This window comes from Spermophilus citellus (genome assembly GCF_964194105.1).
Source record: "Spermophilus citellus genome assembly, chromosome: 18".
Taxonomy (NCBI): Eukaryota; Metazoa; Chordata; class Mammalia; order Rodentia; family Sciuridae; genus Spermophilus; species Spermophilus citellus.
In genome coordinates, this window is record NC_138200.1 from 42,346,785 (window position 1) to 42,418,873 (window position 72,089).

A 72,089-nucleotide genomic window follows, 5' to 3' on the forward strand; every position below is an offset into this window, starting at 1 on the left:
AGGTCTGACTCAGAGCTGCCTCACTTGTTTCGGCCACCAGTTCTGAGGGCTAAACAGGGATTCCGAGGAGTCGGGTTGCAATCAAATGACCCGCTCCCATGCAGGGAAATTTAATATTTCCATTCCCACTGAGTTCTCATTCACATCTCAGGATGTTAATTGGGATTTCAGTTGGTTCCTCTCTGCTGCTTAACCTAATATATTTGGTTATTGTGCCTGTGGCTTACAGAAGACATCAAACAACCTCTGAATAGCTACCAAATGACAGGAGCTGGGTTTATCCAGCAATTTGTCAGATAAACACAATGACAGTAGCCTTGAAAGCACTGCTCTTGGGGATGTAAGAAAGAATATACTGTGGTAAAGAGGTCCTAGGCTTTGTGTCATCCTCAGCATAGAAAAAAAAATCCAGGTCTATTGTATCTTATAAGAAAAAAAATGTATTAAAGAGACAATAAGATAATAGTAACAACAGTCTGCTTGGGTGATGAAGGGTTTGGAACATAATCATACAGACCTGAATCTACTTATTTTCTAGTCTTCCTTTAGCAAATTTTTTTGGCTTGTTTCTATGGAAACTGGAGACTGAACATGAGCTAGAAACACTCAGGAGTCTTTCCTGGCAGATGTGTCCATTTCAGATTTCTCTTGAAGTGATGTCATATTTTAACTACTAAGATTAAAAGAATAAAAATAATATAATCCAGCACTATTCCCTGAAAATCATTGCTGAGAAGGTCATTGTTGATAGCTACCATTCATTGAGCACTAGCTGTGTTCTAGGACAATATACTAAACAATTGCATACCTTCACTCACAAGTAATCCTTAATCCTCCCAGTATCCCTGTGGATTTGATAACTGTAACAACCAGGGTCCATCCAGCCCTCTAGGTCTTTCCAATAAAAGGAATCAAACACAGGAATTAGTTTTGCATGTGATCAAAGAGGCCAAATAGGGAGCTGTGAGGCAGCTCAGGGAATAGCCAAAATGAGAAGTTGCTATGACCCCTGAGGCTGGAGAGCTACTAAGAAAGCATGTTTCTAGTCCCCAACAGCTGGGACCAAGTGGTAGGATCTAGAATTATGATGAAGACTACAAGTAGGAGCTGAGACCATGGAGGGAGAGACAATCCGATGGGCACTAGCTATGGAGAAGACTACTACCAGTGCACCACAGGAAGCAAGAAGTGAAAGAGGGGGAAGGCCCTGACTTCTCTCTTCCTGCTGTCCCCACATCTTCTGTCAAGGCCTGCTATTGGCTGCACCTGTGTGGAGACCAGGGGACAAAGGGTCCTAAGAATCAAGTTCCCTTGTAAAACAGAGAACAGAGAAAGTGTTGGGATGGAGCTGAAAGCAAACCAGCAGCTGACTAGAAGAGTATTGCTATATCCATTTCATGGATGAGAATACTGAGTCCCAGGAGAAATTTTTCTTAAAATAAACACTAGCAAGTTAAATGTCCCCACTTTAACCAGTGTGTGACATCTCTTGTGAAAAGGAAAAGGATTTCTTCACACACCTGGCATTGCTGTATCATATGCCCCCACCTAAGAAAACTCAGTCAGTTACTAGCTGTGGGAGTCTGCAATTTGAAATCTGAAATTTGCACATTCCAGGGGTGCTGAGCATTTATTTGATTTATACTTATAATTCCAAGGATTCAGCCTTATTCTATGTAGTCATTCACACCTCTAGTCATAAAGATATGAAAAGGATCATTTACTTACTGGTAACATGGCCCTGGGTGTTTGGGAAGATAGGACTAGTGAGAACCTTGCCTTTCCTATGTTTGCGGGAACACCAGACTGTGATTCAGTTAGTTAGATTGTCACAAAGAGACGAGGAGGGGTAAAAAAGGTAAAAGTTCTCAATTCGTATTTTCTTCTTTGACCATCTGCTATCACTAAACTCATAAGAGAAATTATGAGTGGAATGTTACCATTTCTGTCCATTTCATCTTTTTTCTGAATTTGGATGGAAAGACCATTTAGCTGGGGGGAGGGGAGAATGCGTTGGCAAAGCTTGGAAAGAATTGTTCCATCTAATAGTCAGGCTAGACTCCTCGTAGAGACATTCATATTTTAAGAGAGTTTACTTGAAAACAAAGAAAGCTTCTAATATAATTATCTACAGTAACTAGCAATAGAGCAGAACATTTTTAGATAAATTTTGGATAAATGGTTCCTCTTGTTTCCCTTTATATTTATGTTCTCTGTGGAGAAACTCTGTATCAGTTAGGCAGCCCTGTTTATGTTAGTAGACAAATCCATGCGAACATAGGGTTGCCCTATTTTCCTTCCCAAAGAATCCAAAGTGCTTTCCTAGTTTACAACCCATGAAGGAGGTATTTTTCTCCCACTGAAACCCTGAAGTTACCCAGGGAAAGGGGTTTACTCTGCTCCTTATAGACATGGGACAGTTTTGGTCGACACTTAAACTGAATCCCAGAAAGGAAGCAACTTGTGGGAAAGTGAACTGGACTGCATATACTCAACAACTCCTCTGCCTCCTAAGAAATATTTTCCAGAGCTACTGACATTAATGCCTTTTCTATTAACAGCCATCGTAGCCTCCTAAAACTAGGAACTCTTAATACTCACTTTCTCACAATTGATGTGGAATAAAACACATTAAAGAAACAAAGAATATTTATTGACTTTTTAACCATAGTTGACCAAATTTGCTTTTTAAATTTTTGATAATTCAGAAAAAAATTCTGTTTTATTTATAATAATATTATAAGAAGCTCTAAAGAGTCTTCTACATTTAAGCTAAGATTTCAAGGCCTTTCAGGTTTTCTTATGAAGTGATTAATCTTAAATTCACTTTGAAAGAACAGTTCACATTAATAATTTTGTGGATGGTGTCCTGGGTAACTTGGCCCAGAGGACAGTTGACAATCCCTAGATGCCACAGCACAACTCGGCTATCGAGTGATTAAGTTACCCACTAAGTCCAGACGAATGCATGCCCAAGTCAGCTTCTATCAGGTGTGTCCTAAGATGCCCATGGCCACTACCAAGCCACTTAATGGAGGGGGACAGTGAGAAACAGGAAGTTGGCGTGAAAAGAGATAGCAGGCTTCTGATGGCAGTGAGAATGTTTTTGTTTTATAAAGTTTACAAAACTTGTGACCATGTAAACACATTTTTGGTGACCCTTCCAGGTCCTTGATTAGGGACCATGAAAGTGAGGGATCCTGAAACTTAAGTTCTTAGTTTTGTGGTAAATTTGCCTCTACTTTATCATCACCATCATAATTACCATTATTATTACTCCTGCATCATAGGGACTTTGAGGGGATACTATGAGATATAACAGAGGTCAGAACATAACAGGCCATCAGTTGATTGTATTTATCATAATGGCATTACCATACTTGACTCTTGAAAAGAAGTGAGGGAAGGCTGGCATGGGTGGAAGGCTTTCTGAAGGAGGTGAGATTTCTGCTGGTTCTCAGGGACTCTCCTTTTAACACTTGTAAGTTTCTAGTCTTTTCATGCAAGGACATATAGTAACCAATTTCAAATACATAGAAATCCAAACAGAGCAGAGGATATTTCACAAGCTCATATTTGCACACATTTAGACTGAATTGAAGGAAGAGGGTTTGGTAATTTAGATGATTTTAAAACTGATTTGGTTATTTTGTTGAAACTCTAGAAGTAACAGTGGTTTAAAGATGAAGAAGGAGAGGCAGTACGGTGTCCCACCAATACCTGTAATCCTCACAATTTGGGAAGCTGAGGCCGGAGGATCACAAATTCAAAGCCAGCTTCAGCAATTTAAGCAAGGCACTAAGCAACTTAGTAACTCCCTGTCTCAAAATAAAAGAAATTAAAAAAAAGGCCAGGGATGTAACTCAGTGGTCAAGTGCCCCTGGGTTTAATCCCAAGTATAAAACAAAGGAAAAGAAGGAGGAGGAGGAGGTGGTGGGGGAAGGGGACAGGAAGAGAAAGAACCTCAAATCTGTTTGCTCAAGATGCTTTAGTTTTAAGCAAACTTGGTAAAATGATCTACCCACATCAAGTTTTTCTACAGAGAACAGCTTTCTGGAGATATTCACAATGTAAAGGTTGAATCTTTCATCTCCATAACCAACTAATAATACAATCCTCTTCCTTATCCCATGGAGAGCTGGCCCATCTCAGCCTGCTGAATTGGTACCAAGAAGTGATACCAATGAATGAAAGCTTCCATCTGCCTATTAAAAAAAAAAAAAAAAAAAACAGAAGGAGGAGGGTGTGGGATAGAGGGTAGATTCCTGCAGCAGGTTCCCAGAAGATAGACACATGACCAAGCACCTCCTTCTGCAAGCATTGCCTCTGCCCTCACCCAGACCTGGGCAAGCATAACTACAAAGGCAGTCCCAGCCTTGGTGTGGGAAAAGGACCACAACTTGAGTCCTGTGCAAAGCAGCAGAGGCAAGTCTCCCAGGTTCTCAACTCAACAAGCCCACCTGTCTCCCTGGGCTTGAAACTATTCCTGAAGCCAGGCTCTCAGTTGGAGGTCCTTGTACATCAAGACACAAATAAGCAAAGCATTCCCTTAGGCATTAGCACTCAAGCTGAGTGGACTGCCAGATGGCCTAGCTGGACAGCAGCAGGAAAGGAAGGGCTCATTTGAGCCTCCCTATACCACCTCCCAAGTCTGACCTGCTATGATTGGCCTCTCCCTCCAAGAGCAACCACACCCACCATTAAGGTCACTCACTTTCTTTCCACTCCATTGTTGGAATCCCACCTCTCCACCCGTCTACAACATCCACAGAGCCTTCTAGACCCCAGCCCCAAGGGTCTGTCTCTGGCTTCCTATAACTTTTCATTTACTTAAGATTCACAGTCCTGTCTTTGTTTCCACTTTACAGGTTGCTGTTTTTCTACCACATTTGTGCTTCATTAACACTTGCTAAATAAATGAATAAAAGACATTTTGGAGTCACAGGGAAAGGTCCAGGATAGCTCTGTGAAGAGTGTTTCTGAGGAAGCTCAGGAGGGGTTCTGGGAAATTTAGAGGGTACCAGAGGGTACAGTGTTCTCTGAGGTAGCAGAGACATCTATAAGGAGGAGGGGTTCCATTATAAATACTGACATCCAACAATGGCTGAAGGCCCCTGCTTGATAGTCAGGACTCTCTAGGTTGCAAGCAGCAGAGACTTACTCAAGTTGGTTTAACCAAGAAGGGAATTGTTGGCTTTCTTGGGTATGAAGAATACTAAAATGGCTCAAAGAATGGAAGGAAGAATTCCAGGAACCAAACTCCCACGACAGGAATTAAACCCCTAAAGTTACAGAAAATCCCTCTGCTTTCCTTTCCTACCCTTACCTGAATCCCAGACATGTCATCTCAACCAACCTCCCTCTCTCTCTCTCTCTCTCTCTCTCTCTCTCTCTCTCTCTCTCTCTCCCACACACACCCTTCTCTTTTTCTCTCTCTCCATCTCATTTTCACAGTGACTCTATTTTAATAGCATTCTCTTTTACATCCTAGCAACTCCAGACAAACCCTTAATGTTTTAAAACTAAGAAAATCTAGCTTTCTACCTCCAATCAGAAGAGTCCATGGAAGGCACTCAATTAAGCCTGGATTCTATGCATGGACCAGTAGCTAAACACCATTTTGATCCAACTGTGAAGAAGGAGGCTAGGCACCATGATTGACAGCTTCACCAGGGCGATATAGAAACATGAAACAAGAACTTTGGCAGGTCACCGCACTAGCAAAAGCCAGGACCCTGGGAAAAGGCTCTTAGAGGGGATGAAGAGAAAGACTTGGAAATAACTTTAGGCAGGAATGATGATATCAAGAACAAGTATATTTTTCCAGGAGGTAAAAGAGAAGCCCTCTGAAGCTTTCTGGGTTTTTGTCTCTTTGAGCCACCCTGTCTAAATTGACCTCAGCTCAGTCGCTCCTTTGAACCTCTGGCCTGAGAGTTGGACCCCAAATGGCAATTCCACTTCTCATGACAATCTCATGTCACTTCTCAAGCTGCATCTTTCCTTGCCTATCAAGCCCCACTTGATTAGAAATCCAAAGACCTGATTTTGACTCTTGACTCAGTTTCTCATTTATAAACTGAATATGACAGGCTTCCTAATTTATAAACTGAATATGTTGGTCATATCTGCACTGCCTCCTCTTAAAGGTTGTGAAAATCACAGACAGGAATGTGCAAAAGGGCACATTGCAAACTGTAAAGTGCTGTGAAAACTTAACTTGCTGTTTTGAAGTTGTTCACCCGTCTTCCCACTTGAGGATCTTTTATCACCCTCATGAGAGACACCCTAGTTTTCATTAGCTTCTTCTGCCTGAATAAAAATAAAATTATGCTTTCTATTCTCTTTTAAAACTAACTGCCACCTTTTGAAAAGTCAATATGAATATATACTTTTCAAAGGCACATAGTTCAACAAATGGATAATTAGAACTGTCATCTCTCAGTCACCTATAGAAACCCCAGATATGTTCATCTCACATCCTACCAATGCAAATATCTTATGTTATCATTTATGCTCATTACTACTTCAAGATTACAGTCGATTTGCCTTTAGAATTTGTTATTAAACGTGCTCATTAAAAAGCACATATATTACTGTATCATTATTTTGTTTTCTACTATTTTAACAACTGTATTTCAATGAAATTGGCTTCCTTTGTATTCCTGTGCATTTTATGTACCTTTAAGCATTATTCAGTTTTCACCCCTACCATCTTCCTTCTCCTCATTCTTCTAAAACCTAAAATTGCTTTAAAAAATAAGGTCTCAAGGGGTTGAGAACTTAGCTCAGTGGCAGAGCGCTTGCCTGCCACGTGCAACATGCAAATCCACGGAAAGAAAGGAAGGTAGGAAGACTCAATAGTGAATGGGTTACGAAAAAGTTACAAATTGGTTAGAAAAGACATGGAGTTTTACTCAGCCATAAAGAAGGATGAAACTATGGCATTTGCTGTTAAATGGATAAACTGTTAAAACTGGATAAACTCATGCTAAGTGAAATAAGCCAGACTCAGAAAGTCAAGGGTCAAATGTTTTCTGCCATATGCAGAAGCTAGAGCAAAATAGGGCAGAAATTGGGGGCCAGATATCAGTAATAATATAGGAGTAGAAGGAGAAAGGAAGGACGGGGAAGGGGAGGAAATGTGGCATGAATTTGACATACATATATTATGCACATGTATAAATATACCACAGTGATCCACCTTTATGTATATCTATAAATTGTCAATTAAAAATAAATAAATGAGTGAAAGGAAGATGAGTAGAGGAAGGAGAATGTGGGGACGAAGAGGGGAAGAGAAAGCGGAGGCCACCAGGGGCTGAAATGGAGTCAGTTAAATCCCATGCATATATTATTTTGTCAGAATAAACTCAGTTAGTATGCATAACTATAACACACCAATAAAAGAAAAAATGTGAAAAATAATAAAGTCTATTAATTTTAAAAGGTTTTATTTTTAATTAAAAAAAAAAACAAAACATTATTCTGAGAAAGGTTGTCTGAAGGTTTTACCAGATTGCCAGAGAGGTCTTTGGTGCAACAAAAAGATCTAGAATCCTTGTTTTAATTGAATGTCAGAGCTGGCACTTCTAGTTTGGTCCTTTAATTTTCTAATCATCTCCATTTTTGTCTTTCTTTTTGTACTTTCTACACAATTTCCTCACTGTGGTCTTTGGACCCCATCCTCTGACTGTTTTATTTCCTCTGTGTTCACATGGACAGCATCCTAGTCTCATTCCACTGTTGATCTATCTTCCTGTCTCTCTTCCGTTACTGGGTCTGGGGTGTGATTTCTTTCTGCAGATCTTAGGCTGCCTGAGCATGTAGAAAAGACACTAAAATGTGACTGGGGTTTTGTGTCCAGGAGCAGGGCTTGTTGACTGGTGGCTTCATTGTGGGGTTATCAAGCAGGGACCAGCCATTTCATGTCAGAATCTGTGGGTCTTTTCTTCTGGAGAAGTCTCTGTCTTCAGGGAGGAATCACTAATCCCCTGACTGGAGAGAATGAGGACAGAGGGGTCAGCATCTCAGGAACCACCCAGTAGGAGACACCTCTCCACCCACCTCAGCACTATTCTCCACTGACCTGCTATTTCCTCAATATGAATTCTCTCTGGTTCAGTTGTCCACGTACTAAATCCTCTATTTCCTGCTTGGAGCAGGGGAGGAACAGCTGTGGGCTGGGAAAAGCAATCTCCTGAGAGAGATCTTCAACCCATCCACTTCTGTTCCCCTCCCAGCTTTGAGAGCTGACTGGTGTCTCCAATTCCTGAGCTTCCCCATGGTTCTTGGATGCCGGGTGGCTTGCTTCTCCTTAGATCTGTCCTCTGCCAACAGAGCATTCAACTCTCTGATTTTCATGGTCCAAGGATTTTCTACCTTTCTTGCCTGATGTTGTTTTTCACTCCGTTTTTCTTTATCCCTGCAGGCTCATACTTTTCTTTGCCGTCGTTTCTTCGTCGGTGTTTACAGAGGTAGCAGAGATTATAAGGACTGCACAACTAGTCATGTTTATCCAAGGCTTCTGCTTCTCACTTTATCTAAGGTTTCTCACTTTGGCCCAAAGAATCATAAAAAGACACTCTCGGTCTTTTATTGACGCTTGTTAGGAATATAATCCAACTTGAGTTGATGTAATAGAATCTGACAAGGAAAACACCTGCTAGCTGGGGAACTGGAATGTCAACTCCCATCCCTGAAGCAATGATTAACCTAAAACCACAGAAACCAACTACAATATGATAAAGGAAGGAGACAGACCTAATGTCCAAAATGGTAACATTCAGATGAGGTTGGAAATGCCCACCTCCCCAAGAAGACTGCCTGGGCCGAGGGAACAGAGGTACGAAACTTCTACACATCTCAACCTTTTATACACACCTGACATCCACTTAATGTCCTTGTCATCATTGCTCCTGAAAGCTGTTGCTCTATTCTTCAACATGACAGAAGGATTTCCTCCCTTCTCAGTCTAAATGATTCCCGCTTGTTATTCTGTTGACATTGTAACCTTCTGGGACATTTGTGAGTCTTCTGAGCAGTATCCAAGTTGTCTGCTTTTCAGCACAAACTCCTCCTGTGTGACCTGGCCAACTCTGATGTCTACAACACTGAGCAGGAAATCAAAAGGAACAGAAAAGGTTTTTTGATGAAGAGATCCAATTAAGTTGAGAAGGACAGAAAAGAAACCTGACAGGCTTCCTAGTTTAAAAAAAGAATGAAAACACCTGAAATAATGTGTCTTGGGTAAATGTAAATGTTTCCTGAAAGTGAGAAAAAAAAAATTGTGTTTCTATGGCACTTTCCTTCCAAGGACAATAAGCTCCTTTTTTTTTTTCTTTTTTAATTTCTCAAAAGGAAGCAAAGACAAGACACCAATGCTTTAGCCCCGTGCAGCCAGCTCATGGCAGCTGAGATGTTATTTAAAGATATGAAAAGGTGGATCCCTGGATGGACTAGAACTGAATAGCTGAAGCGAGGAGGAGAGAGAGGGTTTCTTCCAAAGCCCCAGGTGGGCAGGTGTCACTGTTGGATTGCTGGGCAGCTTCAAATCACTGGCCCCTGAATTGTGTCCTGCAGGCCTCCTGGTGTCAGGGTTTAAGAAATAAAAGGAGGACCAAATGAAGCACAGTGAGAGACGCTGAGCTCAGACCCTTCTGTTAGGAGAGAAAACAATGAATATTTCCTATTTGCCAGATCTCTAGTTAAATGGCTTTTCTACAATAGGTTTTGTAGTAGTAGGGGCTAATCGGTGGAATCTAATGAAAAATCAGAAGTGAGCCAGGCACAGTGGGGCATGCCTATAATCCCAGTGACTCAGGAAGCTGAAGCAGGAGGATTGCAAGTTTGAGGCAAACCTCGGCAATTTAGTGAGGCCTTAAACAACTTAGTGAGACCCTGTCTCAAAATAAAAATGAAAAGGGCTGGAGATGGAGCTCAGTGGTAAAGCTCCCCTCGGTTCAATCCCTGGTACAAAAATACAGGGAAGAAAAGAAAAATCAGAAGTGAGTTTTGGCTGGAAGCCATTTTCATAAATAGCCTAATAGCTTAACAGCGAAGATATTTTTTAAGAGCCTTGGCCACAGCTTCCTATTCTACCCATGAGAAAGACCAGATCTAATCTGAGCCACAGGCCCACAACTACACACTTGGAGCAAAAATTAGTAGAACTGCCACAGTGCCCTAGAGAAGAGCCACAGTGAATTATCTGACCACAGGCTGCTGTTTCAGGACCCTTATCAGACGGCTCTGCCTAGCAACAGAGAGGTCCAAATGCAGAGAATCCCAGAGCCCTGCCAGCCCAAGGCAAGGGAAGTCAGGAAACATTGTGGACAGAGCAAAGCACAGAGGTATCAATTATAGGCTAAATGATCATGAAGTTTACTTACCCAAAAAATTCACACTAAACACAAACTACAGAAATAGTTGATTACCACTCATTGATGTGAATAGAAGGAAGAAGAGTTACGGAAAATGATGAGTATCTTATTTTTTTTCTATATTTAGATTTAATTTAAATCGCTACCCCAAATACAGAATCTCCCATAGGACAAGGGCTGCCACTTAAGGATCTGTAGATTGTGCACTGAATAATTCCAGAGCATCTTCACATTGTAGGTCATGATCATAAACAGAACGTTCCAATGTTTTCTTATTTCCAGATTCTTTGGTCACAGAGCAGAAGATACAAGTTCTCCAGTGAACTACAGGCCACACCAACTGATGTGGCTACTGGCAGTCTGAGGGTCTGCCCTGAGTCTCTGATTAGTCCTCATTCTAGGCCAGGTTCTATCACCAGACATAGGGACTTAGGTACTGTGGATGCTGCAGGGTCTCTCCTGGTAGCAGCCTCTCTGGAACAGCTTGGCCTGAATCTGGCTGCTTCCTCCCTGGCCTGCCTAGATATGTTCTAACTCCGCCCCCTCGGAGGGCACAGCTTTACCCCCAAGTGCAACCGCTGTCTGGTTTCTCCTAGCTGGCTGCCTCTTTAGTACCTCTTTTGTGCAGGGGTGCAGCCAGCCAGCCCTGGGCTCTGAAGACCTTGGAAGTAGAGCCTGGAGTCTCAAAGTTCCTCCTTCCCCACCCCATCATCTGAGGTCTGTCATCACATCTGGCTCTAATCTGACACAAGGACTAACCTTGTCCCACCTAGTATCTGTTCAGACCTCATCAGCAAAGCCAAAGGAAATCTGTCCTCAAAGAAGCACATCCCATTCACCACACAATAACAGACCACCCACATTGCTTCTCCAACCTCTCCCTGGAACACCGAGGGACTCTGTGAACACTGAGCCCTCACAGACCCAGCAGCCTCATGCAGATGTGATACGATGAGCATGAAAATAAATATTTACATTGACAGTGCATTCTCCAGCCTGCCCAAGCCTTAAATGCACTAAGACATGGGAGCTGGAGTATTCTAAAAAAACCTGTTCAGAATCCAGCCTCCCTGACTCTTGCTGTAATCAATCTCCAGCAATGCTACCTGTGGTATTTCATTTTCTTTTCCTCATCTTTGTTTTTGTGAAGATAAAAGCAGTTTGAAATGAGTGGTTGAAATTACCTACATTTAGATGGCTCTGCAGGAAATTGCAATCTCTTTGTTTTTCTTCTTGATTTCTCCATGTATAAATACAGTGTTATATATAGTTGTCTTTCGTGGTCAAAGATAATGGTGATACTTCCCCCAAAAGACAAGTAAGAATGAAAATAATAACAATAATAATCCATCTATGATCACAGTAGGTTTTTGTGCCATTTTGCCCATTCCAACCTAGGGTCTGATTACTTCTCTCAGGTCACTAAAAGTGCTGAATCCTGCGTGACCCTCTCCCCTAAATCTGCCTCTCATTGCCACACAGTAGAGAACTTCAGAATAAAAATAATAACAGCTCACTTTTTTGAGCATGTGTTATATGCCAAGCACTGTTCTTTGCAGCTTCCTCATATTATCTCATTTAATCTTTCTGAAATTCCTCTGATGCAGGTATTATTGATACTCCCATTTTACAGATGAAGAAACTGAAGCACAGGAGATTGAGGCACTGGATCCAGGTCACACAGGTCATAGGGAGGAGGACCTGTGCAGTCTAGCTCCAGAGCATGTGGGCTGAGCTCCAACATTTTACTACACCATGAGACTGTGGACAGCCAGAGTTCAGCTAAGCTGCAGACAAAGCAATGGACAGCTCTTCACAGTGCATCTACAGGTTGCTCTTCAGAGATGGAGGGCGCCTTAGTCGAGTCAGGCTGCCATAACAAATGGGGAACTGGCTGGCTCATAAATAACGAAAATGTATTGCTCACAGTGCTGGTGGTTAGAAGCCCAGGATCAAAGTGATGGCAGATTCCATTTCTGGGAAAGCCATTTATAGACAATGTCTTCACACTGAGCCCGAACATGGCAGAAGGGGCACAGGCAGCTTTCTTTTATAAGGGCTCTAATCCTGTCCATGAGGGCTCTGCCTTCATGACCTAAACACCTCCCATAGGCCACACCTATAAATATACCATTACATGGGGCATTAGGATTTAACACATGAATTTTGTAAGGTCACAGACATTCAATCTACAACATAAGGGTTTAAGGAAAAGTAGCATCCTTAACATCACTAGGTTCTCCCATGGTGGCACTCTGCTCCAGCCAGGCCAAGAGCCCTGCACTCTTTCAGATGGTTCTCAAGAGGAATGTCCCTCTGGGATGCTTGGGTTCTCTCTGCATGTGCGGTGCCTGCACACCTTTACCCACTGATCTTTGAAACCTGGTCTGCACATTCGACACCAGGCAGCTGTGAGAGTTTTGACAATCCTTTACCCCTCTCTCCTCTCCACCCCACAATCCTCACATTTCTCAGCCAATCCACATGTCCCTATGCTAATTGCCCTTTCCAAAGTTAACATTTCCAAATGGCAAGATAAGTTCAGAGTCATTTAAAAGAAAAATACACATACTTGAGACAGAACCGTGAAAATGTTAGGCTTCTTTCTTTTTCTTTTTTTTTTTTTAATCTCATCCTTACCCTCTCTGCAGAAGTAGTGAGCTCAAGTAGCCTCTTGCTTCTTGTTTTTCCCAGGGAAACCAATTTCGGTTCATTTCCCACTGTTTCATAACACAAGAGCTCAACTTACACACTTCCAAACAGAGGGATGGGTGCTCAGTTTTGTTTTCTTCTTCCCTCAAGAAAAAGCCTCAATCTCAGTTTCAGGCTTAAACAGACTTAACAGCCATAAGTCCCATATTCCCTGGCCTGCCATAAATAGTCTTTTTCATCAGAAACTGCAAATCACCATTCCACTGTATAAACCAGAGCTACTCGGAGAGCTGCCCACAGCACCAAGCACTGTGCCTTCCATTTAGTGGCATTTAATAAAGATTTGTTGATGGACTGATTGATCCAGGTCTTCTTTCTCAGGTGCAGCCTAAGTGTCTTAGATTTTTGTCAAGGGATTTCAACGAAGATTTAAAACCAAGGATTTACGCACCAATCTCTCAATACTCACAGTCCTTTAAGCTCAGAATCTCACAACCTATTTATAATGGTTGAGTTTCCATACCCTTACAGGGACCACACGGCAGGAGGAAAGACAAGACAATCCAGTCAAAGCCACTACACTATCCAGAGCATAGCACAATGGTAAGGAGGGTTCCTGGAGGAACTGAGAAAGCCTGGGGGCCCTCTGGATCATAAGAGACAAGTAAATCAGGACTCCAGAATGACGGGTCTGAGGGGAAACCCCAGTGGCAGTGTGTGCTTAGCACTGAGGTCCTGGCTTCAATCCACATCAGGATAGTTAGAAGCTTTAGAGTCAAGAAGCCTGATTCTACTTCTCACTAGCCCTATGGCCTTATGTAGGTTACTTAGCATCTCTGTGCCATGATTAGGTCATCCAAGCCAATCTGTAGGATGTCGGTCAGGATAAATGAGGACATGTGTGTTAAGCCCTTGAGGTAGTACCTGGCATGTAGAAAGCATCACCTGTGTTTTGAACAATTAGCAATACAGGGAAGAAAACTGCACTGTACTTTTAATTTTATGAAATCAGGGGCACATGTACACCAATTATGATAACTCCACCAACCAGAATAATCAGTTAAACAGAACACCGTACCCTCCCAACATACCAGAGATTGGCACACATGGTACAGAAAGTGCTAAAGTGAGTAGAAAGAAAGCTGGGTGTGCAGAAAGTGAATTTAATCAGGATCACAAAACGCCAACTAAGATAAAATCACATCATAAATTTCTTATGTGAAATGATTGCTCTGGAAACAGGTAAACCACATGAGCTATTTCAACTTTTCTTTTTATTTTTTCCCTTTTTTCCCCCCTTATGGTGCCAGGGATCAAACCACGCCTGGTGCATGCTAGGCAAGTGCTCCACCACTGAGCCACATGCCCAGCCTTTTCTTGGCCATGAGTAGGAAAGGCAGCTGACTGAGTGGCCATGCCCCCATCTGGTCATCAGACTTCAGTGAGAATAACCAAGGGGGTGGGTGGGCCTACACAATTAGGAGGCAATTAAGGCCTTGTAAACACAGCTGTTGATTAAAAACACAGGTAAGGGAATTCTAAGGAAAATTAAATGTAACAAATCAGCAGGCAGAAAATGGATCCCTAGGCGGTGGAGAAACTTGTTAATAAACTTGCTGAAACCACCACCAACTCAGAAAAGTGATAGTGAGCAAAGGACAAGAACATTTTACATCAAGTCTTACAGCAAGGTCAGGGGAGGGAAGTCTCTTGGGTGGCTGAGTGACTTTCAGGGAAACAGGAGCAGTGAGATGACAAGGGTCTGAGCAGCAAAGAATGTCCCCCTGCAACATGTTTACAGCAGAGATCACTGTCAGGGTTACGGTGAGCTAGACCATAGGAAGAAATCAACTCTGCCAAGTATACTGGGCTCCTTCCTGGTCCAGCAACAAGTCAAATGGAAGATACAAAAGTGAGCCAGGCTGGTGAGAGATCTCAGGGAACATCTGCACCACAAGGACAGCAATGGCTTGAGCAGTCACACAGGTAGGGTCATGTGCAGAGAACAAGACAGAGGAGGCAGGTGAGTTTCCACCATCAGGATGGCTTACTACAGAAGGTGGCATCTGAGCCGTCCTAGAGATTCCAAAGAAGTATAGGAAAATTGATCAGAGCAAGGAAAGGGCGTTCAGTTTCCTTATTCATCTGCACAACCATCTACCCAATTAACAAGTTACTAGGCACCTCCTATAGGCACTGTGCTAGGAGCTAATGGCAGAATTTTAAGTAAAAAGCAAGAGTCCCTGCCCTCAGAGTACTACTGAGGAGGCGAACATCAACCAAAGGGCCAAACCTTCAGACATACAAGCAGAAAAGCCAGTTCCATGAGGGGCTCTCTGAGGTCTATCCAAAATTCTGACAGGGACATATGAAGACCTTGCTGAGGAAGCGATGGTGGATCTGAGATCCAAAGGGTGAGTCTGAGACACCCAGGAAGAGTGGAGACTGCAGCATTCCTGACTGAGGGGCTGAAATCTGCAAGATAAGAAAGAAGTGTGAAGACAGCAAGGTGCTCACACAGGCCAGGAAGGATAAGCATGCCACGTGGGTGGGGAGCAGTATGTGGGAGAAGAGTCTGCAGGGTTGGTAGGGCCCATGGGGTCCTGGGGTCATGGCAAAAAGCCCCATCCTTGATTCTAAGAACAATGTTAAATCCTGGAAATGTTTTAATCAGTATCCTTATGGGAGGAATGGGGCAGGAAGTGGTAGGGAGAGAGTTTTATAATGGAAAGATGACCTGGCCAAAGCATGGAGACTACATGAAAGCCAGAGCGGATGGACCAGTGGTCCAGGAGGTAGGGTGGAGGCCAGGAATGGGGAGACAGCTGTGAGGATGGGGAGAAACGAGGTCGAGCGATATTGGGCTAAGTCAACAGACTATAAGGTAGAGTGTGGGGGTGGGTAGGGGAGAGGCAAGTGGTGAGGAAACCTCTGGCTTTCAGGAGCCATGGATGTCCAATTCTCTGAACAAGGACAGTTGGAAAGGATCATTGTGACAGAGAGAGATGAGTGGGGGCGGGGGGGTTAAGATTATCTTTGGTTAAAATTATCTTTCTCCTAGTAGACTATGAGCTCCCTGAAGGCAGGGACTCTTTTTACTCAAAATTGAGTCCTCAGACACTTTCTGACAGATAATAAGTGCTCAGTCACTGCTTGTTAATGAATGCATGGTGATGAGGTGCCTTCATTGTGGTTTTGGACACGTAAAGTTTGAGGTGCTTTAAGACAGGTGAGAGGAGATGGTAGGTGAAACGCTAGATATGTGGGTAAGCCTGGGAAGGGAGCTACAGGATCACCCGAGGAGAGCAGCTAGAGGGAGAAGACAAGCAGACCCTGGATCCAACCTTTAGGAGTTGCAACCTGTCGGGGCCTGGGAGAAGAGGGGAAGTGCACAAAGGAGACAGAAGGAGCAGCCAAAGCCGGAGGGAGTGCTCTAAGGAGCGGGGAGTCAGCAGTGCCAACTGCAAGTAAGATGAGAAGCTAAGAATGTTCTTTGGGCTTAGCAACACTGAGCTCATTGGTGACCTTTGTGGGGACTGTTTTTGTGGAGCAATGGGGTGGAAAAAAGTTTGGAGGTGGCAAGGGGTGGGAAGTGATGAAGCCACAGCAGGGGGTAGACACAAGTCTGAGGGAAGGAGAAAGGGAGCGGTGGGCAAGTGTTCAGCAGAGGCAGCAATATGCTGGGCCTATCTGAGAAGTGACAGTGGCCTAGCATGGCTGGAACAGGGCTCTCAGGCATTTTTTCTGCCCCAACATCCATTAGTGGAGAGACACTTCAGGTCTTTAATGGAAATCAGAACATCAGGAAGGAGGGCCGATTCCTCAGGGAGATAAAAGCTTGGTTTTGGGAGCCATTCATTTTACCAGGGACTTGGGGACCAGGCGAGAGGAGAGTGATGTCTAGAGGAGACTTGGAAAGATGGACTGAGGGCAGCATCAGCGACCCACAGTTGCAGGCCCAAGGCAGGCCACCATCTGTTTTTGCGTGGGCAGTCCACAAGTTAAAAACAGCTTTCATGTTTTTTCAAATGGTTGGAAAAGGATCAAAAGAAGAAGAATACTTCATGACATGTGATAAGTTCATGAAATCTGCATTTCAGTGTCCATTAATAAAGTTTTATTGAAACATAGACAGTAACACTCATTCACCTGATATCTGGTCTGTGGCTGCTTTCGTGCTGCTGTGGCAGAGATGGAGAGTTGTGACAGAAACTGTTTACCCACACAGCCAAAATATTTACTACCTGGCCCTGTACAGAAGTTTGCCAAGCCTGGATCCAAGGCATAGGGAAGCAATCAGAACAACTTCCTGTGAGCTAACATGGGAAAGAATTAGGTTAAAGGGAACCAGGTCACACTGCACATTATGGAAAGCAGGCGCAGGCCACGTAGGAATGAGAAGAGAATGGCAACAACGTGCTCTCTTTGGTTCTGTGATGGACATTCTCTTCCTCCTCCAGGAGGCCCCTCTCTTGCATTGTGAGGAGAACCCCACGAGGCTCCATGTGAAGGGTACATCTTTGAGGAAACACTCCCTTCACCAGCAGAGTCTCCCCGATGTCTTAAGTAAACAGAGCTTCATGCATCTCCCCTTTATATCTCTCATCACCATGATAATTAAATAATTATTTGTAGAATTCTTGGTCTAATACCTTACCCTCCCCCTGGACTGGGAGATCCTGTGGGAGTAAGACAGAGCAGGTTCTAGATACTGGATGCTTGGTTCAATCCTGCTTCCACCATGAACTGGCTAGTAACTGTGGCTCACTTACTGTCAGTCTGCTCATCAGTAAAATGGGGACAGTGAAAATCTGTACCTTTTGGAGTTGTGAGAATTAAATTAAGTAATTCAGACAACATGCTTGGAACAGTACCTGCACTGCATTAGATCTTAGTATGCATATCATTGTTAGTAGCTACTGGGATGGGGGCAGCACAGGAAAGGAATGGACAAGAATTTCAGGGAAAATGGGTAAATGGTGATGTTATTCCCTGAGACAGAAAAGACAAGAAAGGAAGTAGGTTTGGGGAACTTGCCATGTCGAGGAGTCTGGAGACAGTCAAGTGGCAATGCAAGGTAGGTAGATGGGAGTGAGCTCAGTGGGGCTGCTGGGTGAGGTAGGGGGTTGGAGGAGTATGGATAGGGCTTGAAATAGCTGAGGGGAAACATTAGATTGTGGGGCTGCATTTTTGGCCTCGATAGAAGTGCCCTGGAACTTGTCATGTGTGACTATCTATATATAGCAGGTTGTCTTGTAGGCTACCAGATCCCCAGTACTCCTGGCATAGCACTTAGCATGTAGTAGATGATAAATAAATATTTAACAAATGATTAAGGAGAGGAGACCCATACATATTACCATGATTATCATGTTGGGATGTTGCAGCAAGTACTGTGGCCCATCCTGGACATCACTAGTAGTCATCACACATGACAGCTTCCTACATCAGACATCTGTGTATTGCTACTCAAGAGAATTCTCCAATGGCAGGAACAGGCCAGCCCATGCATGCGGCAAGCTAAAAGTATGGAGGAGTCAATGCCCTCAGGAAAGAACCCATGTGAACCACTGAGGAGTGGCAATTGGGAGATGAATATCCAGTACCCTCAGCCATCAGTCAGATGTTCTGTGAGCCACCCTCTTGCCACAGAACTGTGTCTTAGGCAGCCCTATTGGGTTCACGATCAACACTCAGCACCCAGAATGCGAGTTTACAGGAGGGTGAATTCTACATTAAAGAAGTCTAAAGGGCCCTCAAATATCTGAACTCCATGGTCTCATAAAGACAAACAGGAGGATACCATCTCAAAAGGCATCTTCTTGGACCACAGTAATCTGATGCTCAAAATCAGGGCCTACAGGGAAGCAGACTCCTGAAAGCCAACTGACCGAGCTCTAAGAGGAAAGAGCTGGTAATCTTGGACAAGCCACTTCTGGGTCGGTTTCCTTAGCTGGCCAAAAGGAGGTAATTACCTATTTGCTTGCCTCAGAAGGCCCAGGAGAGTAGAAGAAATAGTGCTTTTAAGGATAGAGCTGTAAAGATATATAGGGTTCAATTTCTCTAAGAGCCTGCTAATGGGAATCCAAGTTACTAGTGAATGCTCTTTCCCTGATGCTCCTGCCTCACCCAGAAGGCACTGAGGAAATGGAGACTTTACAGGTATTCCTGCTACCCCTGTCCACAAGAATCCTCTTTCTTGTGTGAATTTGGGGTAAAGGAACAACACCATAAAACCAAGGATTCAGTGGATATCTACCCATCTTCTTCCAGCAATTGGGTCTTTTCACATTCCTCTTTTTGGTCTTCTTAATGACTAAGTATCCCTCTGTGTAGGTAAGTGTGATGGTTAATCAGGATAGTCAACTTGATTGGACTGACAGACACCTAGGAAACCCCTAGGATTGGCTATGTCCATGAGGGTCTTTTCAAAGATGAATGGTGTGTAGGACAACAAACCAAGGAAGGACATCTGCTCTGAATGTGGGCATGGCTGTCCAGTGGCTGGGGGTCCAGATGGAACAAAAATCTGAAGGGGGAGCTGCAGCAGATGCAGATTTGACTCTTCTTGAGCAGGTGCATCTATCTACCACCATCACCTATGGACATCAGATTCCAGCTTCTTCACTCTTTTAGCGGGTCTCCCACCAGCAATTATCCAGCAATATCAGGCCTTTGGCCTTGGACTGCAGCAGCATCATTAGTTCTTCCTCTTTGGAGGCTCCTGAGGCTCCAGCTTCTGCTGGCTCCTCTAGCTCTCCAGCCTGCGGATGGCCATTATGGAACTCTCCAGCTTCAGATCCTGTAAGCAATATATAAATCCCTTTTTATAATTATACATAGTCATATCCTGTTGGTTCTGTTCCTATAGATAACCTTAACATAAGGAATCTGGGTCCTTGGGAGGCGACGTAACTTGTCCAAAATCACATAGGTAATGAGAAGCGCAGGGAGGATTTGAAAACAAAAATGTCTGTGTGGCTCCCAAGTTCATGGACTTCCACAGTTCCACACCCAGGCCTGCTTTTTCTCTGAAAAATCCTCCTCCATGATGTCATGAAATATTATTTGCCCCTAGAAGTTTTTCCCAAAAGAAAACAACCAGTATCCTAAGAACATATGAATTTTCTCTACCAGTTGAGTAGAAATAGTCTAATTTAGCCCCTATAATCCCTTCCCTAGCCCAACCCTGAACACACAATCAGTCACTGCTTCTAGAGAGGGAGCAAGGAGCCCCAGGTATTCTGATTCTTCAGATCACATGGTAGTGAAAACCAGGTTAAGAATGTGAAACTCACCAAGGTGCAGAGAGAGAACAGGATGCAGCCACAAAACCACAAAGGGAGATATGGCCTGTTTGGCTCCTACTCTAATTACAGACAAAGGTATGCGTCTCAACACTATCTTTCCTGAGGACACTGGAAACTGCCCCTGTTGGTGCCTGGTAGGCTACAGACATTTACAATATTTGGTAAATGAACCAATGTGCTCATCCTCCCTTTTTCTTCCCTCTCATGCTCTCTAAACCCAAGAGGTTGTTCTCATTTTCCTGTACACGAAGCAAATCATGATGGCACTGCCCTCTCCCATTTCCCTGACTTTTCAACTCTGAGGTCTTCTTGGCTCTACCAGTCACCTCCCACTTCCTTTGCTCTTACCTTTCTAAACCCAGCATCTTTCACTCCTGTTAGTGTACTGGCCCAGGTAATACCGTGAAGCTCCCTTGGTCAAACTTCCTGTTGGACTGCTGAGTCATTGTGACCTCTCAATAAAATTTAATTGAGTCCACACAACCACCACTTATTCCTAAGGACAGATAGTCTAATGGCAGTGACTAGATTCCCCATAAACTTGGCTTTGTGTGCAATGATCAAGAATACAAACAATTGCTGGGCTCAGTGGCACAGGCCTGTAATCCCAGCAGCTCAAGAGGCTGAAGAAGGAAAATTGTGAGTTCAACGTCAGCCTCAGCAGTTTAGTGAGGCCCTAAGCAACTCAGCAAGACCCTATCTCTAAAAAAAAAAAAATATAAAAAAGGGTTGGGGTTGTGGCTCAGAGATTAAGCGTCCCTGGGTTCAATCCTCCAGTACAAACACACACACACACACACACACAATAATAAATGCTGGCAAGATTGTGAGGGAAAAGGTATACTTGTATGTTATTGGTGAGGCTTCAGACTAATACAACCAATCTGGAAAGCAGTATGGAGATTCCTCAAAAAACCAGGGATGAAACCACCACATGACCCAGTATTCCGCTCATTGGCATTTTCCCAAAAGATGTAAAATTGGCACACTATAGCAATACAGCCACCTCAATGTTTATAGCAGCACAATTCACGATAGTTAAATTATGGAATCAACCTAGGTTCCTATCAATAGGTGAATGGATTAAGAAATTATATATATATGTATATATATACACATATATATATGCTTTTATATATAAATTATTATATATAAGATATATAGATATATATAATAATACACATACAATGGTGTTCTGCTCAGCCATAAAAAAGAATGAAGCTATCACATTTGCCAGTAAATGGATGGAAATAGAGAATATTACACTAAGTGAAATAAGCCAAACTCAGAAACTCAAGGTATGTATATGTAGAAGCTAAAGTAAATAAAGAAAAAGAGAAGGGAAGGATAGAATAACATAAAAATAAAGGGAAGATTAGTAATGTAGAAGGAGATTAAGAGACAAAGTGGAGAGATGGGAAGGGAAGGCAATGTAGAATGAACTCTTAGAAAATCATGTTATGGGCATATATCATTATACCAGAGGGAACTTCACCTTTATGCATAGGTAGAAAGAACCAATCAAATATAAATAAATAGATAAGCTAAAGGAAAACCAGTAGAGTAGAGAAAAGAAAATTGGAAAGAAAAGGGGAAGTGAAGAGGTGGGTGGGTGATCATAAACTGAAATTGAATTCCATGCATGTATGAGTTTGTCAAGATGAACCCAACTACTATGTATAACTATAAAGCTATAAATAAATAAATAAACTTTACCTTATGTGAACCTGTTAAGATGTTTCCTAGACCAAATGACCAAATGACTTGAAGTTCACAAAGGAAAAAAAAAAAACAATGATTTCCAAAACCTTATAGCTATGACAGAGGTATGTGTCTCAACTCTTCCCAAAGAAAGAGGTCCAATGTCTTTAGGGTTTGATCCTTCAAGAAACTCCTCTTCCAATGTCATATTCTGTCCTAGAAGACCTGAAAAACATCAAATCATAGGTCAGCAGATCCTTAGGATTTCTGTAATCCGGTTTTGTGATCAGCACTAATTAACTGTTGCAACTATTAGAAATTGTTTTAAAAATGGTACTTAGAACTTAACTTCTAGGTTGAATGGGAAATATTGGTACCAACCAGCCCTTTCACTGAAAACTTGTATAATACTGGGGAAAGTATATGAAATAATTATTTTCGGATCTTGGACAGTAGGCATTGTAGATGTATTGGTGCCAAAGTGAAGGGGAAAAAAATGAGTCCCTGATGTTCTTTCTAGAGCCTTTTGCCAGACCCCAGAATAAGGATGAGAAATCCAAACAGAATAGGGTCCTCCTGAAATGAAGAAACAGGGATCAGATTTAAAGGAGGCTGAGGTGTCTGGAATTTGAATACCAGAGAAGTTGCTTCAAGGATAAGGAGCTTCAGTTATCTTCACTAGATGGCCTTGAATCTTTTTGTAAATATGAACCTGCACATTTGGAGGCTATGACTCCATAAAACTACACAGAGAACAACTACCAGAAAAAAAAATAACTACCAGATAACTGCAAGATGAAGAACTATCAGGACCCATAAACAGATGGGAGGCATTCATCTTCCAACTAACCATAATGAAGAAATTTACCAGGGAATCCAGTAGAGAACCCAGAAAATGCAGGCCTTACAAGTAGTGCTAAATAGAACAACCAACAAATCTAGATGGATATTCACTTAATAATAGCAGATTAACTATCTGTCAGAACAAAACTCAACACTCTCTAAAAGAACAACAAATCCAATTAATAACAGTGTTCTGCATTCAATTAAAAATTATTAGACATGAAATGAAAAGAACTAGGAAATTGTAAGCCATACGAGAGAAAAGTTCATTTCTAGAAATAGACTAAGAAATAACATATATGTTTGACTTGACAAACAAGGAATTAAAAATAGCTATAATATTTCCAAAGAGTTAAAAGAAAACAAACCAAATGAGAAGAGAAATGGAATCTTTTTTTTAATCAAAATAGAACTTCTAGGGCTCAAATTAGAATACCTACAATAAAAAATTAACTGGATAGATTAATATCCTTTTAGACACAGCTGAAAAAAAAGACCAGTGAATTTAAAGACAATAGAAACTATTCAATCTGACATTACAGGGGGAAAAAATAAGCTGAAAAAAAAATGAAGAGAGCCTAAGTAACTTGTCAAAGAACAGAAATAATTGAGGTCCAAGAAATAGAGAAAGATAATATTTGAAAAAATAATAGTTGAAAATTTTACAAATTTAATGAAAACTGTATACTCAAAGATTCTACTCCAATATATATCAAGCAGGATAAATAGGGAGAAAACCACACCAACATGCAACATAACTGAATTTCTAGAAACTAATTACAAGAAATCTTCAAAGCAGCAGGTATGGAAGACATATTAGAGACTTGGGGAAATATGAGAATTACTGCTTATTTTATATCATAAATAATGCAAGCGAGAAGACAATGGAATGATTTTTTGCAATCCTAAAAGAAAAAAAGTGTTGATACAGTTTCTGTGGCCAGAGAAAAAATACTTTCAGAATGAAGAACAAAATTCTGAGAGAATTCATTGCCAGCAGACTAGCACTTCATCTAACAAATGATAAATGAATGTTTTCTGGCTGAAGAAATTGATTCCAAATAAAATTTCAGTCTCTTCAACACAAAGAAGAACACAGGAAATACAAATATGTTAGTAAATATAAAATATTTTTTCATTTAAATTTTTTTAAAAGATAATTCTCTAGGGGCTAAGGTTGTGGCTCAGTGGTAGAGCACTTGCCTAGCACACGTGAACACTAGGTTTGATCCTCAGCACCACATACAAAAATAAATAAAGTTATTTTTTTAAAAAAAGATAATTCTCTAAAGCAAAAATAACAAAAATGTAGCATGGAGTTTATAATATATGAAGAAATGAAAATGTATAACAATAATAGTATACAGCATGGGAGGGGAAATGGAAGTATACTCTTTCAAGGGTCTTCATTATATGTAAAGTATTATTTTTGAAGGTAGACTTTGATGGTTAAAAACATTGCAATCCTTAGGACAACTATACCTACAGACAGAAAATACAAAATCAACTGATTTTTAATTTTAAATAAATATAATAATAATAAAATGAAAAATAATATATAAATGGAATCCAAAAATATTCAATTCAATAAAAGGCAAGAGAGGAAAATTTTTTCAAATGAAGAAGACAAATATCAAGATGATGGACTTAGACCAACCATTTCAATAAGTATGTTACATGTAAATGGAAAAACCATAAAAATTATAATGTAGAAACTGTCAGTCTGAACAAAGAAGAAACAGCTGTATTCTTCAAGAAATTCACCTTATGCATAAAAACATTCATAATTAAAAAGTTAAAGTATAGGGAAACGACAACTATGCAAACTCTGTAGCTGGAAGAGCTATGCAATGCAGACAATATAATTTAACCCATATGTCCCATCATACTATGTGTAGAACTCCCATAAAAACTTAAATTGGCCAGGTGTGGTGGTTCACGCCTATAATCCCAGCAGCTAGGGAGGCTGAGACAGGAGGATTGCGAATTCAAAGCCAGCCTCAGCAATGGCAAGGAGCTAAGCAACTCATTGAGACCCTGTCTCTAAGTAAAATACAAAATAGGGCTGGGGATGTGGCTCAGTGGTTGAGTGCCCCTGAGTTCAATCCCCATTACCGCCTCCCCCCCCAAAAAAAAAACCACTTAAATTGAACAACAAATATACCATTTGTGATCATTTCAAAATAAATATTGTTTTTAGAGTTCTATTAATTGAGAAAAGTAATAAGTGTTTTGAGTTTTTGAAAACTGCATATATTTTTAGATGTATATATGAAAAAATAGATATAAAGGCTACATAAGCTCTAGATTATAATTTCCAACCTATTTTAATACACCTGTGTCAATCTCATTGAAATATTCACAGAATTAAAAACTTAGGACTTAATGAGTTAAGACAAGGGCTATCACCAGAGATAAAGAGAGACATTTCATAAGAATAGAGAGGTCAGTTTCAGGCAAAATGATAAAACAAAGCTAAATGAGTATTCACCCAATAGCAGAGTTAAAATACACGAAGCAAAAACTGACAGCAATGAAAGGAAAAACAGACAAATTTAAATTATAGTTGGAGTTTTCAACAGTCTTCTCAATAATTCATAGGACAAGTAGACAGAAAATCAATGAAAAAATATATGACTTGAATATCACTGTCAACCAACCTGACCTAAATGACATTCATTTACTAGATAAAAAGTATACATTTCTTTCCAAATGCACATGGAACATTCAACAACACAGATAATATGCTGGGCTAAATGTAAAAGCCAAAACTATAAAACTTCTAGAGGAAAATTTAGGAAAAGATATGTACAAATTTGGGGCAGATAAGGGTTTCACAAGACAGAAAAAAAGTAATGAAAATTAATAAATTGGATTTCATCAAAATAAAATTTCTCATTTTCAAGGGCATCAGTTAAAATAAAAGGTAAGCCTAGAAGAAAATACAATACATATATCCGATAGGACTTAGAAAAAACATAGAAAGAACATTCTTAGCCCTTCATTCACAATAGCCAAATGTTAATAATAATCCCAAAGTCCCCCAACAGGTGACTCAACCGAGTTGTGGTCTATCTAAACAATGGAATACAACTCAGCAACAACAACAACAAAAAATAATGTACTCTTGATATATTATGGAAGAATCTCTAAAATATTGTGCAGAGCAAAATGAGCCTGACACAAAGGACTATGCTTTGTGGTTGGGTGCAGGAGGAGTTCAAGACCAGGCAAAACTAACCTAAGGTAATAGAAATCCAGTGAGTGGTAGCCTGGTTTGGGGATGGAGGGATTGACTACAAAGGGATATTGGGGGACTTCTGAGGTGACATAAATGTTCTGTGTCTTCATCGTGGTAGTGGTTACATGACATATACATTTGCCAAAAATTATCCAATTGAACACTTGAAGCAGGACCCTTTTATTGCACACTAAATTGATTTTTTAAAAAATAAGAAAAGTCATGTGCAGTGACACATGCCTATAATCACAGCCACTCAGGAGGCTGAAGCAGAAGGATCACAAGTTCAAAGCCAGCCTTAGCAACTTAGCAAGACCCTAAGCAAGTTAGGTAAGACCCTGTCTCAAAATAAAAATTAAAAAGGGCTGGGTGTGTGACTCAGTGATAAAGCACCTCTGGATTCAATCTCCAGTCCCAAAAAATAAAATTAAATTTAAAAAGAAGAAAGAGGAAGAGGAGGAAGAGCTTTTGACGTTCAGAAGACTGCATTCCACATGAGGAAACTGAGTTGGAAATATAGGAAAATATCCCGTGGTCTCACACAAGCCAGAAGGGTATTCTGCACGAACTTATGTCTTGCATGCCCAGGTGCCATGCCGATCTAAGAAGGGAGAGGTGGGCAAGGGACAAGTCAGTGCCAGTTTCATGGGGGAGCCCAGCCAGGAATTGAAGGGAAAGGGAATCTGAGGCATAGAGAGAAGGCTTGGGGTTTCCAACGAAGGATTCAACATACTGAAGTGGAAATAGCCATGGTCCACATGGGGGCCGTGCCAAGACTGGTGTGGCTAATTCAGATATGGGAGAGGAATAAAGTGTAAGATCCTGGAAGCCAGGCAAAGGATGGACAAGACTGAAAATGGGCATTCTCATGAATCCTGCACAGGGCAGTGGGAGCACTGTGGGTGGACAGTCTGGGGCCAGCAATCCAGAGGGAGGCTCTTGCAGGTATATAGACAGGGGACAATGGGGGCCTGCTTTACTGAGATGTCCTGGAAATATGTAGGGAGGAATAGAACCAAGAATCATCCAGGCAAGAACGAGCCTTTGGGGGCAAGCTCTCTTGAAGTGTTTTCTAACCATGTCGAGGCTGCCAAACCCAGCAGACTGAGCTCAGGCCCTGGAGTCCACAACCCTTGCACCAAGCCTGTCTCCACCACAATAAAACTCCAATAAGGTTCCTAAGCACCCCACACCTTAGTTTCCCCATTTGAATGGTAATAAAAACTCCTAACTTGCAAGTTATTGAGAGGGTCAGAGGTGAGGTGGGAAAAGCAGCTGGCACAAAATAGATCACTAACACACATAAAAATATCACTAAAATATCACTAACACACATATCACTAAAATATCACTAACACACATAAAAATCCAGGTATTCCAGTCTCCAAGGACAAGCAACAATAGGTATAAATATGTGGGCCACGAAAAGAGTGAGGTGAGTCCTTTTCATTCAATAGCAATGGGGCAGTGGCCTGATCATGAAGATTTGGGCCAAGGTGTTCATAATTTGAAGCTTCTCCCTTGGGAGAAGAATGACTTTTTAATTTGCAAGTTGACCAAAAGTAGCCTACTTAGTCCAACATCTCTGTCATCAAGTGGCCTCCTTGACACTTTGAAGCAGGTAACTGTGGCTCTCAGGGAGTCCCAGGAGACCATTGCTCCAGAATCTTATCTCCAGGTAGGGGCCCACACTGGGAGTGTCAAGCACAATGTTTATGTTAAGTTTCGGAGATCTAGGGAAGGTTATTTTTCTACATTGAAAAGCATTTACTGAGCAGCTACTGTTTACAAGGTTTATAAGATATTTACTGTTTACATCACACCAGAGGCTTTACCTGGATTGTCTGGTATAACTCTGCCTGGAAAGCAGTAAAGAGATCGATGAGTAGGGTCATAGCCAGGCAAGTGCATGATAAAGAACTTCCAGAGCAGGTGACAGGGCAGGAAACTGAGGCGCAGTGATTTTACCAGTCACCCAGCTACCTTGGCAGGGAGCTGGAACCGGAACACATGCCTGTCTCATTCCAAGCCCATGTCTATTCATGATATCCCCCAGGCCTCACAGAACTCTTGCCAGAAATATCTACAAGAATTCACTCTTGCTCACAAAGAATGAAGGACTGTTGAGAACAGTCACTGAGTCTAGCAAAAGCAGGCAAGTACTCTTTTTTTTTTTTTGATACTGGGGATTGAACTCAGGGGCATTCGACCACTGAGTCACATTCCCAGGCCTATTTCATATTTTATTTAGAGACAGGGTCTCACTGAGTTGCTTAGTGCCTCCCTTTTGCTGAGGCTGGCTTTGAACTCATGATTCTCCTGCCTTCACCTCCCGAGCTGCTGGGATTACAGGCATGCGCCCTCACACCTGACAGGCAAGTACTCTTGAGCTCTGAAACTTAAGACTTCCCCAAAACACAAGGCTGCTCACCCTGCAAGTCGCCAGCTGCCCACTGAGGTCTCTCTTCTCCTCTTCTCTGCCCCTCACCATCACAGTCAATCAAAAGACACTGAGAGCCCTGAACTGCACCCACTAGAGGAGACCTCAGAAGCCATCCCTCCAACATCCCCCTTGAGCAGAACTCCATCCACAGTTATCTGGATGAATACCACCTCCTTGGTCCAACTCTTAAGTTTGGGCTCCAGCTTGTGCCAGTCTATCCTCACCTTTAATGCTCTGCTTCCAATCTGATCTAGTGTCAGAAATCAGCTGAGCAAGCTAGTTAGAACTCCTGATACATAGGGGGTCTCTGAGCCAGACACCCAAAGTCTCTTCTATGCAAGGAGAGAAAGCCTATAATGTGTATTCCAGCTGCTCAGGGAGACCTCCTTCCAGTCTTGTTCCAAATAAATGATGCTGTTTTATACCTGGGTTCCAAAAAGATGAGGTTAAATAACCACATTTAGCTTAGCACAGCCCAAGGTTTCATTCGCTTATTTTAGTAACACCTGAGAGAACACAGAGGAGCAAGAGAAGAGTGTCATGGACCTGGCTGGCAGGCAAACTCTACCACAGGAAATTAGTGACGCCAGCCAACTGCTCCAGACCCCTGCTGGGCTGTTTCTCCTCCTCCCCTACCTCTCAGGGGACAGCCATCCTGCTGTGGCCTGCCAGATCTGGAAGATAAAGAGGGCAAAGCTCTCTGCCTGCCGCCTGTCCACCTCCAACACATCCCTTCATGAAGCCACTGTCAAACAGCCTGCCAGGAGTGGGGGTAAGCAATCCTCTTTTCTCTTGAAATGGGATTGGAAATGGGGTAATCGTCTAAATGGGCAGTTCTGATGAGTCGATAAGCATAACTCCCATTTTTATTATGGTGATGAGGCCCACCGAGCGAGCATAATCCCTCTCCTGGGCTCTGAGAGATTGCCCGGGCAGCCAGCCGCCACCCCACCCCTCTGCCCTGGCTGCATTAGTCTGATGGGAAAAGGCTCTAGATGGACGGCATTTCATAATGGCATTTAAAAGCAGGGATCCTGGGTCACGCCACTGTTCAGGACAATGCTGTCAGAACTCCCTCTGCCCTTGACATTGCCCTCCTGCTCCCCCAAACATTAATGGTACACATCTAGTCCAAATACAGGGCCATTCTCAGCCAAGTAAGGGGAGAAAGATGTTAGCAGAGACCCCGCCCAACTTAAAATGGCCAGAAGAATTGTGTTATAATGAAAAAACTACAGGCCCTGGCCCCCAGCAATTCCACAAACTTTCAGGGCCTTCAACTCCTCCTTTGCATTATATAATCTCTAAATTCCTTTCCTGACTTTCCACATACAGACCCACAGGCTCATTCATGACTCTCCAAGCTAAACCAGACATTCTACCCTGATAGGTTAATTCATTTCTGTTTTAAATACTATTCTATACTTTTATGCCCAGTGTAATTATAATTTTATTAGTGAAAATCTAATACAAAAAAAAAAAAAAAAAAAAAAAAACAAAAAAAAAAGAAAATCTAATACAATAGGAGGACCTGGTCATAAATGAAAGTGAGATCCCCTGAGGTAACCGGGCAGGCAGGGGAGGTACACCCACGAAGATGTGAGGGAGTTAGAGAGGGAAGGAGAGAAATACTCAAAGCCATGTCATCTGGGCCTCACCCCATCAGGCAAATGGACTATGGATTAGGATTGCTGGTTCTGCTGATGGGACTCCGGGACCTTCAGAACAAATCATTTGTGTGTGTCCATTGGCTCCTAAGTGGAAGCTTTGCACCTATACTGTTCACCATGTACTCAATCACTCATCAGCTGGGAGGCAGTGAAGTGCAGCAAGATTAAGATCAGATTTAGATTCAGAAGCTGGACCCTGGCTGCAGTACCAGCATTTACTGATCACATGACATCAAACAAGGCATTTCACCATTCTGAGCCAGACCAGTGCCTGCCCTGCTCACTTTACGGGGAAGGGTTGCCATCTTGCCCAACTCCAGAAGATGCCATGCCTGTGTGAACAGAGCCAACCAGAATTGGGCAAGGCACTCCTTGCACAGCCAAATATAGCATCCTTGCTTGTAGTGTTAAAATGTCAAATGACATAAAATGAAATAGCCATAAAACACTATTAACACAGCAGTGTTACTATATCGATGACATACTAGAAGAAGGTTCTACATCAATAAAATACTTATTTACAAAGAGCTGACATTTAGTAGCATCGAGTTTTACATTCTACCCCATTCAATTATTCTGCCACCCTAATGTTATCCTTGTAATTTAAATTCTAGGAACTATAGAAAAGAATAGCAAAGTAAGATGGGTGACCACAGACCCAGGACCAGGCAAATACCCTTTGTTATGCATTTGGTGTCTCCCTGGTCCCAAGACCACTTTGCTCTTCACACTATGCCCTTCTCAATATACCCTTTATTGTCAAACACTAAAGAGGTCTCAGAATAAGACAGGCTAATATCACTCTGTCCTCCTGTTACAGATCGAATATTGTTGTCTTCTCCAAATTCATATGTTGAAATTGAACCTCCAATGTGATGATATTTGGAAGTGGAGACTTTACGGGGCTATTAGGTCATGAAAGTGGACTCCCCATGAATGAGATTAGTGCCCTTAGAACAAGAGGCCAGAGAGTTAGCTTGCTTTTTTTGCCATGTGAGGATACAATGAGAGTCAGCCATCTGCAGCTTGGAAGAGAGTTCTCACCAGAACCCAACCATGCTGGTCCTCTGATCTCAGACTTCCAGCTTCCAAAACTGTCAGAAATGAACTTCAGCTATTTATAAGCTACCCAGTATATGTTCCTAAAGCATCCCAAACAGACACCTCCCAACTTTCCAAGGGCTATGTATGAAAGACCCACAGATTCAGGACTCTATCGCACTGTTCACTACCTACCAGCTCCACAACCCCTCTCCCTCTTCCCCATGTACATCAGTGAGGTTCAGGTCAGGCAGGTTAAGAATCCTAAAGTCATGTAAAGTCCTTGAACTCTTATTGCCTCTCTCAGGGAAGAAAATGGAAATGAAAAATACTAAAAGTGTATGTTCCCACCTCTCCATTTCTCCTTTGACTGCCCCATTCAGCTTGTCTTCATCAGATGCCTCCTGGTCCCCAAATCCTTAACCGTTCGTATCTCTACAACACACCCATCTCAGAGCTTACTAATGTAGAACCTGCTCTTTGCTGGTCAGCTCCTTACATTACAGGCTGCACAGTACCCCAACCCCTACAAGGCCCTACCTCAGCCACAGGCTTGTTCTGAACTGCTCCTCAAAGCTTCCTACATGGTGGCCCCAGGCACTGACTGTCCATTTTGGAACAACTATCATGCACATATTCATTCAGTGCAGGTTTAAAAGCGTATTTGACACCGTGTTGGGCACTGAACATGTAGTAGGAGGCAAACCCAGCCAGGATCCTAGAGCCCATGATCTTTCAGGAAAAAAAGATGCCAAATAACCACAAAAATAAAGATGTGATTTATTTATACAGACAGTAATATTTGATAAGAAAATGTGATTTTAGATATAGGAGGCAGAGGGTTGAAGCAGTCTGGGGATGAGGGAGGAAGTGATATCTGAGAAATCAGAAGGGATGAATTAAGCAAAGGGACAGGAGAGGAGGGGTGACAGCCACAGAAGAGGGCATTCATTACAGGCTAAGGGAGCTACCTGGGCATGAGATCTGTGAGCAGGCCGGTGCCACCCAGGACACTCAGGACAGGGGCAGGGGAGGGAGGAGCTGGCTGTCCAGGGAACTGGGAAAGTCACCAGGAGCCAGACCATGAGGGGCCTTAGAGGCTGTGCCAAGGATTTGGGGTTTTAACCTAAAATAAATGAGAAAGCATTAAAAGGTTTTAAGGGGGGAGGAGGGTAGTTTAGGAAGCATATGACACAATCAGACTTGTGTTGCATTTTTAAATGATCATCCCAGATGCTATGAGGACAAGGGGCTAGGGGACCTGGGGTGGAATGAGAGTCCACTGAGGAGGAAACTGCATCTATTCCAGGCAAGAGATGTGGATGCAAACTTGGACAGGGAGCTGGGAGCAGAGAGCAGAGAGCGAGCCAAGCAAATTAATTTACCAAACCAGAGTTTACCAAACCAGATGGGTGGGTGGTGCTATCAGGAAAGATGGAATACCAGAAGATGATCAGATTTGGGTGAAAAAAAAATCCTGTGATCAGTTTGTGACAGAATGGGTTTCTAGGCCCTTGGAGGCTCCCAGGTAATAGAAATAACAGTAATGGCTGGGTCTGGGATGGAGCTATGCATGTAGATGGAGGCAGGCGTTTCAGGAGTCACCTGCACAGGGATAGCCATGGAAGATATGGACATGAATGAGATTGCTTTATATCACTGTTATCTAGAATGTCCCCCCAAAGTCTCATGTGCTCAGAAGTGGGGCTTTGGGGAAGTGAGTATATATCATGAGAGCTCTGATATCATCAGTGGATGGATCCATTTATAGCTAAATGGTCTACTGGAAGGTGGAGCTAGTTGGAGGAAGCAGGTCACTGGGGACCTGCCCTGGAAGGGTTTATCTTCTGGCCCCCTCCTTTCTTCCTCTCTTCCTCCCTCTCCCTCCCCCTACCCCTCTGCTTCCTGGTTGCCACATGTTGAGCATCTTTCCTCCCCAAGCCTTTCTACCATGCTGTTCTCCCCCGCCTCAGGCCCAGAGCAGTGGATTGGCTAACCACAGACTGAGACCTCTCAAACTATGAGCCAACGTAAGCTTTTCCTTCTGCAGGTTGTTTTTGTCAGGTATTTGGTCATGGCAACACAAAGCTGACTATCACTAAAGTCAGCCTCTCTCCAGCCATTCCAGCTGTACCTGCCCTGCCCAGGGAGAACAGGTCTCTGTCACCTCATAAGCCTCTGTACCTGCTCTTGCGGCAATAGCACCACTTTTATCAGTTTATGGCCACTTGTTTACACATCTGTCTTCCTCACTCACAGTCCAGGAACATCTTGAGGTCAGAGACACAGGACTCTCCTCCTGCACACAGAGTCCTTGAGTGGCAGTAAGTACAGGCTCATTTTTCTGATCCACCACAAGGCTCCGGTGCACTGTAGTTCTGGAAATAGATGAGAAGATCAGCCCACATCCAAAAGCCTCATCTAAAACCCAGTGTCAGAGTCCGAGGGGAAACTGCCATTTTATTCCTCATCTCTCATCCAAGAAGCCAATATAAGTACTGAGAAGTTTATAAAAAATAATGGTATTGATATTTTCTCCCTGTTACTACAGATAAGAGAGCAATGAGAGATTTACTGGGGATGTATTTATCTTTGTTAAGAACCATCTAGGTGCAAGGGACTGACAGGTAGAAAAACAAGTACCACAGTCCACAAAGAGCTTTTAGAGTAATCTCTGACTCAGAACCCAGTGCACTCATGATAACCCAAAACAATTGTGCATTACTTCATGAGAGATATCCACAAACATTTTAAAACCTGAGTCCTCAAGGAGCTTATAATCACAAGAAAATATAAGGCAAGATGCAAAGATGCAAAGTTAACCCTATTAGTATTACACTACAGTCCAGTGCTTCTTTCTAGTTAGAAAAGGGTCTCTCCTTCAGGCAGATGGAGTCCCTCAACAGGACGTGTATTTTGGCTGGATTTAAGCCCACATCCCCCTGCCCTGGCAGAGGTCCCCGTGTAGTGCACATCCTGCCCAGCACATGTCATATCAATAACAGGTGTTCATGAGGAAGGATTGACATGGGATGAGTGATCCAGGGAAGAGGTAAAATTGTTTTGGGCAATGGAAGAAGAAACAACTGCAAGGAAGACCAGAGGTACATCCAAGGACAAATCAGATTTGACCAAGGCAAAGGGTCTACAGAGTAGGAAAGGGAGAATGAGAGGCTTGGCTGGGGAACAAGTCGATAAGGCCTCACATACCAGGCTAAATAGTTCATACTTGACCCTGCAGCAACTCAGCCATCACTACAGGCATTATCTTCTTCTCCCCAAAGTAGTGCCATGGAGAGTTTGACTTTCAGTATCAATTCTCACCAAAGAATGTGCCCTCTTGCACCCTAAAGTTCCATGAAGGATACCATAGGACAAGAAAATAACTATATTTGTGCTGACATGGAACCGCAAATAATAAAGTCTTAATACCTTGTATTTATAGCCAGCCTAAGAATATATTTAATGTTCAATATGTTTATTATTACAATAGTGTAGTTTGATTTTTAGGATGAAAAAGCAGAGCAATTAAGGGCTTTGGGGAAGGTCAAAGAGAGAATCCGCAGTTGCAAAGCTGGGACTTGAACCCAGGTCTCTCACACAGAATCCTGTGCTCAAGGGCACCCAGACTCTGCTTGGCAGGGTCCCTCTGTCACCAGCCACCACACTGACTACTTGAGTCTGCCAGCCCTGGGTCTTTTCCAAGAAAAGACAAAGCTTCCAAACAAGCAGTAATGACATTGATTATTCCAAGCCAGAGGCAGGGGATTCTGGATCATTTCTTTAAAATACTTGCTCAGCAGCACCCGAGTCCTCACCCCTACCACCCAGAGTCCCAGGAAAGAAATGTACAGTACTTCATTAACACGAAGGGGGAAGAATTCCCTGTGGATTTTCGCAGACTCATTTCCCTCGCTTCTCAAATGCCAGCAGAATCCCGTCAGGCTTCATTGTTAGCTTGGCTGTATCTTATTTTTGTAGTGTTTTTGCAGATTGCAGCAGACCTTTTTTCCCCCTCAAAACTGGGCAAAAACATATCACCCTTAAGGCTCCTAGAGTATCAAAATTCAGGAGATTTTTCTGTTCTCCTCAGACCTCATGATATAATATTCTCTTCCACTGTCACGGCCATATTTTCCCCCAAGGAAGGAAATAAAATTTATTTTTAACGTTCTTAAAAATATTTTTAACATTCTTACAAGATATGTGACCAAAATATAATTTCAAAAAAAAAAAATAAATGTAAGACTTTCCAATATGTCATGCAAAACACAAAAAAACATGTTGTTCAAAAGCTAGCTTTCAGTTATCATATTTACATTCCCTTTTTTTTTTTCTTCTTCACCCTTTTGTTACTAAGGAAGTTGAAATGACAGGGTATTTGTCTCTTTTTCTCAAGGACCCATCTCTCACTGCTGAGTTTCTCCACACCTGAATTCACACATCTCCCACACCGAGATAATTACCTCCATGGTAACCACTCATGACATCACCAACGCAATGTGACAGCAGAAGGAACCCGAGTGTCTGAGATCTGGTTTGAAACAAATGCCCTCTTATGACCCGAGGCAGAAACAAAAGGAATTTTGTCATCAGATTTAGCAGAAAAGTAATTCTTGAAATCTATTCTTGGATCTTGATATTAATTGGATTTCAAAGCTTCCTGTTGCCCAGGAGCCTGTGAATAGGGTCCAAGGTCCATGAAATTTCTAACATGGAATCACAGCACCTGCATGTGAAAGAAAATTAATGAGACCAACAGATTCCAACCTCAAGACATCAATCTTTAACTGTAGTTAGATCCCACAGGTATTTCTGTTGGTCAAAAAAAAGGCCTTAAAATGCTTCCACAATTGCATAAGAAATAATGTGTTCCTGGAAAGTCTCTGCCTCCTACCTTTTCTTACCCAAAATACATGAATTGCCCAAACCCTCAAGCCATGGTTAGCAGCTATTAATAACTTTGTGGGCAGCAGCCCAAAGAAGAGTGGACGCACCACAACCGTGTGACATGTACACTATGAAGCTTCACAGAGAAGAATGGAAATTTTTATTTTTTGTAAGACAGAGTGAGGAGGTGTAAGATGAATGTCAACATCCACTTTTCAAGGGTATTTTTCTCTGCAAATAGCCCCAGCTTTGGGGCTTAAAATTTTATTCCAAATACTATTTAGATCTACCAGGATTCTCAAAATATGGATTTCAAGTTGGAGACATCAAAGTGCATTATTTACTAAAACCAATGCAGCTTTTCTCTCCTCTTCTTTCACAAGATGCTATTATAAATTCAGGCTGCTTTAATCTCTGATTGAGAAAGAAAGAAAGAAAGAAAGAAAGAAAGAAAGAAAGAAAGAAAGAAAGAAAGAAAGAAAGAAAGAAATTACCCAGTGAGTACATCCTTCAATTACTGGTCTTAGAATTTCAATTTACATGTGTTTTAATTAGGCACAGAAGGACCCACCTATTATTCTCTGCAAACAAAATTTAAAAAGCAAACAGAAAATGCAGGAGTAAAGAGTTACTTAAGGGCCTCCAAGGATTAATCTTTGCATTCTTCTCATTTTTTTCCCGAATTTGGGGATAACATTTGTAGTTGAGAATTTGATGTTAGGGAAGGAAACACTGAGTTTGATTTGTGAACACAAACTACTTCTGATCACTGTTTTGCCAACAGAATTTCAGAAGCATGGGACTCTAACAGAGGTCTATACAGAATTTTGCATAAACAAAATGACACAACTATGTTTCCTCCTAAAACACAAGAAATCAAACTGCACAAATTATGTTTGCTGATTGAGTGAATGAGTGGGTGAGTGAAAACCCTGGAGATCCTTCACTCATCTGCCTTTTAATTTTAATGTCCTTCAATTTTATTTGCACTATAAAAGTATATTAATTGTTTTGCTTGTCCATCTTGGATGGGTGGTATCTGCCAACAGAAAAACAAATGCAAATTTTAATTGGCTTTAAATTCGAAAATGTGTCACACCAGATTTCTAAAAAGTAGAATTCTCAAAACAACTTGCAAAAGCTTTGAGAAGCCTTAGAATGGCTGTAACCAGAGAAGGATGCTTGGCTGACTGATTTTCCAAAGACTCACAATGTCACCTGGGGATTTAGCACTTTTGATTAGGAAGTATTAGGCTTTTTATTAAGACTTGAGCCCCTTACTCTGACCCCACCAACCAGTCAACCGTTGTTGAAGCAGGTCTAACTGGGCTCCTGCAATGGGCAGGGAACTCAGCTAAATGCTTTGTAAGATAAGATTATGTTCAGTACAAGGTTCTTAAGGAACTTGATAAGGAAGGTAAGACCATCACTGACATGTACCAACCATTAGTTACAGTTCATTTGTGCTTTGAAATTTTTAAGGAATAGGCACCACTTCCAGAAGGGGACCATTGTTGCCCTACAGACAGGGAAGTAAGCTGTAAGAACTGAGCGAGAATCAATGGAGAGGCATAATAGGTGCAGTGACCCAGAGCCGGAGCCTGGGATATAGTTAGAATAATGGGCAGAGGACTGGCTTTGTTGCTTGTCTGCTGAGGCCAGGGTGCAGAACAGAAAAAAGATCTTGCAGGTGGAAGCCACATACTCAAGAGAAGATAATGTGGTCAACCTATGACCCCAGGATCTGAGTGGGAATCCGAGGAGAGAAGGAAAGGGATGACAACAGCCTGTAATGAGAGTTCAGAAGAAGACCTCTACAGCCTAAGACAGAGATAATGTCACTTGAAGTTGCTTTGACAGCAACCAAGAAAGGAAAGGAGGAAACAGATCATTATTAAGCTGTTGGACTCCAAGAACCTGCTCAATTTTGCCCTGTTGACCTAGAATGAATTTACTAAAACCTCCATAGATGCAGTGGCTTATAGTAGCTTTCTTTTTATTTTTTATTTATTTATTTTTTAAGTGCTAGGGATTGGACCTGGGGCCTTTTGTATGCAAAGTACACGCTCTATCACTGAACTAAATCCCTAATCCCTGTGTGGTAGCATTTTAAAGGCACCATTCTGTTTCTGACACTTATACCAACCGTGACATATTACAATCTACTGGCTGCTGCTGCTGGCGAGGGGGAGAGCACAATCCCAAGACAGCATGTTAGGGAATCATTCTTCTGTCAACTCCAGAGTCCTCAGGTCTCCATCAGGATTCAGGACACTTGGCAAGGTCTTCTGTCTCCAAAGCAATGATGGGAAGCTCTGGGCTGGAAGTCAAGAGAGTGGCACTGGCTCCTCTGGCCAGACGCTGACTCTCTGAAGACTCTGAGTGTCTTCCTCTTTCTGATGCCTAGTTTCATTTTGGAAAATGAGGATGTTGGATCAAACACTTGCTTCCACGTCTTGTGTTCTATGAGTTGGAATTAAGTGGCTGTCCCAAGTTCATGCAGTTATGTAGAAGTGAGATCCTGGACCACATCCTGTGTCTCCTGACTCATCCATCTAGTATCTTTCCATAATGTTGGGCTATATAAGCAGAATATATGGACAGTAATAGGTAACTTTCATTAAGTCGCTACTGCATGCCCAGCACTCTCTCTAGGGTGTCTATATGGTATCTAATTAGTCCTCACAACAAATGTCTAAATCAGATAAATTTTTCAAATCATTTTACAGATAGGAAACAAACACCGAAAGATCAAGTTATTTGCCCATAATCATATAATTAGTAAATGCAGAACCAGGATTTGAAGTCAGGCACTCAAATTCCAGGATCCATTACCTTCATCTCCACTCTCCACACTTCACAGCAGAAATTAGGAGAAGCTCAGTGACATGAGAGACATGGAAACCTTAAAATAGAAAATATGGCAATCTTCCAGTGGTGAATTCACATTGGAAGTATACAAGCTTTCAGAAGAAATATTTTGGTCAGTGTTGCTTGCCTGCACACCTCTCCATTTCCCTCCCCCGATGACCACATGAACAGTCCTTGGAGGATCATTTAAGATCCAGTGGCCTTAAATGTGGTCTGAATGGAATAAGGATAATGACCACATAGAAAATCAGGAGACAGTGGCCTTCTGGCTGACTCCCCTAGCTCGTAAGACAAGGAAAACCAAAACCACCACAGATTATTTTTACTACTGAATAAAACCCAAGAGGAGTCATCCTCATGAAATCTCCAGGGAGCCACACTGACGTCACCTCCAGACACACACACACACACACACACAGGCTTACCCACTGGAACACAACTCGGATCCATAGCTGTGTCAAGGCAGATATTATTTTAAGCAAAATAAGGGGTGGGGGGACTTTAAAACTAAAGTTTATTTCAAAGGCAGGTACTACTTGATCTGTGTACTTTCTTTTGTCTATAATATTTAAGATCTCTATTCTAGGAGATTTCTGGGATAATTTTAATCAGACTTTCCTATTGCTGATGAAAATATGTTAGTATGGTAGAAAGAATCCTAGATGGAGACCGGTGGCTCTGTTGTCTAGTTGAGCATTTTCACCAACTGGCTACTTGACCTTGACTAGTCATTTGACTTTCCTGAGCCCTCTTCCTTCTCTCTAGAATGGGGGGCTGATCTCTCTGTGAATCAGCCGACCAAAAACCCCTGAATCGTGAATTTTGCTAGATGAATAGACCACAAAAAATGTAATCCAAGGAGATTAAATTCAAATAAGAAATAGGAGGCAGTGAATGCGTTACTGCAATTGAAATTAAGTTCAGATACAAAGCTGTGCTTCTGTCTAGTTTGGGAAGCTTGGCTTGCTACTGACCTGCTGCCAGGCCTTGGGGGCTCCTCAGTCTATCCACACAGCAGGCAGTGAAGGCTCCTTCCCTGGGGAGCTATTTGCATGAAGCAAAGCACTGCAATCCTTCTCAACCTCCCTGGAGGGAAGGTTTGCCTCCTTCTCAGGGAGAGCTTTGGCTGCACAGATAGCAGAGTGTAGGAGGAACAGACAGGGCATGAGGAAGGCCAAATCCGAGAGCACCAGATCTCCCTGGCATGGGGACAGGAGGCCCCCCTCATTACTATTCAAGGTTCTGCTCAGTGCCCTATGGGTTTTCCCATAATTCTGCCAGAAAAAACCCTCTGCTGCATTCTTGATGCTTACATACCAAGCCAATAGATGTTTCTCCTTTCTCTTCTAGTCCTGCATCATATTTACCAACTTTAAGAGAGACTTTGCTTTTCCCACTGCAGAAGAGTGTGCCTATTTATTAAGGCACATCTCTAGACATACAAAAACAGAGGACAAGGTATACAAATTTTAGTGCACTACCACAGGAATCCCTTCCTGTGGTAACAAGGGGATCAGATTGCCCAGCTTCTGCCACTGAAAGATAGCTTGTGAAGACAAAGATATTATAGTCATTGCATAGAACTTGCAACTAGAAAAGCTCCTGGCATATAGTAGGTTCTCAATAAATAGTTATGCAATTGATGGCCAAATGAATGAATAAATGAATCCTGACTCTGAAGACCTAGGATTCTTCAATTCTTTGGCCTGTGTCAACTATACTGTTACACTGCCTGATTCTCTTCATTCACTGTTTTCTAAAATCTCTCTCCATTTCCACTTTTATTTGATCATGTGTCTCCTTACTGGTGATCTGGCTGCTTCATTTGTTGATAAGACTAACTTTGTTTTTAATTGGCAAATAAAATTGTATATATTTAGCCTGTACAACATTTTTTTTGAATATACACTGTAGATTGGCTAAATTGAGCTAATTAAGATATGTATCACTTCACATACTTTTCATTTTTTGTAGTGAGAATACTTAAAATCTTTTCTTAGCAATTTTTTATTTTTTTATTTTTTTTAATACTCTTTATTTATTAATTAGTTAGTTAGTTAGTTATTGGCGGACACAACATCTTTGTATGTGGTGCTGAGGATCGAACCCGGGCCGCACGCATGCCAGGCGAGCGCGCTACCGCTTGAGCCACATCCCCAGCCCTTAGCAATTTTTTAGAATAAAACATTGCTATTAACTATACCTTGATAAAATTAATTTAGTAATAATAATGGCTACAATTTGTCAATTGCTTAAATATACTAACCACTTTTCTAAGTACTTTAAATGTACCATGTCTTTTCACAAACAAAACAATCCATGGTGGTTGGTTATATTATTACTTCTCCTTAACAGATAAGGAAACTGAGGCAGAGAGGGTGGGTGTTTGGCCCCAAGCTTCCCAGCTGCCAAGTAGTGGGCTGAGTTCCGAAGTAAGCATGGTGGCAAGGTGATGCGGCCTGTAACCACCAGGCTTGCTGTGTAAACTTTGTCCCTGTGGTAATGAGAGCATCCATCGGAGGTCTCTCAATCAGAGAACAGGATGCTTAGGGTATGCAGCCTTCAGAATTACCTGTGGCTGCCCCACCAGCTTCTCCAAGGCCCTGCTGACTTCCCCTCTCGGTTTTCATCTGAGTCTTGAAGAGAGTTCTTCAAAGCAGAAGGACGGCAGCACAAAGTGTATTGGAGACTGAGTACCAACTTTGTACCAGTTCAGACCAACAGGTAGAGAGGACTCAGTCTAATTAGATATGTACATAGGGCTTTTACACTTTTACAACCTATTACACTGGTCTGTGATAGATACTCAACTGTTGTTTGTTGAATTAATGAATAATTTATTGGTACATTAATGAATAACTTAATAGAAAAATTCAAGTCAAAACCCTATATTTTTTGTCAAACAACAAAGAAGTCATTATTCTTTTAAAGCATACATCTTCAGGCTCTGCCATGTGCTGAGCACAATGCTGACCACTGTGGGGGACACAGAGAAATCAGAATAGAGTCCCCATGGCCAAGGGGAATAGAGTCCCAACTGAGGTAGGAAGCAAGAGTAAAAATCCTGAAACAACTAGCCTGCAATAAATTCTAACTTCACAAGAGCATTTGACACTATCCTGAATATCAGGGGAATCAAATGTGTTCTAGTTTTTTTCTAGGCATTGAAAATTATCAAAGTTGGGGGGCTGGGGTTGTGACTCAGCGGTAGAGCACTTGCTTTGCACATGTGAGGGTCTGGGTTCGATCCGCAGCACCACATTAAAAAAATAAATAAAATAAAGGTATTGTGTCCAACTATAACCAAAAAATAAATATTTTTTAAAAATTATCAAAGTTAGGAAAAATTTGTTTCATCCATTGTAGAGGTGGAAAAATGAAGCACAAAAAAGTGTCATTTGCTCATAATCATACACATAGTATCATACCAGAATTTGAAGCCAGACATCATGTTGGTTTGTTGTATGTGTGTGTATGTGTGTGTGTGTGTGTGTGTATTAGTGGTGATGATCTAACCCAGGACCTCGTACATGCTAAGTGTGTGCTCTACCACTAAGCTACATTCTCACCCCTAAAAGTTATTTCTTAATCCTTAGTTTGTACATTACATGGCACAATAAGAAGAGGTAGCTCACACAGACATTACAAATTTATATACAAACATAACTACATATGTAGATCTGGTTTTGTTCTATTTCTGTGTGGGTTTCTTTTTCTTTAGCATAAATGGGTTCATGCACTATGTACTATTTTATGAATTGCTTTTTTGTAGAACATATGTCTGGATGCCATTTCCATGCAATTGAAAAGTACATCAATCTAACTTGTTTATAGTGACAGTGTACTCCACTGTATGGATATTTACTTAACTTTCTTCCTGCTGATGGAAAAATAAGATTGCTTCCAGTTTTTCAATCACAATGCTTTAGTTAACATTTGTTGTTGTATGCACACATGTATGAGTATTTCGCAGTATAGGTTTCTAGTAGTGAAATTGGTTCCAGGGAATGCACATTTCTGTAGTGGATTTCCAACAGGATGTTGCCACCTAGACCAAAAGCACAGTTAAAGCTCAGGCTAATGGGGACCCCAGAAACAGGCACTGAGGATGAATAGCCATATACCTCATATTAATGCAAAGATCTCACACATTCCAAGGAGCCTTCCCACATTCTCTCAGTTAATCTTTATGAGAACTTACAAGAGAATTTTATTCTCATTTTACAGATGAAGACTCTGAGACCTGGCAAAAGCAAGCGCTTTGTCAAGGGTCAGTCCATGAATTAAAATCAGAGATGGAACCTGATAAAACTTCTCCTCATTTCTGTTAAAGCCATTTTAGTGAAACCACACTGGTATAACAAAGTGGATATAATGTTTGGCTTCTGCTCAGCTATTAACATATCCATGTATGTGGGTTTTTAAGGGTAGACAGCATGATGTAGTCAAGTATTGCCAAGTTTTAAAGGCAGAAATGTACAAGAAAAAACAGCAAGTGTTCTCCAACCCAAAAGTATTACGATCTGATAAGTCAAAATAAAATAAATAAAATGAAAGGAAGAGCTCTATACTGATAAAATGGAAATAAAAGTGAAAAAAAAACTAGAGAGAGTGGTTGCAATAGGAGAGTCCTACATAAAGGGGTCCCAGGAATCCACACAAAGATTTGCAGGAAGGACGTACCCATTGTCTTGTGGAAGCCCAAGTAACAGAGAGTCAACCATCTTGCCTAAGAATTTAGCCTAGAAGTTTCTTCTCCAAACTGAGGAGAAATGACAATTACTTGAACAACAGGAAATCCCAAATTGAATCCTTCTCAAAGATAACTTACTCCAAGTAAAAGATTTTACTGTTAAATATTACTTATGATTGAACAATAGGTATCATTAACTAAGAAAATTTTGAAGAGGCATGAGTAAGCTTCTCTGCAGAAATGAAAACAGAAATCTGCTCTTGATCATCCTGATCAGAACAATGACAGAAGGAGGAGGAAACTGTAATGATGTTTTGATAAACTTACTCAGTCATGTGCCCTAACATTTACATGGAGGTTTCAACTAAGGATTCTGCAAAGACCTGTAATGGCTCCTCTCAACAGCTGTGAAAGACAGCCTGCCCAGTCTCAACTCCTTGACTTGGTTAGCATGTCACGTATGTATCAATTCAAACCGTCCTCCAGTTCCAATTGTATAAATTGCAGATGAAATAAATTAGGACAAGATCTAAGACAAGGACTCAAACAGAGTAATGTCTTCAAAGATTATTATCTATCAGTACCAACAAAAGTTTTCAAAAACATGTAAACTTTCCCTATCAGCTCCTGGTTACGTGAGGAAAACAGAGTAAGAGGAGTGTGTCCCTTTAAGAGGCATAGTTTCTGAAACCTATATATGTCTTAAGGAGAAGGTCTTGGGTCAGGAGAAATACTTGGCAAGAGACTGCACCCTATGACTGCATACCACTGGAAGTTTGAGCTAGAATTTACAATTTGGCTTTAATCAGGACACTGAGTGTCCTGGCCACCCTGCATAAAAGATTGGCTTTGAACTTTGCCAAGGACTTATTTCAGCTGACCAAGATTTTTAACAATCATCTAACTTCCAAACCCCCCAGTCTGAGGTCCCCTACAGCAGCCCCTGGAAAACACAAACTTTCTTTTTCACCTAGCTTTCTCCTTTGGCTCCAGCAAGTCTTTCTCTGGGGATTCTTAATATCTATGTAGCTCATAAGGAGAGAAGGTGAGGGGTTGGATCTGAGACACTATGACACCATCATAGAAGAGGCAGATGCTCGCTGCACAGAGGGCTTGAACACAGAGGGCTTGAAGGAACGCTGAGCTTATAGTTGCTGTGGCAACCATGCATGCCTAACTGAACAACAAAATCTATAGACCCAAACAGGCTTTGGTAGCATCAACAAGCTGCAAGTCTTTGCTTTACTGTGTACCCTTAATGCTCACCCCACTTAGGTATGGCTCTTGAATGAAGAAAAATGGTGTTCAGAAAGAGGAAATAAATAGAATAAGCCTCAGGTACTTGCCACACAAACTTCTCCAAGCCAAGGGCAGAAGCCATGTAATTCTGCCTCCCTGCTGAAGTTAAGAGGCACCTTTCATTTGAGGCCCTGTCCTTTCTGTGGCCTTCTATTTAATTTGATCATGCTATTGCTAGGCTCCTATTGAAATTTGGTTGAAAGCAGATAAGGCTAAGGGGGAAGCAGAATGAGGTACAAAGAGGAAAAAGGTAAAATTAGCTATGGCCCATAATTGGACACTGCTTGGCATTGAGGAAGGCACACTACGTGTTAATTAAGGAGATTAATATGTTGCTGGCTAAAGGGGCTATTCTAGACAACAGGAACAAAGTTTAAACAGGTAAGAACTTTTTTTTTTCTCTGAACTGAGGTTCGTTGAGTCATTGCTCTGAACAGTTAGATGAATGTTATCCATAATTGGAGATAAGGAATAAGGGGGCGGGGGAAGCTTCTTAGGACATTTGATGCTACTAAAAATCTGTTGGACTGGACTGGGGGTGTAGTTCAATGGTAGCTTAGCATGCACAAGGCTCTGGGTTCTATTCTCAGCACCCCCTCCCCCCCAAAAAAGTCTGTTGGGCTAAGAAAATCTTAGATCATGAGAACTTTTCATGAAATTGCCTAGCTGCCCTTGTATTAATTGAGCTATATAATAAAAATTTGCCTTTCAAATAAATGTGACATTTGTGTGACATAAGTGTGACATACAATTTTAAACAATTTGATTCCCTCAAGTGTTAATTATTACTATGTGATAGAATGAAGAAAATATTGCTGTTAAAATAATTTTTCCAAAGTTCTAATAATATCAACATTGGGAATAGAGCATTAGGAATAGAGATTATTGTCGAGTAATGTTGATTTTTTTTTTTTTTTGTAGTAGGGATTGAACTCAGGGGCACTCAACCACTGAGCCACATCCCCAGCCCTATTTTGTATATTCTTTAGAGACAGGGTCTCACTGAGTGCCTCGCTTTTGCTGAGGCTGGCTTTAAACTCATGATCCTCCTGTCTCAGCCTCACAAGCTGCTGGGATTACAGGCGTGCACCACCACACCCAAGCAAATAATGTTGATTTGAATGTTTAAAGCCTAGTGCTAGGGAGCTGGGTCTAGTACATGGGGTAACTAGCTAAGCATAGTAAGGACGGCTCCACAGTCAGGCCTCCTACTGCCACTCAGTACATTCAGATATATATCCAAGTTTGCCAAAAAGAGTAAGCACAAATACATAATGAGCTACACACACACCCAGCATGGCTTAGGGTATATACACAGCTGATAATAGATTGAAGATTCCACCTTCCTTCAAAAAGAATGACATGCACACCTGCACTTACCAATCCCATAGGACAAATCATCAACAAATGCTCTGAGGAGATATTTGAGGACTGTAGAATGTGAGGTAGAGTCACACAAGTATTGCTTTTTATGACTTACAGTATCAACCTGAAGTCATGTTAAATATTTTAAATAATAAGTAAGCTACATCTTTTTACACAAAAACAAAGGGAGAAGTGCTTTAAATACTGTATTAAGGGTTTGTGAGAGTTGCACATGAAAATAAAATTATTTCAAAAGGTCCTTCCTGATATGGTCTGAATATGTCCCCAAAAGTTAATTTTGGAAAGTTAATATGCACTCAACAGTAACTGGAAGATGGGGCCTGACAAAAGGCAATTAGGTGGTGAGGGTGCCTGGGTTAATGCTTTATCACGGCCGTGGGTTAGTTAACCCAGAAGTGGATTTGTTATAAAAGAGACGCCTTGATAGAAACATTAATGACACTGACTTGATCACTGTAGTGAACGTACACTGTATACATGTGCATGGGTGTATTGAAACATCACACATAAATATGTACAATTATTATGTGATAATTTAAATCGCTTAAAGATAAAATAAATAAACAAAAGAACTTCTTTCACGTGCACCTACCCTCCTGTCCTTTGGCCTTCTGCTATAGGATGACACAGCAAGATTCTTGCCAGATTCCTGCACCTTGGTATTGGACTTCCTAGTCTCCAGAACTAAGAAAAATAAATTTCTTTTTTTTATAAATTACCCAATCTGTGGTGTTCTGTTACAGCAACGCCAAACACATTAAGACACCTCCCCTCTCCACCCATCCTGCATAAGGACTTCTATTAATATAGGCTTGGACTATGTTTTATAGAACATACCTAGTGATGATATATTATTAAAAATATATTATTTATACTAAAGACTTCCATGATCAATATCTTATTTTTTCATTTGGGTGTTAGTTACACAGATGTATTCATTTTATGAAAATTCAATGAATGCTACACAATTTTCCAAATGTATGTTAGCCTTCAACAAAAATTTTTAAAAAAATCTTCCCTTGTATCTACACTGCTGATCTCAAATGAATCATACAAATAGTTATGCATTGCATTAGAGACAACACATTTATTTTTATAAATGTGAAGGTTAAAAAACATTTTGTAAAGTAATGTTTTAAGTGCATCAGATAAGTTTGTTATTTAAATAAAATATATGGATTAAAGTTCGAGCTTGGCCAATAGAAGTGGATGAGTTTGAATCTCTATAGTCCTCAGTTTTCTTTCAATTGAAAGAGTCAGGTGGGGCTGGGGCTATAGCTCAGTTGGTAGAGTGCTTGTCTCGCATGTACAAGGCCCTGGGTTCAATCCCCAGCACCACAAAAAAAAAAAAAAAAAAAAAAGAGTCCAGCATTTCTTCTGGCTTCGCTACTACATGATATTTAAGAACAGGCCAAAGAGAAAAGAGAATCCTTTGATGAAACTTTCTGTAAAGCAACAAGCCACTTCCTAGTTTTCCTCTTCTACAAATGAGGATTTTATGGGGCAAGAGGAGGAGCTGAGTTGACAAGAGCATGATTGAGTGATTGCCTTCACCCATTGACTGGGCCCTGTAGGCCCCAAGAAAGCCTCAGCGGAGTCACATAATTCTGAGGGGCCCCCAATGGAGAAGTTGCTGGCTATTTCCTACTTTAAAGTCAGAAATCATGAAAGCCAGGATTAACCTTTTCCTGCCACAAGAATCGTACAGGGTTTTTCATGGGGCTAAGTTCAGACGAGAGAGGTAAAGAGTTAAGTTTACTCATTCTATAAATGTTTCCTGAGCTCCTGCTGAATGCCAAGCTTTCAGTAGCAGTTGGGGACCAATGGCAAGAGGAAGAAGATCCTGTCTTATGGGTCTCAGAAGCTAATGGGCAATACAGACAAATAAACAAGCAATTACAAGGGGGTGATGTATATGTGGAGAAATGGGGTTGCAAGATGAACAAGCACAAGAGGGGCACACGACCCACTAGAAGAGCTTTCTGGAGCATGTGATATCTAAATTATGAGTAGGAATTAGCCACATAACCACGGCAGCTCCCCTACTGCAGGGAGTGTAGCCTAGAGCAGGTTGTGGAATTTTGACTTCTCAGCTTCCACTCCCAGTGCTACCTGCGTGAACCTGGGTAGGACGCTTAAGCTCGTTCAGCCTTGGTTTTTTTTGTTTTGTTTTGTTTTGTTTTTTATCTGCGAGATAGGAATAATTCTACCACTCATGTCTTGCAAAAATTGAAAGAGTCCATGTAAACCCTACCTTGAACACAGCCTAACTCCAACAGTGAGGCACACATGGGGAGAAGACAACGAATATTCCAGGCAGAAAGCCTGTGCATAATCAGGACCAGAGGGGCTATTTGGTGTCCTGAAAGTTGTCCAGACCAGCTGGAGAGAAGCATGAAAGGAGGAAGTGAGAAGAGACTGGGGTGGAACCAGGCACCAGAAGCAAAAGGACCTCTGCACTGTGTGAAGAGGTTCCGAGTTCATCCTGGACAAAACAAGGAGCACTGGAGTCTTCCAGAAGGACAAGCCCCTGAGGTTTCATATCCCCATCTACAAGTAGGGAGGAAGCCACATATTTATTTTACCCCAAAGCATTAAGACTCTGCATCCTCTAGCCAGTTTCTCCTATGGAGGAGAAGTTCTATTGGGATTCAACAATTCACTAATATCCGAGGATTCCCTCCCCTTGGTGAGTTAGAGATGCTGGACGCGCAGATAACAGCAGTTCATTCAGGAGAGGCATTACCAAAATAATGTAATTCAGCCTGAGAGACCAGTTCAGAAAATTAACATAGTATATCTTTTCATGAGCCATGAACTGCAATATACAACAGGCCTCTCCTGAGCCATTAAACTTGCTCTATTAGATTACAGAAAATCCCAGTCAACTAGCCCTGCTCTTCCTGGATTTTTTGATAGAACACAAACTCTTTTTTCCTAGCAGGGGAAAAGCAAGCATAAACCATAGCAACAGAGCTTTGTGCAATATTGGTACAACATCCACACTTCTCCTCTACCTTCCCCTCTTTGAACCTAACCTCTAAGGGAACTTTAATGAGAGCAAACAAGTCTTCTTGGGATGCATAAGCATTACAGTGAAGTCTATAATGGATGAATGCAAGCACCGACATGATTCAACACTTAGAAATAACCTGGGAAAAAGGTAAGTGATGAATGTCTCATTCAGACAACCACTAAGTGCTCGTGGAAGCTCAAAGCCAAGGCAGCATGAGCCATTCATAGCCAGAGTGGGCAGGAGAACAGCAGAGGTAAGAGTGTTTGAAAGAGAACAATCAAAATCTTTCTTGTGAAAAGATAAACTACCATTTAGAACCCAAAAATGATGCCTTGAATCATGGTATGGTCCTTGCTAGGCTGTTGAAGCCAGAAAAGTTGGCAAATCATTACAAAGGGCACCTCTGCCCTTCTTCAGTCCTCTCAGCCAGGATGGAAGTAGGTCTGGTCCTAACGTGGCCTATGGCTTTATGGCTGGGCATAAAGAAGCTACTGACATTTTCACACATCTCCTGTGTGTCTACTAGACTCACTATACTATTTTGCACATATCAATGGACTCAACTATCAGTAACAGGTAGTTTTTTCATGCGTTTAATGTTTATTGCAAATCAGCTACTTGTAAGACATCATCCTAATAACTGGGAATATCAAGAGATACACTGACCTTGAGAGATTTACTGTCCAGTAGATGTGACAAGAAATAGACATTATCTAGAGCACAGGGCACAAAGTAATAAGAAGCACAATACAGAAGAAAATGAACTGTTATAATACCATCCTATGCATAATTTAATGGGTATTATTCTGTCAGTAAATCATATATATAAGATCTATTTTTATTAATTTCATTCATTTTAAGGTGTAACCTACACAAAAATGAGCATTGTGATTTTACTAATTGTTAATTCCATTAAAGCTCAGAGCTGGCTGCTGATATTGATCAGCAGGTCATAGAGGCAATAGAAAGATGGGAAGTTTCTGAATAGGGATGAACTCTTCGGCACTGATATCAACTCTGGGATGTTAAGATGATAGACTTTTTTTTTCTGGTGGAGGAGAGTAGGAAGTAGGGTTCATTCAGCTTATGAGTGAGATCTGCCAACATTTCTGTGGCCTTTGCCTATAGGGCACTTGGTTTATTCTACAACTGTTGCAAGGCGCAAGATCCATGCCCTAAAATACTCTTTAAAGGAGGAGAATAAAAAAAAATCAAATTTATTCTCAGGATGATATCCTGTTTCCTCCCAAGTCAGCATAGAGGTCAGCACTGTCCTCCCCTTCCCTGACGCACTTCAAAAACTAACAATGGATTTTTTAGTAGACTCATTCTTCTTTCAGAAATGCCAGCTTTCCTCAACTCTCACAATCAGAGTTCAAGGGGAGCTAAGTATTACTGTAGGATGGCCTCAGAGATAAATGTGTATGGGAGTTTGGAACGGACTCTCTAAGCAAGATATGCCAGGAAACCAAGCTTTAAAAAGGAGTTTCAATTTTGCTACTTAAAATACAAAGCCCTCTCACTCCTCTCTATGTATTTTCTGATATGGGAAACAAGTTTGCATGGCTAGCTACCTTTGCAAGTACTGATGGCCACCTCTTTGTGAAATACAACCAATCAATTAATTAATACAAATAAGAGATACACTTGCCCCATTCTCCACCATTCTGTCATTATATTTACTTTTGCTGCCTCTATGTATGAGGCATATATCAATGCAGGTGTCTCTCCATTAACAGAAGGCAATCACCTAGGAACCTAGACCCTAAATGTGATGAATCCACTCTTCAGAATGAAGCAAACTTCTTAAGATCACGTATGTAAAGAAAATGAAGAATTTCAAGTATATGACATTTAAAATATTAATAGTGAAATCAATGAATAAATGTCTACATGTTGGGTTTCTTACATACCTAGGTATGTTGCTGGGTTCTATGTAAGATTCTTAAAAGAAGCTGAAACTACAGCGACTATTTTCAAGAAGTGTATAATCTAGTTGGAAAGATATATTTTAAAATATATACACATTAAATATAAGAATTAAAGATTAGAACAGTGACAAGATGTATCTACCAAGTCCAGGGAGTTAAAGGGATAAAAAAATGCATGAAAATGTTAGACTTTACTTCAGAAGATTTTGGATTTATTGGAAGATCACTGAGGTTTTAGAAACTTCTACCTTTCCACTAGAATCCCTTTGTGAGTCGGAGTAAAGTCAAGGGCACTGGTGGGAAGAGTTTCCATTTTGTGCTGTTTTGGGTATTTTTAATTTTTGCTTTATTCTAAATATAGCATAGGTTGTAAATATTCTCCCCTAGTCAAGCACCAAAGATGATTATTTCTAAAGAGGATTTCAAGAAGTTAAAGAATATATTTTTTTTTAATTTTTAATTGTAGTTGGACACAATACCTATATTTTATTATTTTTATGTGGTGCTGAGGATCAAACCCAGGGCCTTGCACGTGCTAGGCGAGCGCTCTACCGCTGAGCCATAACCCCAGCCCAAAAAGAATACTTTTATTGTCCCAATCCTGTTTCATCTGGTTTCTTTCATTACACCTCTGGATTTTGTAGACTCAACAGTAGGAGCTGGAAAAATCACACACACATTCCGCACTTTATAAATGGAAAAGGATGTTGTTTTAGGATAAGTCAAGGTTCTATTATGTGGGTGTTTTAATTAACAGTTGAACTTATAATTTCAACAAAACAGAAATCTTGTTAACCATATTTTTAAAATTACAGTATGAGGGATCAAACCCAGGGTCTCATGCATTCTAGGCAAGCACTCTACCACATAGCCATAACTTCAGCCCCAAATTAACTCTTTATTTAAAATATCTTTATTTTGTTTACTTATTTTTTTAATGTGATGCTGAGGATCAAACCCAGTGCCTCACATGTGCAAGGCAAGCGCTCTGCCACTGAGCCACAACCCAAGCCCCTCAAATTAACTCTTATATTTGCGTATTATAACTTGGGGTTCTTAGTTCTCTCTATCTCTAGTGCAACACTTAGAAAAAAACATCAGAGTCAAAGCTGAACATGTTGATTCACTTTAAGAGAAAGAAAGGGAATGTTTTGGAAAACCACAAGGGATGTGCCTGTTGTTATGGCTTTAAATTAGTTAGAGCGTATACTGCATTTTAAGTAAGTCATTTGCCTGGTTTGTGTGATTTTTTTATAAATAAACATAAAACTATAATCTTAAATGCATGGTGAGAATGCAGATAATTGCTTTTAGTTTTATAATTGGGAGTCAGCAGTGTCTCAAAACAGTGAGTCTGAAGGCTGCTCTGGGGACACACACTACACACATTCAAAATGATGTGGGGGAAGGACTTGAGTCCAGCAGTACAGCAACTGCGGACATTTTATTAGTGTTCCCAAGCTTGTATGTCATCCTTTCAGAGATACCAGAAAGAGGGACCAAAATGTTCACAAACCTAGAGAAGGCAGGATCAATTCTTCTGCTGCTCAATTAAAAACCAAATGGTCCCCAAACTATCCAACCTCACACCTACACACACATATTATAACATCATAGTTCAAAGCTTCTAAGTCTAATTACTGTGCCCATGTGAGGGTTTTAATGTACCCCATCCTTGATTATTCAGAGACTAATTATCTAGGCCAGGCACTTAAGCCTGTCCCTGTTCCCTTGGTTTTCTGCCATTTGGTTATTTTAAGATTCACTGGCCTCTCCACACACAGGACAAAAGAAAGAAGAGAAGATGAAACTCAAATCAGCAAAGTTCAACTTCCCACTGATCTACTGAAAACTATGGGTTAGAGAAGGCAAATGCAGTGAATAGTTAAACATGTAACTGAAGTTCTCTATGTGTTCGATTTATTCACAGTTTCTCTCTCTCTCCCTCCCTCCCTCCCTCCTTCTCTATTTGACCTCCCTATTGTCTCATTTTATTGATTAATTTCATCCCCAGTTCTTTGTCCCTTTGTCCTTCCTTCTCCCTTTCCTTTCTTGCTGTCAGCAGGAGTTAAATTTATTCACTAAAATATGATCCTTTTATTTCTGCCTTGGAAAGGGAATCCTTGGGATTTCCAGGTCTTTCCTATCACACGTCTAACTCTACTAGTTTTGTTAAACTAGACTCCCTGTTCTAAAGGCTTCTATCAGAGGATGGGGTACATCCCTGGACCACCCCTCTTGGACCGCAGTCTTAACCCCTTGTCTGAAATCTTATCACTTTCCCTACTATCCAGCTGAGCAGCTCTCTGTTAACCCCACTCCCACCATGTTCCTCTGTATGTGACAAAATAAATCAAAGCATTACTGCTTTCAGTCAAGCTTTCCCCCTCCATTGGTTGGTTGTTCACCAGCTAAAGCCACAAGTGTCCTGCAGTTGAAAATATCAAGGATTTAATCAAAATCGAAAACCGCAGGGAAGAAAGATCCCAAGAGGAGAATATGCCTATGGATAGGATCCCTAAAATTCATACTGTTCATCTTCCATTAACTCCATGGGGTTTGCACAAAACCCCTGGTAAACCTGTAATTTTCTGTTCAACTTTAGAAACCACAGGCTCCCAAATGTAACCCCAAACCTGAAGGGAAGTGACAGTGCTGCCCCTCTCACTCAACCACAGCCTAAGGTGTACCATCATTGCCAGGATAAAGGGAAGGAGAGGAATTACAATTATAGGTCTTGGGCTTATATTCTATTATATCATAGTCTTTTCTTATCTGGTCTATGTGATGTGGTGCTTTCTGTTCTGATTCACACACTCTCTCTCTCTCTCTCTCACACACACACACACACACACACACACACATACACGCACACACACACCAAATTGTTCTCAGAATCCACAGGAGATGGATTCAGGAACCCTGTCAGATACCAAAATCTACAAATGCTAACTACATTATATAAAATGGCATAGTACTTACATATAATTTACACTCATCTGCCTATATACTTTTGATTCATCTCTAGTATACTTATAATACCTAATATAATGTAAATGTTTTGTACAAATAGTTGTTATACTATATTATTTAAGGAAAAATTGTAAGACTAAAAGGCTAGACATATTCAGTACAGATGTAATTTTTTTCCCAAGTATTTCTGATCTACAGTTGATTGAATCTGTTGATGTAGAACCCATGGATATGGAGGGCCAATTGTATGTATCTACATCACATCTCTCTATATCTATCTCTAACAGACATGAAGTATTTTGTGTGCATCATCCGTAAACAACACAGCAACCCTGAGATAGGTACTATAATATCTATTAATATCTAAACTGTGGATCAACTTTCCAGGAAATTCAAACACAGGCTCTCAGATTTCAGAGTCCATGCTCATGTAACTCCATTATTTCCCCGCTCTGACCCCAGGGTTTTTCTTATTTATCATTTCCTCCAGTTTTCTTATATCTCGGGCAGTCAACAGTTGGGTTTTATCCTGAGCCAGTCTATGAAGAATGCCTGCCTGGGTTTTTAGCAAGTCCTCATTCCCCTGGGTCACTGAGCAGGCTTCCACCTTACACCACCTTAACCCCATCCAGTCCCTGCCAGGAAGACCACAGCTGCTGCCCAGGATTCCCCAACTCAGGCCAGGGGTCTCATTAACAAGATCGTTTCCAGGTGGTGTTTTTACAGTCTATCATGAAGAGCAAGGGGGAAGAAAATTATATGGTATTAATACAGAAATGTAAATGATCCATGGGAACTTGGAGGACTAAGAAATAGAATTAACAATTAAGATATCAAAAATGGTGACACTAATAACCAGAAGAAGTATTTTTAAAAACAATAAATAATAAACAGAGGAAAAGAACTAGCTCTTCCTTAAAGCAAAATTCTAACATGTACAGAGTAGATACAGGAAAGTACAAAAATCAACAGTAGGCAAACACTGGAGCACTAATTGCCCTAGCAAGAGCTATTGATGGATGTTAAAATTATTGGGCAAAATATGATGAAAGACAGTAGATTTGCACTGTTTCAAAGTATCTCCCCCAAAGGTACTTATTAATTATAAAGGGAAAAATCATAACTTTTAAGTGGAGAAACTTGGCAGACACTGTCTTAGCTTTGTGATCAAAGTCAACACAGCCGCAAGTGAGACACATTGGCATGATGGACACACCATTAATTCTTTGATATTCCTGCCAAAATGCATAACCTAAAACCAATCATGAGAAAACACTAGAGAGACCCGAACTGAGGGATGTTCTAGAAAATAACTGGTCTATAAATTTTTAGAAGCATCAAGACCATTCAAGTCAAGCAAAGACTGAAGAACTGTTCCACGGTGAAAGAGATTGAAGAGACTTGACAATTAAACGCAACATGTTTCTGAACTGGATCAATTCTTTATAAAGGACATTCATGAACGTGTGATGGGGTCTGAGGATTAGATAGTAATATTTTAATGTTAATTTCCTTATTTGATAGTTGTATTACAATTATGAAGGAGAATGCCCTTATGTGCAGGAAATACACACCAAAGTATTTTGAGCCGAGAAGGCATCAGCTCAGAAATTTAATCTCAGGGTATTTGAGAAACAATCACTTGTACTTTAACTTGCACACATAAATTTGAGATCATTTCAAAATTAAAAGATAAAAAGTATGAATTAGTATTATATTTTTATTAATAATAAATGATAAAAGTAATAATGAAAGAAAAAGATAGTAATTATAGAAAAGATATCATTAAAAGATAAAAGGCTGGAAAATGTGAAAGCAAGAGAGAAATTTCCACATTTATTGCATGTCATTCCATAAGCAGAGAAGAGAGGAAGGAGAGAAGCACCATGACAAGAAATAATGGCTGAGAATGGCTAAGCATTTTCCAGTCTGAGGAGTGGAGAAAGACATGAGCCCTCAGACTGAATGTGTGCATCAATTGCTCAGAGAGAAAAACAAAGTAAATCCACATTTAAGCATACCATAGTGAAAATTCAAAACAGCAGGGATAAAGAGAAAATCTAAATGCTACCAGGAGAGAAGACAGATTTCCTATAAAGAAGCAGTCATTAGAGTAAAAGCAGGCTTCTCTTGGGTGAATTGACACCAATAAACAGTGGGGAAATAGCTTCCAGTGACACCAGAAAACAATGAGAATTGTATAAGAAGCAAAACAAATGATTTTCCAGCTGCAGCAGGTCATGAAAAAAAAATATTTTTACCAAGAAGAAAAATGAACCCAGAAGGGAGGGGTGGGTATAAAAAATACAATTAGCAAAGAAATCAACAAAAAAATGTGTTGATAAATCTCTTTAAGTATCAGTTGCTATTAATAACAATTGATTTTGTACCTTTCAGAACAGGTAGAACTAAAATCCTATGTAACAGTAAAACCAGATTAAAGAAGAGATTCTTGGAATTCTTTGTCATATTCAGAAGGAGAATAGAGAAATGAAAAAAAATATATTAAGATGTAAAAAAATTGTGAAAAAAAAATAGAATCTAAAAATTTTCAAACTATTTGAAGGGAGGTAAAAAATAATAAAAATTTAAAAATTCTAAATAAAGCAAGAAAGGGTAAAAAAGGGGGAGGTAAAAATCTTAGTCAATAGAAAATAACAAAAGATGATAGAAATAAGTTCAACCATGTCATTGTTCATACATAATAAAATGGAAACAGATTAAACTTAATCAAAAAAATTACTGTAACTCTGGAAAAAAGAAGCAAATATCAGCAATATACTACTTTTAAGAGATGTACTTAAAGCAAATACAGAAGGTTGACAATAAAAAGATGAAAAAAAAGATAGATCAGGCAAACATTAATATATATATATATATATGAACAATACTAATAGCAGATAAAATGGATTTTAAGGCTAAGAGCATTAACAGAGATAAAGTGCTTCACTCTAAAATGATTCTTCAAAACTCTACAAGAAAATATAACCATGATTGAATGTATCTACTAATACAATTGAAGCACACATAATGAAAAACTGATGGAATCACAAAGAAGCTTGGATAAATATACTTTCATAAGTGGGAGAATCTAATACAACTCTCAGACATCTGTAAATAAGTCAAAGAATCAGATAATACAATTAATAAACATGATCTATTGTACGCATACATTGAGAACAATACACCCCCAAAATGGAGAACATATACTTCTCATGTACATGTGGTATATTTACAAAAATTCATTGTTAAGTCACAAAGGAAGTTTCAACAAAATTTTAAAAATTAATTGCATATGATTTGCATACTCTGATAAAGATACAATTAAATTAGGATCAATAAGAACAGAGAGAAAAAATAAAAACATCCCTATGTTTGGAAATGAAAATTGTACTTCTACATAACCAAGAGTCTTAGAGGGAAATTATAAAAGATTATAAAACTGAATAACAAGGGAAATACTCACTTCTGGAAATATTTTTTTCAAAACATATAGGATGTATGTTTATAGCAGCATGATCACAATATCCAAGTTATGAAACCAGTCCAGATGCCTGTCACAGGATGAACAGATTTTTAATATGTGGTATATATACACAATGGAGTTTTACTCAGCCATAAAAAAGAATGAAATTATGGCATTTGCTGGTAAATGGATGGAAATAGAGAACATTATACTAAGTAAAATAAGCCATATTTAGACTCATATGCAGTAGCTAGAACAAAATAAGTTGGGGAAAGGAAGGGTCAGATATTATAAAGATAAAGTGAAGATCAGTGGAACAGAAGATGGAGATTGAGGGAGAAGGAGGAAGGACGAAAAAGGGGAGAAAACAGAATGAATCTGACAAAATTATGCTATGTGCATGTATGAATATACCACAGTGAATATACCCTTTTGCATATCTATAAAGCACCAATCAAACATAAATAAATAAGTGAAAGGAAGATCAGTAGAGGAAGGAGAATAGGGGAAGGGAAGAGGCAAGGGAAAGGGGGGAGCACTGGGGACTTAAATGGAGCAAATCAAATTCCATGCATGTCTGATTTTGTCACAAGGAGCCCAACTATTATGTATAACTATAATGCACTAATAAAAGAAAAATCTATAAGATGTAGCGATAGTAACCCTGGACCTTCCCCTGTTTATCCTCCAACCCACTTACTTGGAACCAAGGCTAAGACGGGAAAATTTCCTTTCTGCCTACCTTGACAACGTGGGAGGAGGCTTGTTCTACTTTTTCCTAATTTAATCACTGTATGAGTCACTTTCATCATGATTATTCAATGTAATTCTGTAGTTTCTATCCCAATGCTGCCCCTAAAAATGTACTGGAAACCAGGTATGGTGGCACACACCTGTAATCCCAACAACTTGGGAGGCTGAGGCAGGAGAATCTCAAGTTCAAAGCCAGCCAGCAGTTTATTCAACTTAGTAAGACTCTGTCTCAAATAAAAAAATAAAAGGATTGGGGATGTGGCTCAGTGGGTAAGTGCCCCTGGGTACAAAAAAGTATCGAAAGCTACAATTGCATTTGAAATTTTTCTAGTAAACAGCAGTTTACTTTAATAACACATTTTATTTAACTTAGTATATTCAACTTATTATCATTTCAATGTGTAACCAACCAAATTTATTAAGGAAATATCTTATGTTCTTTTTTTCATGTTAAATCTGGTGTGTAAGTTATACCTACATCACAACTCAAACTAGCTGCATTTCAGATACTCAACAGACTCTCCCTTATAATCAGCTCAAGTTGGCAAAACATAGGGAGGGGGAACATGGGAAGAGGGGAGGGAGGAAAAGGGAGGAGGCAGGGGATTAACAAGCATGGTGGAATGTGATGGACATCATTACCAAAAGAACATGTAAGAAGACACGAATTGGGTATCAACCTACTTTATATACAAACAGAGATATGAAAATTTGTGTTATATTTGTGTAATAAGAATTGTAATGCAAAAAAGTACATATATGAAGACATGAATTGGTGTGAACATACTTTATACAAAGATATGAAAAACTATGCTCTCTATATATAATAAGAATTGTAGTACATTCCACTGTCATGTATTTAAAAAAATAAAATCAACAAAAAAATTAGAATTCTGATAATGTCAAGTATTGGTGAAGATATGGAAGTCTCTTATACATTGCTGGTAGAAGAACAATATCTAATAAATATGAAAACATGGATAATATTCAGTCCAATAATTCTACTTCTAGATATATGCTTTAGGAAAATTCTCTCCCAAGTATGTATCATATTTCTTAATGATATCCTCTTAAGTTTGTAATAGGAAAAAAGTTGTAAAAAATTCTAAATTGAAATAAAAATTTAAGTATATTCACACAAGGAAATAATAAGCAGCAGTTAAAATGAATTAAGTGAGGGGCTGGGGATGTGGCTCAAGTGGTAGCATGCTCGCCGGGCATGCGTGTGGCCCGGGGTTCCATCCTCAGCACCACATACAAACAAAGATGTTGTGTCCGCCGAAAACTAAAAAAGAAATATTAAAAAATTCTCTCTCTCTCTCTCTCTCTCTCTTAAAAAAATGAATTAAGTGAATATTGCACTAAAATTGATCACATTCAAAAACAGTGATAGAATGGTATGTATAACATAATAACATTTATATAGAATTAAACAATACTACATATATTTTATGCATATCCTACATGTAATAAAAATATAAAAGGTATAGTGGGTAGTTATACCACAGAATCATGGGAAGTAACAGAGAGAGGAAAATGAAAAATGAGAAAAGAAGAGATCAAAGATTTATCAGGAAATCCTTACTTCTCTGGTAGTAAAATATCTGAGCAAATATAACAAAAGTCATTTGGAAATCCTGATTGATGGTCATACACAAAGGTATTACACAGTATTGTCCCTACCACTGTTCTGTAATTTGAAGTGTTCATAATTGCAACTATATAATACTTGCTGTCTGTGTGTCATGGATGAAAAATTCTTACTATTTATATAGAATCAGAATACCTACCCCTAAAAGGAAACTTAAAGGAACTGAAATTTTATACATGAATGATCTGTATGTATACCTACACAGAGGTGCATACCTCTGTAAGTGGCAGAGGTCTGGTTATCAGACATGTCAAAGGCCTGTGGGTGTCAAGCGCTTAATAAGCACTCATTCAATGAATGCATGAATTGTGTTGCACTGGTAGGTGGAACCTGAGAGTTTAGTTTGCATCAAGAGTCATTCTGCATGTTGGAGAGGTTTGCCACACACATGCTGTGATTGCTTCCAAAGGAAGACTTGGTTTTAGGTCCATTCAAGGAGTAAAACTTGCCATAGGGGAGCAGAATAGGTACCTGATCTAGACACTGGGGTTTGTTCCAGTCCCTTTGCTATATGAAAGGAGAAAGGATAACTAGGCTACAGGGGAAGCGACTTTCCCCCCTTGTGACTCTGAATACAATTCTACTTTGATAGACAAGTGACAAAGTGTGTCACAAGATGGATGAGCAGAAGAGAGTTGGAGGAAGGGTATACTCCCTACTTTCTCAGTCCCAGAATGGCTTTGGATCACCAAGGACTCTAGGAGATTCTGAATTACTTCAGTATCTTAATGATTTGCCATAGAAAGTTGCACGTGTTTCTACTTGTAGAGCTCCATGGTTACCTGATCTGCCATTATATGGTTTTGCATGTCTCTACATCAAACCACTTTCACACATAAAATATTTATGCATCATAAAAACTGACCTTACAACAATTTATAGAAACATAGATGAATAGATGAAAGATATATAGGGGATAACATATAAGAGACAGAGACAGAAAGATATTTTCTTTCCTCTGTTTGAGATTTCTACTCTATTAGATGAAATTTAGCTGCTAAAAGACTGAACAAATATGCCAAGACTCGTGAGAATTCTCTGTTATAAAAAAAAGATACTTAGGAATGTTTGCAATTAACTATGTTGCATGTATAACAAACTTAAATATAAGGATTGGCATCAAGACCTACAGAGAGTGGAAAAAAGGGAGTTTTGAGCAGTTCACATTGTCTTTTTGGCTTCAAGTTAAGAGGGCCAGGATGTGGTTTCAATTTTGGATGTGCTAATTATGTTTGTCAATTGTGAGCTTTGCTTAATTAATTAGTCATGCAAATTTAACTTGAGTATTTTTTTTGCACATCTAAATCATTACTATAGCAATTAAAAAGCTGCTTTGATTAGCTCCTTTCACAGTATGTAGCATAGCCTACTCTTATCAACTTTTTTTGACAATCTAGCAGTTGGATACTGTTTATAGAATAGATATTCTACATGTTTGGAGAAAGATACAAACCAAAACAGGTAACAAGAAAGGTAGAATAGCAGAAGTTAAATGAACAATTACTAGCACCATAAAAATCAGTGAATACAGACCAGAAATTTCAATGATACATTTCAGGAGAAGTTCCCAGGGATGGAGAGAGAGTTGGAGTATTGAATAAACCAGAAATATGTTTCTTGTGGTAAATTGAGTCAGATTTATATGTCTCCTTCCCAAAATCAATGTCAAAACCTATAAAATGCTATAGGAACCACAATTGTCCCTGTCTGGAAGACCTAGCCTGACTCTCATAATCACTAGTAAATACTGTGGCCAGAGAGCTTGTGTCAAGTGAATCTCTCCCCAGGGACCATTTCATACTTTAACAAGCCAAACTGCCAGCAACATATTATGACATTAAGTTGAACTTCTTCTTAATTGCTAACAGGTACTATGTCCCCTATGAACCACCTGTGGATACTGTTATCACTCTATTTCTACAGAATGAGAACCTAATGGGTAGTGGGACACTGGCAAGTATTGCAAATGCTAGAATAAATACCTGCTTTTAAAACCCTCCAATCTCCAGTTACTTGTCAAACCTTCTCATTCCCACCCCTCAATACCAGCCCTGAAGGCAGACTAGAACAAAAAAAATGTTTTGAGAATATGATGCCATTTCTTTTTTAAAGTTGTTCCTAAGGCTATTAACTCCACACATCTGGTTCATCTCAGAGGGTCACTAGCATCTCTAATTAAATCCAGCTGTGGAACAGAAAAATCATGTTTCATCTAAGAACTTGAATCCTGGTTGACAAATAAAAAAAAAAATCACTGTTGAATTTTGTAAGGTACATTTTTACACCCATGGAAAACTTAGAACTTTGGAACTCATGAAAACTTAGAGCCAAAAAAGATAAAAAGGAAAAAAAAAAAAAAAGGTTAAAGGGGGAAGTTTTTTCCTTTGGTTTTTTTTTTTTTTTTTTTTTTTTGGTTTGGTTTGGGCTGTACTGGGGATTGAACTCAGGGGCACTCTACTCAAGACACCATCATGCTCAGCTGCCCCAGCTGGCCTCCGACCTGTGATCCTCCTGCCTCAGCATCCCAAGTTTGGTCACTGAAATTACAGGGACGCATCACTACATTCCAGACCTTTGAGAAAGGGAAGTCACTTCAGATGGCTCCAAATATAAGTATGTATTATTGAGCACTCCAGAACAGATAATTAGGGTGTCAGATTCAAAGGTAGCTTTGTTTTTTGGAAATTTCAAATGTCCTAAGTAGAGAAAATGAATAAATAAGACAAGATTTAGAGTCCACAGTTTCTTGATATCCCAAATCCTCCAGTATCCTGATAAAATAAATTTCAAATTTTTATCAATAAATTTGTCCCTCCAAAACATCCCGAATAGCTGCATATGCAGAGAGGCATGTGCACATATGGTGCTAAATACATTCCCATTAAATTCTCATGCATTTAGGGTTTCTTGGTAGAGACTTGTGCTGGAGCCTGGTTCCCCCGCCTCACCTCTTCAGGGACCTCCTTGCACGCGCGAGAGAGCACACACACACACACACACACACACACACAATTATCTTCAACTCTCTGTCCTCCTAGATTCCTCTCCTATGCATATTGATAAGCTCATGCCTCCCACTCAGGCGTTTTCTCGGGTGGTGTTTGCTCTCTCCTTCTGCCTCCCAGCCATGCTCCTAAAGGCATCTCTATTCTCACCGTCTCCAGTTCCTCGCCTCTTACTCACTTCTCTGCCCACTGCAATCTGGCTTCCACTGAAACTGATCCTGCTGAAGTCACCCAAGCCTCTCCTTTTGCCAAATTAAGTGAAGACTTCTTGGTTTAGCTGACATGGTCTCTCTGAATCACTGGTCACTACTGAGGACTGCCGTCCTGGAACTTGGGTATAAGGCTTTCCTGCTCATGTCTGCTTTCTTTTTCTCTTCCCCTCCCCTCTCCCCAGGCTCTCCATCACTGCCTCTTCCTTTTTCTAAATGTTGACAGCTCCAGAGGTTTTCCATCCCCCAACTCTTACATGGTAGACACCTTCATTTAAATCAGAAACCTGGGATTTACCCCAGGACAACTTGTCTTCACCTCCACATTCAATGCACCTCGAGTCCTATTGATTTTGTACTTTTCGTTTTCTACCCAGTCTCTCTGTTCTCTTAAGTGCGGTCCAAACTGCAACCAGAGTGAGATTACTAAGAAGCAAATCTGATCATATCACTCTCCTGTTTGCCACCTTACCATGGTTCCTCATCACCTGTAGCTGTGAATTTCTAACTTCTTCAAAAGGAATATTTTCTGCCCTGAGAAACAAGCTTTGTCTGGGCTATGATTTAAGTATTGAGCATAATACATGGCACCTCTGTGAATTCTCTGGTGTTCTAGAGCATAACTGAAAAACCAGAGATCTTTGTGATAAATTAAAGTGTGAATTTCCTAAAGGGGCTGCAGACCCTTGGTGAACTGATTTCTGCAACACCGATTTCAACTGCCCTCCCTCTTCACCCCTCACTCCAGATTTGCCCAGCTGAATTACTTGCCAGTCTGAACATGCCAAGGCTTCACAAATGTGTTTCTTTTCTGCCCAGAACATCCTTAGCCTCCTTGACTGCCTAGAAAATTTCCCCTTATTCCTCAAGACCAGCTCAAAGGGAAGCCTTTTGTGATTCCATATACAAAATGCCTTTCTCCTCTTTGCCATAAATTCCCATACATATCTTCATTACAAGTCTCATCCTAGATCTGTTTCCTCTATCAGGCTCTGAAAGGAAGCTTTCTTTCTGATCTGTCTTTGCTACCCAGGACCCAGGAGGAAATCAGCACATGTTTGTGTAACAAGTGTGATCCTCCTGGAACATCCTTTTGAATCATATCCTTTTTGCAATTCTATTTTGCATGTCACAGGGTGTCCCATGTTGAATGTTGGCCAGCTAATCTTCTATTACCTGTGTTTCATCAGAAAAGAACTGAGATTAAGCCCTATGGATTCACCATAACTATTAAGACGGAATGTTAATCTTTTTTTTTGTAGAAATTGAGATGCCTGCGATCTAATGGGTTGTTACAACTGTCCTTCTGGGCACTACTTGAAATAATGTCTTGCATCTGAGATTTTTATGTAATGAGATAAATAAGATAGGAAAAACATATGGGTCATATTTGCTCAATGTGGGTGAGATCAATCGAGTACAAGAAATCTAATCCCTTAACAGACTCAGACGGGAGCCATTTCTTTAATGATATAAAAGTGGGAATGAGAAACATCAGCTGCAGATTAATTAAAGGAAGTTTAATGGTGAAATTTAACTCAAGCTATATAAATGAGACTTTCCCCCAGCAATTAAAATATTCTCTGATTCTCTTCAGTCAGAAACTGAGTAAGAAGAAGCTGGATCAATTGTTAACATCAATTTCCTTATGATTCCGAAAAGTATGGGTTCTAAAAGCAAACTAGAAAACAAAACCCAATGTGTCAGTCTCCTGGTAGATGATTTTGTCTTTCACTTCTAGGGCAGTTTTACGATTACATACTATGAAATCGTATTCCTCTTTGTCATAGTAATGTAACAAGTAGTTACCTACCTTCTTATTGAACAAAATACCTAGTAAGACTCAAGACTTCTGCACATACTAACAAAATGTAGTTGATGTTCACCGAGATGACATTGCAGGACCCTGAAGAACTCTCTGCATCCTGGAAGAGAGATGAAATTAATCCTTCATATCTTGTTTCAGATCCAAAGGTATGTTATTGTATTCTGATTTCCTGAAAAATCCTGATTCACATAACACATACATGGAGACACATACAGAGAAAGAGAAAGTAGAATGTTTGTTTGTAACACCCATTCTACCAACCATGACCCATAATAGGAAATCTACTCTTAACCAGCATTTCTCAAAGTGTGGTCTACAGACCCTTGAGGAAATGGGAGACTTTTTCAGGAGTCTCACAAGGTCAAAACTATATTTACAACAATACTGAGACATAATTCATCTTTTTCATTCTCATTCTCTTGCAAGTTGGAGTTTTTCCAGAGGCTACATGACATGCAATATTGGAACAGATTGAATGCAGGAAACAGCTATGAGAATCCAGCTGTATTGTGTTAAGTCAGACATTAAGGACATTTGCAAAAATATAAAACAATGTCACTCTTTTTGCTAATTTTTTTGTTTTGGAAAATATAGTTAAATTTCATTAAAATGTTATGTGTGCTAAAATGCAATGAGGAAATTTGGGATTTATTTTGTTAGAGATTCATAACTTTTGTCTATTCTGGAAAATCTTACCAATTATCTCTTCAAATATTACCACTTCCTCCCATTACCTTTTCTACACCTAGAATGTCATCCATGCTCACATATTCCATGTCATTCATATTTTCTGTCCTTGTAACTTAATGCTGTAATTTGGGTTCCCTCAGTTTTTCTCAGTTTGCTTTTTTTACAGCAGAGCCTAATCTGCTTCTTTAACTCTTCTAGTGCATTCTAAAATTTGATCATCATATTTTTTATTTGTGGAAGTCCTACTTTGTTTTTTAAACTCTGTCATGTCTTATTTATATGTGTATTACTAGTTGTATCTTATGATAACATTTCCTTAAACCTTTTTAAAAATGTAAAATTCACTTTATTTTCCTTATTTGATTACTCGATTATCTGAAAATTCAGGAGGTTTAATACTGCTATTTTTTCTGCTTACATTTATGCATCAAATTTGTTTCTTTATGATATACAGTTTTGAATTATAAGTTTATGTCCAATCAAACCTATACCCAGAGGAATCTTATACAGGCTGGATTGAAGACATGAGTCTCTGGAAAGATTTGCATTTATCTTTATTAAGCACCCAAGATGCCCCAAGACAGTATATGTTGGAATTACTAGCCCCTTGAGGGAAGGGTCTGTAATTATAAGTTCTCAGAAGATACTTTTTTCATACTGTATGCTTAGGCCAATCCAGACCACTAAGGTCACACTTAATTGTCTCCTTTTGCTGGTTATCTTTTTCTAGCTCATCTTTTCATGACAGGTATGTGCCCTGCAGATTCTTGTTGCATGTGAGGGTCTTGGTTCCACACTCCACGGTGCTGGACCCAACATCTTATCTTCCTATGGTTATTAAACAGCAAGCATCTTGATATCTGGAACCCTAAATGCCCCCATGACACCAGTGTTTTTAATGTCTGCTTCTCTGTTTGCTTTTCAGCTGCTTCATCATTTTTTAATCCCAGGGATTTGCCTTACTTTTTTGTGAGCCTAATTCTACATATGAAATATTCATTATATATTGTTTAATATTTTAGGTGTCTTTTGGGGAAGGACTTTCAGATTATCTAGTTTGCCATTCTGGCAGTAATTTAAATTGGTACAACATTTCTGAATGAAATACATAGACCACTCAACCCAGCAGTTCTACCCAAGGAATTTATCATTTGGGTGGAAATGTGGCAACATCTATCAAAATATAAAATGTGCATAACTTTTAATCCAGCAATTCTGTTTTCTAGGAATTTCATGTCTACTTGCATTTGTACAAAATGTCACAAGAACAGTAGTTTATTTTTTCAGAATGCTTTGTAAAAGATTAAAGATAGGAATTTGTAAACAACCTGAATATCCATCATTAGAAGACTAATTGGGTATATTCATGTACTTCCCACAATATACTGAAACTGCTAAAAAAGTTCTATATGAGCTGATATGAAAAGATTTTCATGGTATAACTTGCCTTACTTCTTTATGCAAAACATATAAAATATGCTTAAATGTGCTTATATGTTCACTACAAACTCCCAAAAAGATACACAATGAACTGTTAAAAATATTTTCTTCTAGGGATTGAGACTGAAGGATTTTAATACAAAGATTTCTTCTAAATGACAAATGTGTCAATTTGAAATTATGTTTGCCCATTTATAAATATCAACTCCTTCCTGTTATGTTATCATTAACAGTATTATTGGAGGCATTTGAAAATAAACTCTTTCTCCCAAAACTGTTCAGCAATTCTTATCATGTACCACCTGTCTCTCATTCCTTACCTATCAATTATTATTCCAAATAATCTGACTGTCCTCTACCGACTTTACTGGGATACTTATTATCTAATGCTCTAACTATAATTTTACAGACCAAAATAGGTAATCTCTTACTCTCGTCTGCCCCATAAAGGGATGTCTTACAAGATATATGGAGGAGTTAGATTTTTTAATGCCACAGCACAACAGTGGGAAAAAAAGGTCTCATTGAGAATTAAGTGAGAAGCCAGGACTATTCCTCCAGCTGTGCCACAGCTTGATGAGCAGGAGAGACTGTTTTAACATCTGAGCCCGGATATAGTATCTGGCTGGAGCCTGAATTTTCAATGAGCTACCTAATTTCTAAAAACTAGTAGCTGAGTCCAGCATTTATACAGCTGGGAACATATTCTGGCATGAGTGTGAAGGTTTTCAGTTGAACATCTTCATTCCTTCACATGATGAACTCCTGGGGATGACAGTGCACAGCTTGAGTTATTAATTTCCCATTAGGCTTAGGTGTGCAGATTCAATAGAGCCCACGTTATTTCACCTAGCCATTCACACACTAAGATGCAGCTTCTGTTATTTCTTCTCTTTGCATCTTACTAGTGCTCTGCTGCAAGTGGTCTAGATATTATTCTACATTTGAACTATAATTTTCCCCACATTGTGATGCTAGGACAGAAGATATTTGTTAAGATATTTTTGTGGTGATGGATTGTTTTGTGTGTTGGGTTTTGTTTTATGTGTGGTGTGTGTGTGTGTGTGTGTGTGTGTGTGTGTGTGTGTGTTTGAGAAAGAATGAAGGAAAAGATTAGAGCACAGTTTTCATTTTAGGAAAATGATTACTTCCCTTTTGTTTCCCTTTTGAGTTTTTACTCCTTAAGAGTTGACACTGAGTTGTCTGAAGGATACAGATACGTTTAAATAGAAATAGTAAAGACAGCATTTCTAAGACAATATGATCTAAGGGCACCAGAAGAGAATACTGGGTGGACTATTGGCTCTTGCTATAATTCAGATCTTAAGTGTTCGCCAAAGACCCATTTGTTAGATATTTGGACCCCACAGTGATTCTACTGGGAAGTGGTAGAATCTTTAAGATTTGGGGTCTAGTGTGAGATCCTTAGGTCACTGGGGCATGCCCTTGAAGGGTTTGTGTGACCAAGGCCTCTTCTTCATTCATTCATTACTCTCTGACTCATGAGAGGAGCAGTTTTGCTCTGCCACAGCTCCTGCCATGCACCCTGCCACAGACCCAAAACTATGGACTGAAACCTCCAAAACTGTGAGCCAAAATAACCTTTTCTCTTTATAAGTTGTTATATCAGGTATTTGTTATTACAACAGAAAGCTAATACAGTCTCCAAAATGTCTTTCATAATGGCCTTCTGTAATGTCACAGATCAACTTGTTCTTTGTATCTCCCAATCCCCTACCAAGACACAATCAATTTAAAGAGGTGAACTTTTGGGGCCATGTTCAGCCATTAAATTTCATGTTCACTGTATCACTAGCCAGTTAAGAGGAGAAGGACCTGAAGACAAGGTAGGTGATAGGAAGGTAGTGGGAAGGTATGACAGGAAGCCCATGGGGTAGATAGGGGGAAGGAGAATTCTAGGCCATCAGCAAAACTGGGTCAATACTTATACATTCAAAAGGTGTTTCACTTGCAAAATAGAGAAAATACAATTATGAGTCAGGTGCTATTGCACATGCCTGTAATCCCAGCGGCTCAGGAGGATGAAGCATGAGGATCATGAGTTCAAAGCCAGCCTCAGCAAAAACTTAGCGAGGTACTTAGCAATATAGTGAGACCCTGTCTCTAAACAAAATATTAAAAAGGGGTGGGGAGGGACTGGGGTTGTGGCTCAGCAGTAGAGTGCGAGGCTCTGGGTTCAATCCTCAGCACCACATAAAAATAAATAAACAAAATAGATGTTATGTTCAACTACAACTAAAAAATAAATATTTTTTTTAAATAAAATAAAAAGGGATGTGGATGTGGCTCAGTGGTTGAGTACCCCTGGGTTCAATCCTCAATACCAAAAAAAGAAAATAGAATTACGAAATAATAATATCCAACTATTTAATCTTCTAAATATGGCCAAAGGTAGAGAGCAACTGGAAGTCATATTCAGAATAAAGACAACTGTGTTGCAAAAAGAAGTTTCGAATTCCAATTCTAAACATAATACTCTAGATATAAAAGTGTTTCTTACTCCAAACATATGTAACTGGTAGGTAAAATATTACCCATCCCCTACCCCCTACAGAGAGAGAGAGAGAGAGAGAGAGAGAGAGAGAGATAAGCCAATCCCCAAACCAAAGGCTGAATGTTTTCTCTGATATGCAGATGCTAATTCACAATAAGAAGGCTGGAGGCTAGGGAAGGATGGAGTTATTTTAGATTAGGTAAAGGGGAGTGAGGGGAGGGGAGGGTTTGGGGTAGAAAAGGTAGTAGAATGAATCAGACATTAGGACCCTATGTGCATATATAACTATACAATTGGTGTGATTCTACACCATGTACAACCAGAAGAATGAGAAATTGTACTCCGTCTATGTATAATGTATCAAAGTGCTTCTATTGTCATGTATAACTAATTGGAACAAATAAAAAATAAAATAAAATAAGATAATCTAACACTCAGCCAAGCTTAAAAGAAAGTGAGAGTTCCCCCAGGTGACAGGAATACATTAGTGACACAAAGCCAGAGCAGCGGGAGCAGCTTGGGGAAATGTTATCATACCTAGAACAGGTCTTAGAACCTGGGAACCGGAATCCACCACCCACACAAGGCAGCAAATGCCACTTTAGAAAAGGAGGAGGAGGAGAGCTAGAACTGAGGGTTCCATATAAAGCAAAGGCCCTTGACGAGATGCTCAGACGGTAGCAACTATCATTACCAACTAGGAAACTCCACCAACCAGTTCAGCAAAGCAGCAAGGCAGTTGTTTTCTGAATACTGAAAACTCTTCTGTGAGCAGCAAGCCATCCAGATCCCTGCCTGAAAGAACTACCTGAGGGAGTACTTCAGAAAAAAGGAAATTGAACCCAGAACAAAGAATGAGGTATAAGAAACAAAAAGAAGGTAAAAAGCTAATAAAACATCACCACAATATCTCACTTTATGAATATTAAAAAAAGAAAAAATAAATAAAGAACTTCAATAGTGGGCATATAAGACTCCTGAAGTCCAACTTTATGCTGATTCACAATTAAACCTTAAAGACACAAAAAGTTTAAGAATAAATGACAATTAAATATAGAATAGACAAATGTTAACCAAAGAAAATTTATATTAATATCAAGCAAAAAATACACAATGGGGAAAACCAGTATCATTAGGAAAATATAATTGCAAGAGAGTAATTCGCCAAAAGACATAATAATTCTGAATGTATATAAACTGAGCAACACAACCATAAAATATATATAGAAAAAGCAAAAACCAAAGTTTTCTTTAACATGCCTCTCCTTGTAATGAATGGATCAAAAGACCAAAAATAAGTGAAGCTATAAATGATTTTACAACACAATTAACAGACTTGAAGCAGTGACAATAATTATATAGAAAACTGCATCCAACAATTAGAGAACTCAAATTCTTTTTCAAGCACAACTGGAACATTTACAAAATCTGCATAATCACACACACCAATGTGAGGACAGTGATCACTTACGAGGAGGAAGGGAGGAATATGGCTTGGGGCCATCCTATAACATTTTATAAGGGAAATATAGCAGCATTTGAATAATTATTAAAATTAGGTGAAGGGCTTGTTGACTTTTGTTTTGTCATATTCTCAGACTATTTCTTCATATTTAAAAAACTAATGGTTAATAGTAAAATACACATTTGTTTTTAAATTATCTTTCACTTCATAAATTTCATGGATAAAACACCCAGTAATGTTGCACTGTTTCCTTACCAGAGACCTATTGTCAGGTAGAAACTCGGCCCAATCTTTGATAAAACATTGTACTGAGCACCTCTAAAAATATGTATTTTTAGATTCAGTTTGTATTCTACTTGACCCCTGGACTTACCAGCAGTCATCAACTTAGGGAACACAAAATATATTAATCCCAAATGAAAACACACAGACAGGATTGGCTTGCCTTATTTAAGGTTCCTCAAATGAGGAACCTGGGTAAATCTTTTTGTAAATAAATTATTATTTTTTAAATTTATTTGTCCATTTTGTACAACTATAATGCACCCATAAAAAAGTGGGAAAAATTAAAATAAACCAAAAAGAAATCTATTTATAAGTCCCCATTTTCTAATGTTTTATTTTTCTGAAATGTTACACACCTATAGAATGTGTAAAGTAAGGAACTTAGTTTTCCAGCATTGTTCACCTTCCACATCACTGACAGGGTAACTTGGAATACTTTGGGG

The 72,089-nt window shown here is 40.0% G+C and overlaps 1 long non-coding RNA gene across 1 annotated transcript; it reads right to left on the minus strand.

Moving 5' to 3' along the window:
• Positions 1 to 16,994: 16,994 nt before the first annotated feature.
• Positions 16,995 to 33,635, minus strand: LOC308637810. The gene is made up of 3 exons (XR_014019689.1): positions 33,465 to 33,635; positions 22,058 to 22,267; positions 16,995 to 19,833 (listed from the first exon to the last, which is right to left on the minus strand). It is a non-coding gene; the product is annotated as an uncharacterized lncRNA (long non-coding RNA).
• Between the last annotated feature and the right edge of the window lie 38,454 nt (positions 33,636 to 72,089).